The 70,537-nt window shown below is 44.8% G+C and overlaps 6 protein-coding genes and 1 long non-coding RNA gene across 9 annotated transcripts; 3 read left to right on the top strand and 4 right to left on the bottom strand.

Annotated features, from left to right (window-relative positions):
- Positions 1-1,554: 1,554 nt before the first annotated feature.
- On the bottom strand, positions 1,555-5,411 carry mfhas1 (multifunctional ROCO family signaling regulator 1). Its single transcript, XM_030435702.1, has one exon. It carries the CDS (start codon positions 4,986-4,988, stop codon positions 1,968-1,970), a length of 3,021 nt encoding a protein of 1,006 aa, XP_030291562.1. The 5' UTR covers positions 4,989-5,411; the 3' UTR covers positions 1,555-1,967.
- Positions 5,412-8,273: 2,862 nt separating this feature from the next.
- ppp1r3b (protein phosphatase 1, regulatory subunit 3B) lies at positions 8,274-12,285 on the bottom strand. Of its 2 annotated transcripts, none has more exons than XM_030435759.1 (2): positions 12,143-12,285; positions 8,274-9,583 (listed from the first exon to the last, which is right to left on the bottom strand). In XM_030435759.1, the coding sequence occupies exon 2, from the start codon at positions 9,557-9,559 to the stop codon at positions 8,705-8,707; it is 855 nt and encodes a 284-aa protein (XP_030291619.1). In that variant the 5' UTR covers positions 9,560-9,583; positions 12,143-12,285; the 3' UTR covers positions 8,274-8,704. The 2 variants fall into 2 exon arrangements, with proteins under 2 accessions (XP_030291619.1, XP_030291618.1); XM_030435758.1 differs by having other exon boundaries at positions 12,058-12,269.
- A 1,370-nt stretch (positions 12,286-13,655) lies between these two features.
- On the bottom strand, positions 13,656-15,077 carry LOC115592726 (uncharacterized). The gene is made up of 2 exons (XR_003986206.1): positions 14,939-15,077; positions 13,656-14,672 (listed from the first exon to the last, which is right to left on the bottom strand). It is a non-coding gene; the product is annotated as an uncharacterized LOC115592726 (long non-coding RNA).
- Positions 15,078-19,781: 4,704 nt separating this feature from the next.
- Positions 19,782-21,588, top strand: LOC115592697 (zinc finger protein 383-like). Of its 2 annotated transcripts, none has more exons than XM_030435750.1 (2): positions 19,782-20,455; positions 20,876-21,588. In XM_030435750.1, exons 1-2 carry the CDS (start codon positions 19,911-19,913, stop codon positions 21,030-21,032), a joined length of 702 nt encoding a protein of 233 aa, XP_030291610.1. In that variant the 5' UTR covers positions 19,782-19,910; the 3' UTR covers positions 21,033-21,588. The 2 variants fall into 2 exon arrangements, with proteins under 2 accessions (XP_030291610.1, XP_030291609.1); XM_030435749.1 differs by having other exon boundaries at positions 20,540-21,588.
- Positions 21,589-32,966: 11,378 nt separating this feature from the next.
- LOC115592668 (uncharacterized) lies at positions 32,967-47,739 on the top strand. Its single transcript, XM_030435703.1, has 10 exons — positions 32,967-33,107; positions 35,047-35,157; positions 35,604-35,760; positions 37,327-37,516; positions 37,748-37,846; positions 42,078-42,176; positions 42,381-44,523; positions 45,072-45,140; positions 46,246-46,329; positions 47,302-47,739. Exons 3-10 carry the CDS (start codon positions 35,732-35,734, stop codon positions 47,526-47,528), a joined length of 2,940 nt encoding a protein of 979 aa, XP_030291563.1. The 5' UTR covers positions 32,967-33,107; positions 35,047-35,157; positions 35,604-35,731; the 3' UTR covers positions 47,529-47,739.
- An 854-nt stretch (positions 47,740-48,593) lies between these two features.
- Positions 48,594-51,884, top strand: LOC115593037 (zinc finger protein OZF-like). The gene is made up of 2 exons (XM_030436350.1): positions 48,594-48,702; positions 50,300-51,884. The coding sequence occupies exons 1-2, from the start codon at positions 48,594-48,596 to the stop codon at positions 51,571-51,573; spliced, it is 1,383 nt and encodes a 460-aa protein (XP_030292210.1). The 3' UTR covers positions 51,574-51,884.
- A 9,890-nt stretch (positions 51,885-61,774) lies between these two features.
- LOC115592692 (zinc finger protein 569-like) lies at positions 61,775-63,783 on the bottom strand. The gene is made up of 2 exons (XM_030435741.1): positions 63,131-63,783; positions 61,775-63,046 (listed from the first exon to the last, which is right to left on the bottom strand). Exons 1-2 carry the CDS (start codon positions 63,564-63,566, stop codon positions 62,445-62,447), a joined length of 1,038 nt encoding a protein of 345 aa, XP_030291601.1. The 5' UTR covers positions 63,567-63,783; the 3' UTR covers positions 61,775-62,444.
- Between the last annotated feature and the right edge of the window lie 6,754 nt (positions 63,784-70,537).

Genomic DNA, 70,537 nt, shown 5'->3' with positions numbered 1-70,537 from the left:
CACACTGAGGTGTCGGTTCAGGTGGACCTGCTACACACTGAGGTGTCGGTTCAGGTGGACCTGCTACACACTGAGGTGTCGGTTCAGGTGGACCTGCTACACACTGAGGTGTCGGTTCAGGTGGACCTGCTACACACTGAGGTGTCGGTTCAGGTGGACCAGCTACACACTGAGGTGTCGGTCAGGTGGACCTGCTACACACTGAGGTGTCGGCTCAGGTGGACCTGCTACACACTGAGGTGTCGGTCCCTGTGTGTTGTGTCATTTCCATTCTTCACCTGCTAATCATCAACCAGCACACAGCACCACCTCTGCTCCACCTGGATCGGCCCTGTTAATCCAACACTGAGCCTCCTGAGCTGAACAGTGGCTTGTTTAATGAATAACAATCAGACGCATCTCGTGACTCACAGAGGAAATTCCTCCGCGGAGCTGCAAACAATGTGAGATAAAGCCGAATGCTTTCTTTCTTCGGCCCCGAGAGAGAAACTCAAAGCGTTTCCTGATGTCGACAGAACGAACCTCTTATCAGACTGCAGCTATAAAACGCCTCAGTGACTGTGTGTGTGTGTGTGTGTGTGTGTGTGTGTGTGTGTGTGTGTGTGCTCCTTCAGACATGTTCAGCATGTACGAACATGAACAGTTATTTTAATCCAACTCTCTGCTGCCACCTCCGAATCTAAAGTTCACCAGATCCCGAGGAGTCCTTTCATTTGAGTGAAGCGTCTCTGATAATAATAATAATAATAACAATAATAATAATAATAATAATAATCTGTCCTGTTCTCCATCTTTAATCTGAGCAACACTCTGTCTCTGGGTTCTGTTGAGTCCAAGTACAAAAGGTCAGAAAACCGTGAGAAACATTTCCCAAAGTGCAACGTGAACTTCAACAATCCAAAAAGAAGATTTCACTGAATGTCAGAGTAACTCAAAATATTACTGAAACCACAACAAGACCAGATCAATAAACTTTGACAAACAGACCCACAGATCTGTTTCTCGACGTGTTTGTTTGGTTTGGAGAAACACAAATGATCCTGAATCATCCGTCAAAATATGAAAATAGTCACCACACCGTGCGACCCGGTGACTTCATCTTTCCTGTTGTTCTATAAGAATCAAATCTCTGCCGGCTAAAGTCTGAGATCAACATCAGCTTCATACAGAAGCTGCTGACACGCAGTGATGATGTCATCATACAGGAAACCCAATCAAATGTCTCCGATGGATCGCATCACGTGACGGATCCTGAGACGTTCAGCAAAAACGGGTCGAGCTGCCATGATGACCTCATCCATCAGCACATCAGGACACTGAGGATTATCTCTGCCACACACACACACACACACACACACACACACACACACACACACACACACACACACACACACACACACACACACACACACACAGCCTTTGTTCGGCCTCCTCCTCGTCCTCTGCATCTGATCAGAGTAACTGAAGCGGATCAATAAGTGAAGTGCTTCCATGTGGATTCTCGTGTATTTATGATTTTAATGTATTTGTTTATATCACAACACTTTGTTCTTATTTATCAATACATCCTATTGTATAAACATTCCTTTGAATCAGCTATTATGTGAATATTTTATTCTGTCATCTTTACTTTTCTTGCTGGTTCGTAACGCGAGCTGAGCGTGTTTGCTACACAACATTCTGAAACTGTATTAAGATGACATGATTTTGTTGATCAGCTATTTATCAGTAAAAGTAAGAAAGATTCTCTGGTTCAGCTTCTCAAACGTGACGACTCGTCTTGTTAACACAAGTATCTGGTTGTGACTGTTGGTTCGAGCTAAATACTTATTGTACATCTTCACATGTTAAATATTGAATATGACAGTGAAAGTGTAAAATGAGCCCTGCAGGTTTCGTATGTTTACAGATCCACTGAGCGAGCACGAGATGTGCTGTTTGTCTCCACAGGTCACATGATCACATGATCACATGACTGAACGTAAACATCCTGCTGCAGGACAGAGAGCTGATGTGGTGTTAAAGGACAGTAAAGGTGATTTACCTGGGAAGGCGTGTGGGTTGGACGACCCTCTCTTGAGGCACTTGGAACACAGAATATGAACAGAGTAGTGCAGGCCGGGCCACTCCTGCAGCAGCACGTTCAGCTCCTCCACCAGCGGCGTGACCGCCTGCCACGCCGTCCAGATGTTGGGCAGCGAGGCGTGGCTGGCGATGGACAGAGTCTCTGCCTGCAGCTTCCCCTTCGAGGGCTGGTGGCTGATCACCACGGGGACTTTACCTCGGTAGGCGAATATCTGATGCCTGCCGTCCGACCTCTGAACCACGTGGCTGTTAATCTGCACGCTGAAACGAGCAAACAGTCCAGGAGGAAACAGGAAGGGGAAGCTGTACTGGATGTGCAGCTGCTCCACGGAGAAGAACGGACACAGAGGCAGAGAGCTGCCACCGGCCTCCGCCTCCGCCTGCGGCTCCTCGTTGCTGACGTAGCTGGGGAACTTGTACCAGGCTGTGGCTCCGTTCAGAGGCTTGCTGCGGGGCTTGTTGATGCAGTAGCAGATGCCCATCTTCTCCAGAAGCTCCATGATGAGGTGGAGATCCTGCTGGGTCTGGATGAGCGGTCGGAGCAGCAGGCGGATGACGTTGGAGGGCAGAAGGCCTTGTTGGAGGAAGCCCTCCACATGCTGCTGCAGGTGGGTCACCCTGAGGTTCTCGCCCTTCTCGTCCTCTATAACCAGACTCACCCTCCCCTTGTCCCCCCGCTCCCCCTCAGAGAGGAGCCGGTCCAGCAGCGTGGACTCGTCCCTCTGGAAGAAGACGTTGAGAATTGCAATGAATCTTGGAAGATTGTGAAAAACATACTCCTTCAGAGTGAGGCTGTCCTCAAAGTACAGCAGCTTCCCGCTCTCGTGCAGGTAGGATAAGGCGCTCTGCAGCCGGTCCTCTGTGAGCCCCGCCTGGAGGCCCAGACGGGCCGAGTCCCACCACGACAGCCACAGGTCTTTGGGCTTAAAGTGCAACTCCTCCAGCATCTGCCAGGACTTTGGCAGCACTCGGTGGAGGTTGGGGAAGATGTCCCTGTGGTCTGCGACGGACATGAGCTTCTCCCTCAGCCGCTGGACGCTCCTCTGGGTCTCGGTGCAGCTGACGCTCAGCACCGGCGACAGGATCTGCAGCCGGTGGTTCAGCATGTACTGCAGCTGGGATTTCCTCCGCCTCAGGTTCCTGTCAGAGACCCCGTAGAAGAGGACGTGAGGGCTGGACAAGCGGACACTGTAGCCCTGCTCCAGCGCCTGATCCACCTGCAGAGCCAGACTCCTCAGGCTCTGGATGTCCCTCTTCTCCTGCAGGCCGATCAGTCTGTGAATGTCCAGCGTCTTCTCCTCCACCTCCACCTCTCCACAAAGGTCTGCATGCGTGCCCACCAAGCACACAACAGCATGGGGTACTTTGGCACTGAGGAGGTGGAGGAAATACCCGACGTGGGCATAAAAGTTCCTGGACGAGTATGTTTTGAGATTTACAACTAGGACGTAGAGAGCACCGGGGGAGAGAAAAAAGGGTTTGATGAGGTCATAGTTTTGCTTCCCTGACAGATCATACACCAGAAATGTAAGACAGCGATCAGCATCCGCCACCCAGTTAGTGACTTCGATACCTTTGTTTCCCTGGTTTTCTTCAACATCCCTCTGAGTGCTCACCACGCTCTGCCTCAGCCGGGTCTTCCCAGCGTTCTTCGCCCCCATCAGAACCAGTTTGAGCCGCGGCTTCACGGCGAGCTGCGAGTGTGCGAGCTCCTTCTGATAGGCAGCGATGTAAGGGATGCCCTTCATACACACCTCATACGGAGGCTGGATGAGAGGGTTATCCTTCACCTTCCAAATGTTCACTTTGGACAGCTTTCCAAAATCATCTGGAAGTATGGCTATTTGGTTACCCTGTAAAACAAGTTCCTCCAACTTCTCCAGCTCCACGATGGAGTCGGGCAGATATGTGATGTTGTTGTTGTCCAGCCAAAGGTTGGCCAGCCTCCCCAGCTGCCCGATGTCCTCTGGGACATGAATCAGTTTATTCCTGCTCAGGTAAAGTTCCTCGAGTCCTGTGATGCTTAAAATAACCTCTGGGAAGCTCTCAAACTCATTGGAGGACAAGTTAATCATTTTGAGTCTTTGCAGACGACTGAAAGCAGCAGGCAGCCCTGTGAGGTTGTTCCCGTCCAGCATCAGGCTCTCCAGGTGGCTCAGGTGGCAGAACGAGTCCGGTAACGAGGACATGTGAAGGCTGCTGAGCCACAGGATTTTGACAAACTGCAGCTTCATGATGTCTGCTGGTAACGTCTCGAACTTGTTCCCGGAGCAGTCCAGTTCCTCCAGCTCGCTGAGGTCCAGGATCTCAGGGGGGAACTGGTTCAGCTTGTTGTGATCTGCGTCCAGAGTCCGCAGCTTGGAGAGGCTGGAGAAGGATGTGGGGAAATCGTGCAGGTCGTTGAAGCTGATGTCGAGTTCCTCCAAAAACTGGAGCGTTCCGATCTGAGCCGGCAGATTCTGGATCTTGTTGTGACTGATGCAAAGCTTCTTCAGCCCCCTCAGCTGACCCACAGCCTCAGAGAGACTCCTCAGACAGTTGTGGCTCATGTCGAGCTCCACCAGCTGCCCCAGCTCGAACACCACCTGGGGGACGGCTGTGAACTTGTTCCTGCGGAGCACCAGGATGCGCAGGTTGTTGAGGGTGGATCCCAGCCCGTCTGGCAGCTCCTGGAGGGAGTTGTTGCCCAGATTGAGCACCTCTATCTCGGCTATGTCCTCGGGCAGGATGATCTGGTTGTCTTTGGAGCAGAGGGTGAGCTGGCGCAGGTTGCTCCGCAGCTTCCTGGAGCGCAGGGCGGCATCCCTCCACAGCCTGGCCGTCCGCAGATTGTTCTCCTTGTCCTCCATGGCGGTGCAGCCGGACCCCTCCTCCTCCTCCTTGTTTTCATTGAGAGTTTTCATGGAGACGGAGCGGGCAGCATGGTGGACGGTGAGCCTCGGTAGTGATCAGCAGAGCCTCCGTCAGGCCGCGGAGGAAACTCGGTCTGTGTCGGGAAACGATCGCGCGTGTCGGTGGGAGCAGGAGGAGCGCGTGCGGCCGCGGAGGCATCCTTTTCTCCTGCGCCACTCCGACACAATGAGAACAGAACCGGCTCACAGCTCCGGCTCTAACCCCCGAACCGAGCTCCGCTGCCGGGGCTGCACTCTCCCCTCCTCCGGCGTCCTCATCGCCACGACACACCGTCCTCTGGCTCTCTCTCCCGGGGAGTATCTCCGTGTTTCTGCCGCTTACTGAGCCGCCGAGTGTCTTCCTGGGAGCGGGGAGTGGAAGTGAGGCAGCAGCCGCTCACTGCGTCAGATCTGTGAGCCCTCCTCCTCCTCCTCCTCCTCCTCCACCTCTCCACAGGAGGGAGGAGGAGAGAAAGTGTTTGTCCTCACTTGGTTCAGCAGCTTCAGATCAGCAGAGTTAAACACTCCTCATGGCTTTAAACCCTCCAGAGTTCAGGTTCAGTCTGATATTACAGCCGAAAGTCAGTTCAGACTTTACTGAAGCAAAATATGTCAAAATAAATACATAAAGAAAATATCAACATGACGTCATTAACACACTGAAGTAAAATATACAACATTTAAATAAAGAAACGGCCCATTGAGCATCAGCTGCAGTCAACAACAGCAGCAGGGGCTGAAGAGGGGCAGACAGTCCCCAGACTGCCTTAGAAAATCTCTTAATTTTGTGAGTTTTCGACTTAAGAGCAGCTTAATAAACTTTCTGAAACACTGTTTCTCACACATTCTTAGTTATTTGGGCCTTCTAGTGAATTCGGCATATGTTATAGTCGTGTTTTAGGGAGTGCTGCAGCCCCATCAGCAGCTTTACTATCTGATCCATACATAAAACTCATTGTCCTGCTGATCTGTCACCAGAGGGAGGACTCTGTCTCCACCTGCAGGACAAGATGTGCGGAACAGGAACAAGTCTTCTTCATCTGCACCTTTATCTGAGGGAGGAAGGCCACACACATCACACCAATATACACATACAAAACCTCTGAAACAGTAAAACTAAATCACAGTATATGAATATATATCAGCTTGAAGCTCAGATTTAAGAAGAAGTTAATGTAACCTACAACAAATGTGTCAGAACCCATCAGGACCCACCAGGACCCATCAGGACCCACCAGGACCCATCAGGACCCACCAGGACCCACCAGGACCCATCAGAACCCATCAGGACCCACCAGGACCCATCAGGACCCACCAGGACCCACCAGGACCCACCAGGACCCATCAGGACCCATCAGAACCCATCAGAACCCATCAGGACACACCAGGACCCATCAGGACCCATCAGGACCCACCAGGACCCACCAGGCTGCTGATGTTTAAGTAGAATTTGTCCTGCAGGACTTCACCTGTAACAGATTGTGATATTTGTACTTTTACCTCAATAATCTCTTTTCCAGCTCTGTGAACGAATTGCAATGCATCAACAGAGATAATCTGTGATCAATACTGCAGTGGCCTCGTTTCAGAGCCGTCCCTCAGTTCTGTCTGAATGTAAACAAATGTAAAGCACTTCCTGTTGACTCGTCTCCACGGTTACATAAGTGAACCTGTGTTACCTGCAGAACAAACACAGCAGGCTGAAGGACGAGCAGATCCACGTCCACAGCGTCCCACATTTCCACAGTCCCACGAGCAGCGACGTGCAGGTCATACACACCAACACGTCAGCACAGCAGAGCCGAGGCCGCCGCAGCACAGCCGCCATCTTTACCTCCATCTATCTCTACCTTCTAACTCCACAGTGAAGAGGTTCTGTTAACTGTCACAGCGGTCCGATCATCACAGTGCTGAACAGTTTGTGTTCTGGTGTCTGGAGGCAGGATTCACTCTGTACTGTGCAACAACACACACACACTGTAACAACACAACCACTTAAAAAGCTTCACTTTATTGATCAGAATCTCTTAAATCACTTTCAGACAGGTCAACACTGGGCATGTGCAAACGACAGGACAGTGAACACAGACAGGACACAGATGCTAATGCTAACGCTAAATGATACAGAAACACACCTGACTCAGGTAGCTCATGATAAAATGTGCAAAAAGGTTGGAATGCAGAGACTGAGAGAGTCGGGGGTGCGATGCCCTGCACGCTGACTGACAGGCGCTAAAAGAACTTCAGCTTTTAAAAAACACAGAGACATGAATTACACATCCGATCTGAACAGGTGCAAACTTAAAAGCTGTTCTGCTGTGTGGAAACCAGAGGATTGTGACATGAAACCAGCGGTGTTGAAACATCTGGAGCAACATGTCCTGTAAAACATTAAACCTTCCCTGCAGGGACACTCAGCACAGCTGCAATCATTCATCCATTTACACTTTGGTAATATACAATTCTAATATTGAAATGAAAATAAAAATAATTATCCAGGTTGCAGTTCCTCCACTGAGACGACTTTCTGATTCTCCATCACAGAAAACTGAGTCTGTTTGAACGGAACAACAGACGAAGGCATCAGGATTATCATCATCATCAGGAGAATAATCAGCAGAGGAGGGCGATCACAGCACACTGACAGGTGGAGGTGACACCAGGCGATGCCAGGCGACACCAGGCGACACCAGGTGACACCAGGTGACACCAGGCGACACCAGGCGACGCCAGGCGATGCCAGGCGATGCCAGGCGACGCGAGGCGACGCCAGGCGACACCAGGTGACACCAGGCGACACCAAGCGACACCAAGCGACGCCAGGCGACGCCAGGCGACGCCAGGCGACACCAGGCGACGCCAGGCGACGCGAGGCGACGCCAGGCGACACCAGGTGACACCAGGCGACACCAAGCGACACCAAGCGACGCCAGGCGACGCCAGGCGATGCCAGGCGACACCAGGCGACACCAGGCGACGCCAAGCGACGCCAGGCGACACCAAGCGACACCAGGCGACACCAAGCGACACCAGGCGACACCAGGTGACACCAGGTGACACCAGGCGACGCCAAGCGACGCCAGGCGACGCCAGGCGACACCAAGCGACACCAGGCGACACCAGGTGACACCAGGCGACACCAGGCGACGCCAAGCGACGCCAGGCGACACCAAGCGACACCAGGCGACACCAAGCGACGCCAGGCGATGCCAGGTGACACCAGGTGACACCAGGCGACGCCAAGCGACGCCAGGCGACACCAGGCGACACCAGGTGACAACAGGCGACACCAAGCAACGCCAGGCGACACCAGTGAAGAAACAGTGTCGGCCATATTTAGTGTTCAGGGCGTGTTCAGTCTGCTGAAGAGTCTCCCTCCGTCCTGAGCGATCCGGTCAGTGTTTAGCTCTCAGTCCATCACTTCACATTCACACGTTTGTCACAGAAACAAACAACCTCATGTTCTGATTTGAAGCTGAATTTACAAGAAGGAGAAAATGATTCAGAATCTGTTGCAGCTGTTTCACTGAGTCTGTTCAGTTTCTCCTCATGAATCAACTCTTAAAATCACCACATTTGTTAAGGGAGTCTGGTGATGTTGAGGTCACTGGTCCACCGCCTCTGAACATGGTCTCGTTCACACCTGTACTGAGAGCTGATCGGATCAGTCAGGACTGAAGTTGACGGGCCTGAAGTGGGTCAGAGGACCGCAGACGTCTGCTTCCTGTTCAGTAGTACGGGCCCGTGTTCTCGTATCCTGCGTAACTCGGCCAATCAGGGAAGATCCCGTGTGAACAGGTGGGGCTGCCGTATCGGTCAAAGTGAATCCCCAAGTGAAAGGAGTCGGTGTGGCGGCTGCAGGCGTCCTGATGGATCCTCTTCATGGAGGACCAGACCACCCTGTAGTTGCTGCCCTGGTTGCTGTCCCAGTACTGGCGTCCATCCACCGCGTAGCAGACGGCGAACTCGACGTGCTCGTGAGGCTGCAGCTCGGCGGGCAGAGACACGTGGAAGGAGAAGGTGTCGCTGTACGAGCTGGGATACGTGTCCTTCATGTAAACACAGTCTACGTCCGTGTGGCTGGTCCAGCTGTCAAAGGTCACCCGCAGCTTCACGGACTTCTGGAAGGACAGGTTCTTGACTTTAACGGTTCCCTCTATAGCCTTGTCCTTCAGCAGGCAGTGCTCCAGGCACACGTAGTTCCTCTCCAGGCTCTGACGGAAGCACAGGTAGTCTGAGGAGGGCTGAGTGAAGTCCAGAACCAGTTTGTCCTCCTCCGCCGTCAGAGACAGAGCGGAGCTGAGCATCTCCTGGATGTTCAGAGGGATGTCGATGGGGTCGTTGAACTGGGAGAAGACCTTCACTCTGGTGAGAGACAGACCTCTGTGATCAGCAAACGTCACCTGCTTCTTCACTTTTCCAGAGTCCTTCCTGGAGGACCGGCCGCCGTCGCTCTGATCGACCCGGTGCGAGTGCTGAAACCTGAGGCAGGAGCTCAGAGCAGGTCCACAGGACTCAGGAGACGTCCCGAAGACAAAGTCCTCATTGGACAGGAACAGAGGCAAGGCCATGTCGATCGGCATGATGACCTCGGAGGAGTCAGTACGCTGAAACAGAGAAGAGACGAGTCGTCATGTGACCAGAAACCTTTCAGAACATCATCATGACATCATCATGACATCACAGTTTCTGTCAGTGGACCCTCAAACAGTTTCAGTTTAACATCTATGAGCAGGAGATTACTGATCGCAGATGTTTCAGACAGCTTCAGATCGTTAAACCACTTCAGACCCAACGCTCACTGTGACGGGACGATCGTTAACATAACAACCCTCAACCAATGATGATTAACTGCGTGAGTATGACATCACACAAGTGGGCGGGGCATATGAGAGAGTCCAGAGAGGACAGGATGTCTGAGGGTCATAAAATAAAGAATCCAGTTTGATACACAGGAGCAGGCTCAGCATCACCACAGAAGTAAACACGGTTCTGCTGTTCTGCTCACATGAAGTCCACATTATAACTGTGGTGAAGTTAGTTTCAGGTTAGATGTTCTCTCGGGTCCAGCTGAGACTTTACTGAGGTTCTGCCAGTGTGAGCAGCAGGAGGACGGTCAGCTCACCTCCAGAGCCTCGAGCTGAATCCCTGAGACTGATTTAGGGACCGTCATTAAATTACTTAGCGTAAATATATTAATACAAAATAATTGCAGTTGTTTCAATATCTTCCATGTCATGTGACCCAGTGACTCCAAACCAGCAGCAGATCTGTTCCTAAGACCTCGTCCACACGTACCAAAACTATCTTTTTTTTCCCTCCGTCTTCCTCGGCATCGTTTCAAGAATATTTGCGTCCACACGGATCCACTGAAAACGACTCGACACGCTGTAATTCATATTCCAGGACTCTAGGTGAAATTCACCAGAAACGGAGAAGAGACGGAGCGTGAGCATAAAGCTGCACGCTGTAAACAAACAGACAGTAGACGGAGAAACCGAACACAAGAAGAAGAAGAAGATGAAAATGTCTAGTTCAACGAAACCAGAATCATTTGTGTGGACCGATAATGAGGTCGAACTGCTGCTGCGACTCACACTCAACTACAAGGAGAGGAAGTTACAAGAAACACCAACACGAGCATGTAGTCCGCCATTGTTGCTGTTGTTGTTGTTGTTGTTGTTATGAGACGTCGCGGGGTTCAGAGGGCGAGGGGTGGGGCGATGGCGTCATCGATACGGAGAGTATGTGGATTCTCCGTCCACACGAGAACGGGAGGGCTGCGTTTTTGGATTTGTCCACCCTGAGACCCGGTTTCAAAAAAGTGCGTTTACAGGATCTGTGTGGACGGTCGGCCAAAACGATGCAATACAAGTGCATTTACACAGAGAAGCGTTTATGTGTGGACGGACTCTAAGTGGGTCAAATGAGACAGAACTCTTTGTATTGTATGTTCGTGCTTCCTCAGTTCAGTACTGCAGACGTCTGATGCCCAGTGTTTGACGGACAGCAACCATTTTGAAAAGGCCAAGAAAGGAGACTGTGAATGTATTTATGCAGAGAGTATTTCTATGAAAAGATGAAACATAATTGCAGCTGTGAGCTCGTCTGCAGCTGTAGTACTAAACTGAGGAAGCACTAAAATACAATACAAAGAGGTGTGTCTTCTTTGGCCCACTTAGGAACAGATCTGCTGCTGGATTGGACTCAGTGGGTCACACGACATGGAAGATTTTGAAAAAACTGCAATTATATATATATATATATATATATATATATATATATATATATATATATATATATATATATATATATATATATTCGTGCTAAGTAATTTAATGACGGTCCCTAAATCAGTCTCAGTGATTCAGCGGGAGGTTCTGGAGCTGAGCTGACCGTCCTCCTGCTGCTCACACTGGCAGAACCTCAGTAAAGTCTCAGCTGGACCCGAGTGAACATCCAACCTGAGACTAACTTCACCACAGTCACATTATACCCTCAGTAAATACGAAATGTAATTATAAATCAGCAGAAACACGTCGGCCTGTGAACGGGAGAGAAGTCCGTGTTGGTTCTGATCCAGTCAGTTTTATCCCACAGAGCTGATGTTTGGTTCAGTGTCTGAATCATGTTGGATCATTGTCTCTGTGTTTTTCTGTTCCGTCTAACCTCTCGTTGTTCTGGCTGATCTCAGGAGCGGGTCGTGTTGGGTCATGTTGGTTCTGAGGCTGTGAGACGGGTCACTGAACTCAGCTGTCAGGAGAAAGTCTGACTGGACCATCAGGACCAGAAACGTCTCCTGTGCCGTGAGATCCACCAGCGGAACACACAACTGGACTCAGAGCACCAGACCTGATCTCATGTTGCATCATCCGAACTTTAAACAGATTCTATTGAACTGGGACTAAAGTCCATGTCAGTGCCAGCAGATTCCGTCACACAGCACTCAGCCCGGTCCACTACACCTCCACAGGTTCTGTCTCTGGATGGAAGGATGACTCTCAGCATTAAACTGGGTCTGTTTCAGAACCAGTCTGGTTCCGGTCTATAAAGAGCCTGTGTGGCTGAGCAACACACCCACCTGTGCACGCGGGCTGCTCAGGTCGGACCCTGACCGAACCGCTCTGCTGGTTCCGCTCTGTCTGACAGGAAGCCGTGTGTCTCACCTGGAGCGCGCTCACACCTGGACCAGGTCCTGCCTCCTCTGTGGTTCTCCCTCCGCGGTCCTGTCTCTGGACGGTTCCGGTCCCGAGCTGCTCTCCTCTCTGTCTGAACCCGCAGCACGACTTTCTGTGGCTTCAAAGCCTCACACAGCCTTCACGTGAACACCTGAAGCCAGCCAATCACAGAGAGCTGTGACGGAGTGATCGACGTGTCGTCAGAGGCGCGGGGCGGGGCGGGGCTGTGCGGGGCGGGGCTGTGCGGGGCGGGGCGGGACACGTTCCATTCATGAGCCTGAAGGTACAGATGGGATGTGGCCCAGGTTCTGTCAGGAGCCCACAGTCTGGATGAAGTCAGAACCTGTTCAACAGTTAAAGCAGCACGCTGTAGAAATGTGACTGAGACAACCGATCATCAAACGGACCCACAGAACCGTCTCAGTCCACACAGACAGATTATTCTGGTTCCTCTTGCAGAGCTCTATGTTTCCTCTTCACAGAGAGGATCCGGTCTTCTGTGACCTCACACACTGTTTACCTGTGTGTACTGTGGTGTCATGTGGCGGACCCTGCCACCTCTGTGGCTCCACACGGTGTTCTGGACCTTCTGTTCCTCTGAGAGCAGCTGGTTTATTCACTGATGGAGACAGTTTGTGTCAGAGTGAATCTTCTCTGATCGCAGAGCCTCTTTAAAGCTGCAGTATGTAGAAATGTAACGGTGTGAAGAGAAAACTGTGCTGACGTTCTGTCAGAGACGCCTCTGCTCTGTGTCCTACAGATGTGTCCTGCAGTTAGCATGCTAACAGCTAGCCCCAGCCTGAAACACTAGCTTCATGGCTAACTGAGCTAATTAGCTAATGGCAGCTACAGTTAGCAGCAGCTAGCGGGTACTCCAGTGATACGCTGCCCCCTGTTGGTGAAGTTTCATCTACTGTCTCCGCTTCAGTATTTTCACGGCCTCTTTATACACATTTTAATATTGAAACAGATTAAATACAACATGATTATTATTATAGTCATTCATTGAGTTAAATGTATATTTCAGCTTATCTATTTATATGTTGTATTCATAAGCGATTGGTTAATCTTGTACCAACAAGCAAAGTAGAGCTAACGTGTAACATTTTAAAATGTATTAATAGATTAACATTAAAATTGAGTTTGAGACACAAGATTCTTTTATATTTCAATGATTGAGTAGAATATATATTTTCATATGTTGTAAACGTTATTTGAAGGAGGCAGCTCTGTCGGGGCCCCCTGGTGGCAGCAAGACGCACTACGTCACAGCCGCTTCTGATTTAGTGAAGAACATCCTGAATATAGCAGCTATTTTATAAGCTAATTAATTGGACGACCCACACTAGACTCAATAAGTCCAGATCTAAACTGTCTCATTGTTTATTATCTCAGATATTTTAGAGTTTCAAAAACGATTCACTGTTTAAACTGTTTCTGACTTCAGACTGACTGTGATCAGTTCTCTGCTCGGCTCCTCCATTCTCAAACAGACTCAACGTGACAGAAAAACAACTTTATATTAAATGTGACACTGAAGTTCTGCGATGAATTATAGGAAGCATAAAGTCCAAACTGTGGATCAGCCGTGGATCAGCCCGTCCCACCACAGAGACGATCTGTTCTGATGAAACTCGTGTAAACAGCAGCTGATCTGGGACCAGTTCCATACCTGAGTTCACAGGACAGACTGTGACACTCCACTCAGGACCAACAGCAGTACAGCAAATAATAACAACAAATAAAGTACAGATGACAGTAGGACCGGCCTCGGCCCAGAACAGACCCGACCAAGTTTTGGTTCCGATCCAGGACTTTTGAACATTGTGATGAAGATGATGATGAAGAATGTTTTGTGACATTTTGGTTGAATTCTCAGGAGTCAAACACGATGTTGCTGTAAATCAGGCTCATTGGGTGTTTGTGAAGCAGACTGATGGACTCTGGTTTTGGTTTATGGGGCAGGTGGTTCTGATGTGTTCTGTTCAGTCCATTGACCTGATGACCTGATGACCTGATGGCCGACTCATACAGCAGTCGCAGCAGCCTCAGACCTGCAGGCTCAGACCTGCTGTGATGTGTTCAGGGTCCTCTTCTGTCTGACCATCATGACAGCAAACAGTTTTTATAAGACGTGACATCAAACGGTGTGAGTGTGTCGGTACCTGCAGGACTTACTGAGGCCGGTGTTGACCTGAACACAGTGAGCAGATGAGCGGAGCACTTTGTCAGCTGATGTAAATGTAAATATTTGTTCAGGGAGAAAACCTCCTGAACGACGAGGTTCAAGAGGAGAGAGGCCAGTTTGTGACCAGTGCTACATGACTGTCCCTGAATGCACCGCAGACATGTGACCTGAATACAGGTTGTTTCCTCATGGCGCCGAGTGAAAGCAGGCCAGCTATGATAAACGTGACAGCAGCAGTCAAACATTAATCTCGGGTCGATGTTCTGTACCGTCACCTGGTGGTTCTGAGCGGCTGACGTTCACCAGACGACTGCTGACAAACTGATCCACCTGGTTTGGACAATCACAGAACTTATATATCCAAATAATAATTCTGTAATAATGATAATAATAATAATAATAATGATAATAATAATTATAATAAAGAGGACAACTAATAACATTCAGCAACATGTTATAATCATATCTCTGTTCTACCTGTAACAGAATGTTTCCACAAACATTTACTCAACTATTTCCATTTTCTGCCACTTTAACTTCCACTTTGAGGTAAAAACTGGACTTTTTGCTTCACTGCATGTATTAAATGTACTTACTAAGACAACTACAGATGGAAACTGGAACACAAACTGGAGAACAACAACACCAGGGATGTATGGAGGGGTGAGAGAGATCACCAGCTTCCAGAGGAGAGGTGGAGGAACAGCTGAGGGAAACGAACAAACGAGTTCAACAGGTTCGACTCCAGCTGCCCCCCCGCTGCTTCTCTCCACAGCAACTTCAGGATACAATGACCCCATAAATAAAGCTATCTATCTATCTATCTATCTATCTATCTATCTATCTATCTATCTATCTATCTATCAGTTACTTCACAGATTACATGCTGCGTCAAAGTAAAAGTTGAACATTTTCTGATAATCAATAAAAGTTGAACATCAGATCTGATAGAATACAGCATATACAATATATACATACATGTAAATATGTGGATCGGTCACATTTACTTTTGATACTTTAACACATTTAACATCGAGTAATTTGACCAAATATTCTAACTCCATATCTCTATTTACCCCGATGTGACTGTTGGGCTGTAGTTTGTGTTCCGGCCTGCGGGGCGCTGCGACACCAGGAGAGGCTCAACTGCCTCAAACCTTAAAGAAGAAGAAGAAGCAGGACAACGCCACACACGGTACTGCGCATGCGCTGAGGTTGTAATGCTATCAGATCACTCACGCGGTAACAGAAGTAAACAGTAGCAGCTAGCAGCATTAGCTGGCTGTGTGTAATGAATGAAGTGAAGACGGTACTGAGTCACAGCGCAGCTCATTATTGAATGAGTAATTAAAGAACAATGAGTTCAGTTGAGAGTTTGAGAGAGTTTGTCAACGAGCGACTAACTGCTGCTGCTGAAGAAATATTCAGAGTTTTTAAAACAACTATCGTCCAGTACGAGGAAGAGATCGATCGGCAGCGCGTCATGCTGGATATCTGCTGGAAACCCCAAGTAAAGTTACACAGGATAGGTGAGTAAAAGTTTGTTATTTTAATAACACTAATGTTCAGAGCCCTGGAGTGGCCACAGAGGGGGACATATGCATCGCAGCCACGTTTCACTACATGGAGCGAACATACGAGTGTTTCCCTCGTTTTGGTTCATTCCACTCCGGGACTCCGGAGGTTCTGAATGTCCGCTGCACGGCTGGGCTCCGTTCTATTGAGATTGAGGAGTCACGTGCTGATTTGGGTTGATCTGGGCGGGGTCTGAGCCGGTCGGCCATGATGGTAGGAGACGCTATCGGTTGTCAGGGGCAACGCCTGCAGAACTTCACAGAGGCGCGACTAAACAGTCCAGAGCTCTTTAATTTCTGCGCATTTATTATTTCGGCGGGACAGAGACGGATCTACGAATACGAGAAAGAAAAGGAAGAAAGTAAAGCAATGCAAAAAGATAAGGCGAAAGAAAAGGGACCTTACAGGAACAAGCTCACACCAAGCGCATAACAGCGGTATTTGGAGAAGCTCTCGGACATCCAAAATATCGACCCATACGAGCTCCCTGCAGCGGAATGGCACAGAGACCTGGATCATTTACCTCCATGCACATACATGGACATCGTCAGTTACCTTGTTTTTGGTGTAAGTTACTACACAATGCAGGAGTTTAAAAGCCACAAGTCTTTGGAAAGTTACGAGACTTTCTGCTGCGGCTGGGTGCAGGACTTGGCCATCTACAAGCCCCGGGGTGGTGAAAACAGCGTTGTACCGGCAAAAAGACATTTTTAGAGAACGTACCCGAGTGAAAATGCAGAGAACACACTCTCATCGACTGGGGGGTGCGATCGAAAGTAAGGTCCTTTCTTCTTATTGCAGCCAACCAAGCAATCCGGCGTCTACTCGTCAGGTCAGAGACTTGCTTTCCTTATGCTGTGTCCATTTCGGCAACCTAAACTGTATCCCATTGTTCCTATGTTTTCCATATGAATCGTGTGAGGTACTGAATCAGTTTTTAACGCAGCAGTGACTTCCAGGCATGGTAAAACAGTGCGGAATTGTAAAAACCTCCACTACTACAGAGTTAAGGACACACGTAAACAATCGTGTTTTGCCGCCGGCATCCTGCCATCATGGCGGAGAGGGGGAAGATCCCGCGAGATCGAGGGAGGGGCTTTGTACCATGACGACAACTCCTCACTCTCAATAGAAGACCGCGGCGAAACTCCGCTCAGAAAATGATGATTTTACACACAAAACGTTCCGAAACATATGAGGAGCACTAAAACTCAACAGAAAGAGGTGTGTCTCATTCAACCTGTTAGGAAGTTAGCTCCAGATAAAGATTTTGTGTTAATATGTCTGATGTTTGGTGGAACCACAGTCCCACCTTTCGGTAAGTTCTGGTATGATTGGAAGAAGACTTTCGAACAGTCTTATATAAACTTGTGTCTATCTTAAATAGTAAATATCTCTGACATATATTTTTGTAAAAAGGATTAAGCTGGCACTGGGCAAAATATGTACAAGTCATCAGTGCTGCTGTGTGTATGTGTGTTTGATATTTTTGAACAAGTTTTACTTTTCCTTTCGACCTTAAGTAATTTTGGTCCTGTCATGTTAATTCATGTAAACAAAGTCTGTTAAGCAATGGTGAAGTTCTGGGAATGGAGAAACGTGATCTCAAAACTTTATAGACGATAAGAATAGTTTAATAAAATCTTGTGAGTTTTAAACTAGATATTGTATAGTTGACGCTGTCAGCTCGCCCCTTTAGTTCCGCCTTCCAGACTAACACGATAAAAGGGAGACTCTGCTTTCTCCTCACTCTCTTACTCTTGTTCTTAAAATCTTTGCTAACCCTTCTACTTTTAGTGTTTGTCCTTTACTTTACTTAGTTTTGCAACATGCCCCAAGACTAGTGATCTCCGCAGATATCAACCATGTGTTGAATTTTTGTCAAAGTTATAACTCGCGGTATTGAAGTATTTCTTCTAAGTACTTTTATTTTGAAAAGCTTGAACAAAACGAAGTCTGTTTCTTTTTATCCTTTTTTTTATATTGCTAAGTGTTGTGTATATATGATGGTTCTAACTGGAGCCACAAACCACCAGGAAACACAGGTTGCAATCAGTTCGTCTTGTTTATTTTCCCAGAATTATGTGAATGTTGGTATTATAATTCTTCTTTTCAAATACGCATGACAAACTCCAGCACACACTCAGCCTGGTAAAAGTTTGGAGACAAAGAGGAGAGAGGCCTCATCCAGGCCTGTATTTATAAAGTGGGAGGAACAGTGGGAGGCGCTTGCACCACTATTCCTGGTCTCCTTGTCACGGATCACTGACATGAAGTGGGAACAAATCCACAGTTTCTAACACTAAGTGTTGCCGCCTGATTCACTGGAAAGTGCATTTAATCTAATTCTTGTATTTAGTGACGGTGGAAGATTTGCCCGGCCAGTGTTTCGTCCTCCAGTTAGTTTTAGACAAGAAGTTGAATTAGTTTACAATCAAAGCTGAAGACCAACCAATCGAAGAAGTCTTTATTAAGGCACAGAAGATCTTCATCAAGAAAGCCGTTGCAGTAGTTCACTGCTCAAGAAACCCTTCTAAGCAGTTTCCAAGGGAAAAACAGAGACATTAACTCAGCCAAGACTGGGACGACGACGATGATGGTTACATCGTCTTTGGCTTCACGGGCAGTTTGATTGCACACAAGGTGAAATTGGAGGGATAATACCCACAGTTCCATAAAGGTAGTCGTGCTACTGAGAGGAGTCAGCCTCTGAAGTCAACAAAGGGAATTTCGCTAGAGACACGTACCTTATGTTACAGCGGGGTTATAATTTTCCACCCGCAGTCAAGCTAAGAGAACAGGAGGAAACCAAAAGCTGTGGACATCATCCTTCTACAGACAAAGTAGGCTGAACCTCCTGCAAACAGCTTGATTCACACACATGAAAATGAGCTGGTGTCTGGAAGCTTTGATCTCCATCTTTTAAGCTTAAAGAGAATTCGGGTCAGGGCCTCATTAGTGTTAAAAATGACTCCTGTAATATTTTTAGATTAACTACCCGTCCCGCAACTTCACCGTATATATCATGAATCACCTAAATTTAATATCTTACTCTTCACAGTCTCCACATTCTCTGTGACCTGTTGTCATTTGTTTGAATTACCATTTCATTTTATTTACTCTGCACTATTTTAGTGAATAAACATATATAACGGTATGTCCTTGTCTGTGCAAGTTCAATTTGATGTGGAAAACCGATGGATTGTGTAAAGAAATCACTGCTTCAGAATATGAGATTGAATATAGATTTTGAAATTGAATTCATTAATTTAAAATTGATTTGAACTCTTCAAGCCAAACTTGTACAGTTGGATTTTGAGTAATTTCCTCCGGATTATTCAAATAGTCACATAACGGAGGTGGTGCCCCATTTATGAGTGTGTTATTGATCGCCAGTGATTAAATACTATTAATACCCAGTAGCGTATCTCCTGTAAGGCTAAATAAAGGTTGATTGGTTGATTAAATATTGTCTGTCTTTTGTTGTGTGTCCCTCCAGAGCTCCCACAGCAACATGTCTGTAAGGAGGAGGAGGTTCTGGCTGACCAGCAGCTCTGTAACCAGGAGAGGAACTCCAGTCTGGACCAAGAGGACCCAGAGCCTCCAGAGATTAAAGAGGAACAGGAGGAACTCTGCACCAGTCGGGAGGGAGAGCAGCTTGTACTGAAGGTGGAGACGGATACCGTCATGTTGACTCCAGCTTATGAGGAAAGTGACCACAGTGAAGCAGAACCAACAAGTGACCACCAGCTCCTCTCTAACAACTCTCATGTAGCTGAGAGCCCAGACCAGAAAGGAGGAAAACATGGAGACTCAGGATCAGCTGGAGATGGAGAGCCAAAGAAAAAGAAAAGACCTCATGGAAGCAAAAGTCACAGTGATTATGCAAAAAACTCATCAGACATTCAGCATAACACTCACCCAGGTAAAAAGTCCTTCAAATGTGACACATGTGGAAAGACTTTTAAGTTGAAGTCCCTATTGAATTCACACATGAGAATCCACACAGGTGAGAAGCCTTTTACCTGTGAAATTTGTAGGAAAGCTTTCAGCCATCATACAAAATTAACAGTTCACATGAGAGTCCACACAGTTGAGAAGCTGTTTACTTGCAAAACATGTGGGAAAGCCTTCAAGTCTTGCTTTGAGTTAAAAAAACACATGATAACTCACACAGGTGAGAAGCCTTTTACCTGTGAAATTTGTGGGAAAGCTTTCACACGAAACTGTATCTTAAAAGTTCACATGAAAACTCACACAGGTGAGAAGCCGTTTACTTGCAAAACATGTGGGAAAGCTTTCAAGTCTTGTTTTGAGTTAAAAAAACACATGATGACTCACACAGGTGAGAAGCCTTTTGCTTGTGAAATTTGTGGGAAAGCTTTCAGCCATCATACAAAATTAACAGCTCACATGAGAGTCCACACAGGTGAGAGGCCATATTCTTGCCAAACATGTGGGAAAGCTTTCATGCTAAACGGTACTTTAAAAGATCACATGAAAGTCCACAGAGATGAGAAGCCGTATTCTTGCAAAACATGTGGGAAGACTTTTAAGCAATCCAGTGCCTTAACAGTTCACATTAGAACTCACACAGGTGAGAAGCCGTATTCTTGCAAAACATGTGGGAAGACTTTCAGGTCTTGTGGTAACTTAAGACAACATACGAGAACCCACACAGGTGAGAAGCCGTATTCTTGCCAAACATGTGGGAAGACTTTCAGGTCTCGTAGTGACTTAAGACAACATACGAGAATCCACACAGGTGAGAAGCCGTTTTCTTGCCAAACGTGTGGGAAGACTTTTAATCAAACCAGTAACTTAACAGCTCACATGAGAACTCACACAGGTAAGAGGCCATATTCTTGCCAGACATGTGGGAAAGCTTTCATGCTAAACGGTACTTTAAAAGATCACATGAAAGTCCACAGAGATGAGAAGCCGTATTCTTGCAAAACATGTGGGAAGACTTTCAGGTCTTGTGGTAACTTAAGACAACATACGAGAATCCACACAGATGAGAGGCCATATTCTTGCCAAACATGTGGGAAAGCTTTCAGGTATCACAGTGCCTTAACAGCTCACATGAGAACTCACACAGGTGAGAAACCATAGTGTTGCCTGGGGATAGTTTGTCTGATCAGTCTGCTCTGATGAGACACTTGATGACACGTAAAGGCGAGTAGCCTTGTATTTGCAAAATATGTTGGAGGTGGTTCAGTTCTAGTGTTTCATGCATATTTGCAGAACTTTAACTTTAAATGAGCTACTTGAAGAATCCTCAGAGGATCAATATACACAGGAGAAATGATGAGCTGATGCTGAATGTGAACAATTTCCCTTTGAGAAGATGTTAAAATATGTTTGTGTCTATCTTCATGCTGATTTGCTCATATTTGTCAACATGATGATTAAAAAGTTGAGTTAATTGGCTCATTATTGAATGAGTAATTGTTGGGAATCTGCTCTGACTATGTGACCTGTACTGACCTTTGAATATGAATGTAATGTGACTATCCTGGTTACTGGGACAAACAGAACATTAGGAAATAGGAATGAGATCCTGTTGAATAAGCACACACACACACACACACATATGCTGTAAAACCAGATGGACAGAATTTGAAATGTTTGGTCAGTCCAGAAATAAACAGGACTCACTATCTGCAAACCTCGTCTCCGGGTGATTCTTCTGACAGTTTTCTCCACAACATAATTGGCGTCACGAACAGGATTGTCAGAAAAGTTCATCTCTACAGTCTGCATGTTGGGCTGGGCAACATTGCAAAGCGATCGCTAAAAAGGTGAGATATTTCTTGCAATATTTTCAAAAATTGCAATTTCACCCACACCTAAGAGCAGTGAATAAGCTTCCACAATTTCTCCAAAAAAAGGAGCTGTATATGGTTCTGGTATATGGCATGGTTGCGAGAAGCTGCATGGCGTTGTCTCTTCTCAATGTAACTTATCCTTCGCCAGCTGAACCAGCATAAAAACCCATCAAGTTGTTTTCTTAACTTCATGTCGAAATTCTGAAGCCTGCAAAACAGCACAAACCTGACCAGCCTTGGGAAGATCCTGTTTACTTGAGTGAAGCTAACGCTAGCGTCGAGCACACTAGAGTTGATAAATGCGGTTCCTTTTCAGGATTCGAGTCATTATGAGTCACTCACTTAATTGAACCAGGTTGTGTGAGTCGCTTGAGTCAGTATTGCCTAATCACCATGGAAACTCAGTCTTAGCCCATTGTCTCTTAACCACTGTAGGATTGTATATGGGCCTAACATGGGCAGCACCATAAATATATAATGTAGGAGACACTGCTCACACACTACTTTGATATATATATATGATAATTAATCACGTAATTAATTTTACACTCGTAAATGGGGCACCACCTCCGTGTTTAGTTATTGGAATAATCCGGAGGAAATTATTCCAAACACCTAACTGTACCAGTTGGCTTGGACAGTTGGAGGCCATTCAAAATCAATTTATTCAGTCTCAATATTCTGAAGTAGTGACTTCTTTGCACGTATCCATCGGTTCTCCATATTAAAATTAAGTTCCAGACAAAGACAAATGATTATATATGTTTATTGACTAAATAATTTGGGGTAAAATAAAGGACATGACAATTTTAGACGAACAATAAATAACAGAAAAGGGTAAAGACTGTACTAAGGAAAGTAATAACGTTGTGTGACCGTCGGTAGATGGTAAAGTTAAAGAGTCGGGTTTTTATATGAAATATTACGGGAGTAATTTTTAATACTACAAGACCCTAATCTTAATTCTCTTAAGTACATAAGATAGAAGTTAGAACTTAGACAGAAGTCAGAACTTTAGACACCACTCATTCTCACGTGTGTGGATCCAGCTGCATGAAGACGTTCAGCCTGTTTTGTCTGGGAGTCAGGAGGCACTGAAGTTTGGTGTTCTTGAGAGGTCTGGGTTGGACCACTGCACGGCGCGCCGATCCAGTAGCTAGAGGGAAGGCCGGTACTCTGTTGAGGAACTCTTGGTCCGAAGGCCCAGCGGGTTTTCCTGCCTTGGGAGCGCTGGGGGCAGAGTCGATCTCGGCTGGGAGCACACAAAGTCTCTTTTGTTGGAGACTCCTTGCAAGGCTTCTGAAGCAGACAATGACTGCAACGTTCTTCATCAAATGATCACAGTCTTGAAAAAGACTTTTCTTGGTTGTTTCAAGTAGTGGTACTTAAGTTCTGATTCTGAAACTAATTCAACTTCTGCTGAATCAGGCGGTGATACTTTAACAGTATAAAAATCAAAAAGAAAAGAATTTGTTCTATTAAAAACTTGAATAAAAGTAAAACACTTAAAGTAGGGATTCAATTTTCTTGTCTTAGAACTTGTTGCAAAAATAAAAGTAAAGATTACTTTAAAATTGAAATAAAAATGAAAAGCAAAGAAGTGAAGAGAAGAGAAGAAAAAGAAGAAGCAGGGAGAGAAGAGAGCCCGGAGAAGAAGAGAGGAGAGAAGGGAAGAGTGTCTGTTTTATGACCGGCTGCAGGCAGACTGAAAAGGAGGGCCGGCTGACAGTGTCACACCTCCTGTGATCTGAGTCGAGGCTCCCAAAAAGTTAATCTTATTGTATTTAATGTTTTGAAAACATGTTTTAACCTTCCCAAAACTGATCAGCAACATGATAATGATAATTTATCATTCAAAAGAATGATAACCTGATTTAGACATGAAGCAATAAAGTATACAATACACAGTAGGACCAAGGACTTATACATATTCCTTGTAGTTCTATCTTTAACAAAACATATCAGACATTTAATTGGTAAATAACACAAGTATTACACAAGGAATGATGATCTGCAAGTCTCCTCCATCTTCACCAAGGGGGGGGGGGCTGGTTTCTGTTGACCTCAAACTCATTGAGAAATAAACTTCATTTGGGCTTGACAATAACATGGGAAAGATCTATTGTATGACCTTCTTACGCTATTTCGGAATCTGCTAAAATTAAGAAATTGAGATTGTAGTTTATTAGTTATTTAGGACGTATTTGAATTTGGGTGAGAATAGAGACTAGCAGAGGAATGTCAGACCCAGAAACAACAACGGTCGTAAATAACAGTTGGACATGTGAGGTAGAAGAACACACAGATTAGGCGTCACAGCTAGCTTTCCCCACTGGAGAATGTTCCAGAGGGAGAGAGACGTAGATTAGTAAGACACCTTAAATCACAACATCTATGTTAGAAAACAGTCCTCCTTCCTTCTGATGTGGAGAAAGAAGACTCTATCGTGCTTGACCTCGTTTGACCTGAGGAAAAAGGGGTTCATCTTCTTTGGAGGAAGGGGAACAGACCAGATGTGCTTAATCGTAAATTACTGAAAGAAGGTCTCTGGTGATCTGTTTATAGCAAGAAAAACAACTTCCTCCCCCCTCTGTGGAGAAAGAAGATGTACCAGTTCAGGAGGGGGCTTTCAGCCCCGTATGCTTGAAAAAGGAGTCAATTTGGGTTAAAGGTAATCATGGATAAAATGGGACCACTTTAAGATGCAGAGACAAAGGCTTGTGTTCCTACACCACTAACGTAGTAAAGTACACAATGCAATAAAACACTATATACATGATTGGAAAAATAAGAGATACTAAAATAAAATAAAACAAAATAAGATAATATAATAGAGTACTGGGGTAGGAACGGTGTAAAAGAGAGATAAAAATAGCCTACTTACAATATATTACTTGATATTTATACATAATATTTATGTAAGGGATACTGCCCGACGAGGTGTCCATAATCAGAAATGAATGGACGATGCCAGATACTCGGGAGCCGCGATGCCACAGGCTCGCTAGCTGCGAGTTGGTGCTACGACGAGTTGGCTGTTTCCAGCATAGAGGCTCGCAAGCTAGCCTGTGAGCCAATGCCGGAAACACTTGTAGCTCGTAGCTTGCTATGTATACGGCTCTGCGTGACGCTGTTTATCATTTTAGATCTGATTATAGTAAGACTCAAGTGATTCATGTTAATGATACTAGAGATCCGCGACTCACAGGGAATTTTAAAGACCCGGGTTAAAGATCCGGATGAGTCACAATTCATACACCTCTAGCTGCTAATGCTAAAAGTGTGGCACCTAAACTTTCATCTGAAGCGCTGCTTAAACACATTGCCACCGTCGTTGCCGAAGAAGGCAGGGGGACGCAAACATTGCTCCAGCAAGTTTTTACTAGCTTCGAATCCAGACTGGAGGAAAAGGTTGACGAGAGAGTGAAGCGCATTGACAAGATTGCTGCGACTACCGACTCCCTTCCTGCACGGCAGACTAAGTACGAGTCCCGTGTCTCCGTCTTGGAAGGCGACGTTACTCCGCAAAAGATGAAACTAACCGTGATGGAGAAAGTAAATGCCAAACTGACAGTTACAGACCTAGAGGGTCACTCCAGGCCAGACAATATCAGAATCTTAAATATCAAGTAGTCGATTGAAGGAAGTGATCTGGTTCATTTCTTTGAAGGATTCATTCCCAGGGTGCTGGAGCTATCGGTCCAATCCATCTCAACTGACCGCGCGCATTGAAGCCTTGGACCATCTTAGGAGGTTCATCCTCGCCCTATCACTGTCAGGATCCATTGTCCCAGAGATGTCACCATGATAATGTCTGCAGCAAGACACAAAGGGACCATCCGGTATGACGGCCAGTTTATCCGCTTCGCTCCTGACATCCCACCGTTGGTCCAGTCTGCCCGGAGAGCTTTCAACCCTGTCTGCGCCAAGCTTATTAAGCGAAACATCCATTTCCAGATGAACTTTCCTGCGGTGCTGCCATTAAAGATAAACGGTGTACAGAAGTCAGTCAAAGACCCAGAGGATGCAAGGACATGTAGGGAAGGTAACATGTGACTTGTCCTGTTCTTTCTTTGTTCAGCTGGCAGCCGGTGAGTCAGACATCGAACTTTAGTGCCCTCCTCCACACACATCACATTTATTTATTATCCATTTATCTTACATTTGCACATTATTTAAAGTACCTTTGTTCATTTACTGTTATTTCATTATTTATTATTGATTCTGGTTTATGGTTTTCTATGACTTAAGGCTGCACCTCAGTTAGCCACCCGAGCGGGGGGAGATGGCCACCTTTTGGTGATTGATTGTTTAATTAAGTAAGTCTTTTTCTTTTTCAAGCTAGATAAAGAACTGCTTTTTGCCACCTCCTTGTGTTTTAGAAATCATAGTTAAGCTATCTTATTTTCCTCTCCATAGGAGTCACAGACATGGGTGTTCTTGTCTTCTCCTTGTTTTGTGTTTCTATTTGTGTTGTTCAGAGGTTCCTTAGTTGTTGTAGGTCCAGTAGCCTTCCTTTCCCCTTCCCCTGTCAGACATTAATCTCCATAGCCTTCGATTCCTCTGTCCTCAGTTTTTATATTGTAATAGCTGATGGTCTCCCATTGAAAGTCCTGAATCTCAATGCAAGGGGTTTAAATAATCCAGTGAAAAGAGTTGCTATTTTAGACTTCCTTCGTAAACAAGGAGCCCATTGCTATGCTACAAGAAACTCATATTGTCAGACGTGATGTGAATTGTTTTTCACAGATTTTTCTGGATACATTTTCATTGTTCTGCCACAAATAAAACCAATTGAGAAACAATTATTTGATTCACTCAATCCCATTGCGTGCGCCTAAATGGCATTTTAATACTACCTCACTCCATGACGAGTCCTTTAGAACTCAGTTTATGGCCAAACTTAGTCAATTCATTAATATAAACAAGGGCTCAGTTACTGACCCAAGAATACTCTGGGATGCTGTAAAAGGTTTTATCAGAAATAATGCTACACTGTATGAATCTAATCTAAGGAGGGCCTGATCATCCAGATTGTCTGAGCTGGAGCTCAAACTCTCAACATTGGATAACTCATTACAACAACATTTTGATGATCGGGATGCATCACAGTATGCCCTGGTGAAAAGAGACAGTAATGCTATTCTGAAATGGCGCGCCGAGTCCTTGATGCATTGAACACACCGAACACATTATTTTAATGAAGCTAGACCCAGTCATTTACTCTCACTAAGGCTAATGAACATTTATCTGACATCACCTCCATTAGATCAGATGGCGGTCATATGTGAACACAAGCCTCCGAAATGAATGCCTCTTTCTGTAGTTTCTATGCTGACTTGCATAGCTCAGAGGTTTTTCACGATAGAGATTCATGCAACAAATTCTTGAGCTCCATCCAATTACCCTCAATGACAGACGATGTTTCCCAAACTTTAAACACCCCTATTGCTTTAATGGAGCTCGGGGCAGCAGCTGATGATTTGCACAGGGGCAAATCACCTGGTCTGGATGGGATCCCCACAGAATTTTACACAACTTCCTAGCATGGTCTGGGCCACTTGCTTCTTGATATGATACAGGCCTCCTTGGAGAAAGGCTCCTTCTCCAGGGATGTGAATATAGCTATCATGGAATCACCGCAGGGTGCCCTGGAAGCCACTAACTCGATGCACTCTACAAACCACGCGGCGAGGACATTGATGGCGTAACTGATTGCATCTCTGATTACATTGGGCTCTGCATGGACAACACCATCCCCTTTAAAGAGGTCCACTGTTGCCCAAACAACAAACCCTGGGTTACAAGCGACCTAAAGGCCCTACTCAACGAGTAAAAGAGGGCCTTCAGGTCAGGGACCGAGCAGAACTCGAGCATGTTCAGAGAGAACTAAAACACAGCATCAGGGAGAGTGAGGACAACTACAGGAGAGAACTGGAATTCAAACTGTAGAACAACAACACCAGGAATGTATGGAGGGGGATGAGAGAGATCACCAGCTTCCAGAGGAGAGGTGGAGGAACAGCTGAGGGAAACAAACAACAAGCAAACAAGTTCACCTTGTTTTTCAACAGGTTTGATTCCAGCTCTCCCAGCTGCCCCCCTGCTGCTCCTCTGAGCAACCACCCCTAGATACAACCCCACACAGCACCACACCAGACCCACACCAACCCCCGCAGCAGACACCAGCTCACCACCTCCTTCTCCACCACCCCCTTGCTGGCGCCCACCACAGACTTTCTCACACCCCCCTCCCCGAGGACACTTGCACTTCCCCCACTGCTGCCTACAAACTCCTGCAGCAGACACCACTCTGCACCACCCCCCAGATTGGACTCAACATTATAGCCAGCCAGGTGAGGAGAGAGCTGAGGCCTGTACTGCGAAGCCAGTTTAGTGGGTTAGCGAGGTATGTTGAGTCTAAAGCCAGGCTTCCCTGTACTACAAAGGTGGCTCTCTTTTAACCCCGGCTAGATCACCATGGTAACTTATGCTTAGCTCATAACCTGGTCCCGACCAGGTTATGTTCAGAGTTTCAGCTTAAAATCGGCTATAAAAGCGCCGCTGTTTCACTGTGTAACTCATTCGGAGATGGCGTCACCATTCATTGAGAACCCGGTGGACCTGGGAGCAAGAATAATTCTGGCAGCACTACGATGTGAGCGGCTTCTTCAAGATCGCGCTGATCCGCTGGCATTTCCTGATGAAATTCTCTATGAGCGATATAGATTTTCAGCCGAGGGAATACGGAACATTTGCTCACTTATTGAGCCGAGTGTCAGGAATGCCACTCGAAGAAGCTGTGCGCTCACTGTAAGGCAAACTGTTTGTGTAGCCCTTCATTTTTTTTTGCCACGGGAACCTTTTTACATTCAGTTGGTGATGCAGCAAAACTGTTGCGTGTTTGTAGTGTTCCCAAGTCATTTGAGCACAATGCTTGTTAAGGAAGGATTCTATAAAATATCTGGTAATGTAGGCTACTTTCATACCCCTCTACATCATCAGTATTACTTGCTTGCATAATGAAATCTTCCCCTTTTCATTCTTCTTCCTGTTGGCTTAAGATAGTGATATATTAAAATAAAATGGGAAACAGTATGTTATCCACACTGACAAAATGATGGGGCAGCTTGGCTACATACCACTTTGAATGATGTGTTTGTATTTGGCTCTAACTTGCTGCCATGTCCGACTGCTGCTTCCACATCTTAATAAAATGCAATATGAAATATTAATTAGGCCAACCTAGTATTTATTTGTCACAGATAATGAGCAAAGTTAATTATTTCTTTGATGTGGCTTGAATAAACTGATGAACTGATCAATGTTTCACCCGTTGTAGGGCAGTGTACACCCAAACACAAATCTTACAGGCTTGAGCGATTTTCACTGTCAGGAAGCTCTTTATTGTCATTGTACAGGGACAGTCGCTACATTTGCTTGTTCATCCCGACACAGTAATAAAAAAAAAAAAAAACACCGAGCCTACGCACACTCAGCCTCGCTTTCAATAAAACACACACGCGCATTCTATAACTGAGATCAGTAAAATGTGAAAACAATATAGACATCATTCAAAAATGAAAAAAGATAGTTGTTACTTCAGTGTATTTATTTTTTAAATGGATGAGGGTTAATATGTAAAAGTTGCACAATGTTGAGCTTTCAGAAATTAAAACACTAAGGGCTTAATATAATATTTATCTTAATATTAATCATTGTTAACTTACGCATTTACACGGTCAGCTATTTTCTGCCAGCAGCCCTCCCTCGCTCTGTTGGCGGCGACAGTGTTACTTTTTGCCGTGATTGTGTCCTTGAATTCTTCATAGTCCTGCATAATAAGAATCTGCTCATCTTGAGTAAAATATGTGGCCCGGGATCGATCCATTTTCGCACGGAAGTAGAATAATATGACGTCAAACGCCCCCTTTTACATGTACGCGCGCAGAGCACAAAGCAGAGAACCGGACTTGACAAAGTAAGTTGATAACCACCGTCGCAGTACCGTTTAACTCTGTTTGGGGACTTGGGGCTTTGTTGAGCTGCATCATGAGCACAAAGCCTGGCTATGTTGAGCCCCCTTCGCAGTACAGGCCTCTGGAGAGGCTCAATCAGACACTGTGTTTACATGCACAGCTTAGTCTGATTACAGCCATACTTCAGACAACTGCAATACAAAGTATACACACCGGTGAGAAAATCGGATTACTGGCCGAAGCATGTCATACCCGGTACAATAGGTGGCGCTGTACCCATTTCAACTAGTGGTAACAGAAACACCTCCGGCTGACCTCTTTACGTCACCAGCAACAACAAACTGCCTCGGTATTCCAGAAAGATGGTGTACGAAGAGCAAGACGAAGCTACCTCTTTGTACATTTTGTATATGGTGTACATGATAATTACACAAACTAGATGCACAATGGCGCTCTTTCTTGCGGTGATTTCGGAGGAAAGACGCCGCCGTCCGTCTACTTCCGGCTCACGGCCCCAGGAAAGAAATCTTACGCCTGTGCAGAACGCAAAATGTGATTTGATCTGATGGAACGTATACATGCAGGAGTAATGCAACTATCAATCGAATAATCTAGGTGTTTTCTTGAGTGTCATATAAACGCACTGAGTGAAAAGCTGCCGGACCGGACCGGACCCCATCAGCCCCGCGTGCTGACGGCCTGTGCCAGCCAGCTCTGTGGAGTTCTCCAGCACCTCTTCAACCTGAGCCTCCACCTTCAGAGAGTGCCCGTGCTTTGGAAAACATCCTGCCCCTTTCCAGTGCCCAAAAAGGACGTCCTGCGGCACTGGATGACTACAGGCTGAATGCACTGACCTCTCACATCATGAAGGTCATGGAGAGACTAGTTCTAGCACACCTCAGACCCCCAGTGTGCCCATCACAGGACACCTTCAGTGTGCATATCAGCCCCATGTTGGGGTCAATGATGCAATCCTCTACCTGCTGCAGGAAGCCTACTCCTCCCTGGATAGACCCAACACCTCAGTCCGCATCATGTTCTTTGACTTCTCCAGGGTCTTCAGCACCATCCAGTCCAGACTACTGAAGGCCAAACTGGAGAAAATGCAGGTGGATTCTCCGCTTGTCACACAGGTCGATGACTATCTGACGGGCAGGTGGCAGTATGTGAGATTACAGAACTGTGTGTCGGACTGTCTGATCGGAAACATCTGCCCCTCTCAGGGAACTGTGCTGTCTCCTCTTCACCACCTACACTGCAGACTTTAAGTACCAAACTGAGTCGGGTCATCTGCAGAAATTCTCTGATGACACTGTGGGCATGTAGAGGGCCGGAGGGAGGATGAGTTCAGGGACCTGGTCGGCATTTTTGTTAAGTGGTGTGGAGAGAATCACCTGCAGCTGAATGTGGTAAAGACAAAAGAGAAGGTGGTGGACTTCAGGAGGAACAAGCCCCGCCCTCTCTGGTCTGCATCGGTAGGAAGACGTCAACATGGTGGATACAAACAAACACCTGAGTGTGGTGCTGGACAATAAACAGGAGTGGACTACAAACATGGAGGCAGTCTACAAGAAGGGCCTGCGCCGGCTTCACTTCCTGAGGAGGCTCAGGTCCTTTAATGTCTGCAGCCAGATGCTCCAGATGTTTCATCAGTCTGTTGTTGTGAGCACCATCTTCTTCTTCTGTGGTGTCCTGGGGTGCAGGAATTAAAGTGAAGGACGCCAACAGACTGAACAAACTCATAAAGAAGGCAGAGTCTGTTGTTGGCTCTGACCTTTCACCCTGGAGGAGGTGGTGGAGGACAGGATGCTGGAGATATCTATCTATTAGTTACTTCACAGATAACATGCTGCATCAAAATATAAGTTGAACGTTTTTTGATAATTTAAAAAAAGTTGAACATCAGATCTAAAAGAATACAGCATATACAGTAGACATACATGTAAATATGTGGATCAGTCTCTTTTACGATTCATACTTTAATACATTTAACATCAAGTAATTTGATCAAATATTCAAACTCCATATCTTTATTTACCCCGATGTGACTGTTGGGCTGTAGTTCGTGTTCCGGCCTGCGGGGCGCTGCGACACCAGGAGAGGCTCAACTGCCTCAAACCTTAAAGGAGAAGAAGAAGAAGCAGGACAACACCACACACGGTACTGCGCATGCGCCAAGAGCACCCGAGGTAACAGAAGTAAACAGTAGCAGCTAGCAGCATTAGCTGGCCGTGTGTAATGAATGAAGTGAAGACGGTACTGAGTCACAGCGCAGCTCATTATTGAATGAGTAATTAAAGAACAATGAGTTCAGTTGAGAGTTTGAGAGAGTTTGTCAACGAGCGACTAACTGCTGCTGCTGAAGAAATATTCAGAGTTTTTAAAACAACTATCGTCCAGTACGAGGAAGAGATCGATCGGCAGCGCGTCATGCTGGATATCTGCTGGAAACCCCAAGTAAAGTTACACAGGATAGGTGAGTAAAAGTTTCTTATTTTAATAACACTAATGTTCAGAGCCCTGGAGTGGCCACAGAGGGGGACATATGCATCGCAGCCACGTTTCACTACATGGAGCGAACATACGAGTGTTTCCCTCGTTTTGGTTCATTCCACTCCGGGACTCCGGAGGTTCTGAGTGTCCGCTGCACGGCTGGGCTCCGTTCTATAGAAGACCGCGGCGAAACTCCGCTCAGAAAATGATGATTTTACACACAAAACGTTCCGAAACATGTGAGGATCACTAAAACTCAACAGAAAGAGGTGTGTCTCATTCAACCTGTTAGGAAGACATTTCGGCACTGATTTGGAGTCAGTGGGTCACATGAGATGGAAACTATTGAAACTTTCTGAGTATTTCTACTTGTTGTTATTCGGCCTTTGTTCTGTGGGCCTCGATGCCCTTGTAAATGAGGGTTGCCTCTCAATGATCTCTGGTGGATAAATAAAGGTTGATTGGTTGATTAAATATTGTCTGTCTTTTGTTGTGTGTCCCTCCAGAGCTCCCACAGCAACATGTCTGTAAGGAGGAGGAGGTTCTGGCTGACCAGCAGCTCTGTAACCAGGAGAGGAACTCCAGTCTGGACCAAGAGGACCCAGAGCCTCCAGAGATTAAAGAGGAACAGGAGGAACTCTGCACCAGTCGGGAGGGAGAGCAGCTTGTACTGAAGGTGGAGACGGATACCGTCATGTTGACTCCAGCTTATGAGGAAAGTGACCACAGTGAAGCAGAACCAACAAGTGACCACCAGCTCCTCTCTAACAACTCTCATGTAGCTGAGAGCCCAGACCAGAAAGGAGGAAAACATGGAGACTCAGGATCAGCTGGAGATGGAGAGCTGAAGAAAAAGAAAAGACGTCTCACAGCTCAAACTCACCCAGGTAAAAAGTCTTTCTAATGTGAAACATGTGGAAAGGCTTTTAAGTTAAAGTCCCAATTGAATGCACACCTAAAAACCCACACAGGTGAGAAGAAGTATTCTTGCACAACATGTTTGAAAGATTTCAGGCATCATAGTTTCTTAAGCCTTCACATGAGAACTGTTGGGAATCGATATTGATTATTCATTATTAATTAATATATTTTTATCAATGAATTAAACTATTATAGTTGATTAATAAAACTTATGTTACTATGATTCATTAATCAACACGGAGCACCACCCTGAAGTCAGGGGTCAATAATCAAATGATATACTTCTAGCCTCAAAGTCTGAAATTAATCAAATTGTCAATATTATGAAAATATCAATAATTAGATAAGAGGGAAGGCGTAAATCTGAGCACTGACCATCCAAACCAGCTGTTATTGTATTATGGGATCGTGTTAAATAATCAGACACTGCTCAGTTACAATCAACTGTGTTTATTAAAGCGTTCTCCAAACCACAAACCACCTACTTATCAAACAACAGTTGCTCTTGACAACTAGCAACAGCTTCCATATGTCAGGATTTGGGAGATTTGTGTGTATCGTGTGTGTGTGTATGCTGCGCTCCTCCTAGCGTTTATGCTGACAATAAACGCGTTGACATTCAATCAAAAAATATGACCTCGTGCAAAACAGGGATGCTAAGCTAGGATGTCAGGGTGTTCTGGTTTAACTGGTGACGTGTTACATTACATTACATCGAGGTCACCAGTTAAACCGAAACACCGACCCGGCGGGCTCATTAAGCTCCCTCTTCCTTTCATGAGGGGTGGGTTATACCCACAGAAAGCTCAGAAACTCAACCAAAAGCTAATATAAACTATGACAATGACCATCGAACATGTTTAAAATCCAAACAATTAAAATAGCAGGGAAACACACAGAAACGCGACCAGTACTACAGCTGTCAGCATGCAGACAGCAAACCAGCATGATTACAGTCAGTGACAGTAACGATGTCAGTGTTAATCATATGGCATCTGAGGTGAGTCATGTTTGTGTTTTGTCAGTTTTTTCCTGGCAAATTAATGATACAAATAGACAAAGTGTTGCCTACACAGCCTGGAGTTAGCCGCTAGCTGCCACCGATCTCTGCTGTTTGTTGACCGTTACAAATTCATGATGCCGCAGTCAGTGTTAATACTCGATTTGGCATTTTCATGCCTGTTCTCTATCATTTTCGTAGTGAGACAACATGATTGATATCTGTTTTGTGGAACTATAGTGTGTTTACGTCCTGCGCGGAGGGATACACGGTGAGCAACAGCTGCAGGTGGCTCTGGGACAGGTAGCTCGGTCTCTCAGTGAAAGTAAACAAAGAGATGACGCGGACGATCATGCCTCGAAAATGTGTTGTTGCAATGTGTGGAGTAATCAGTGTAGTCACAAATGAATGGTTGAATCGATCCTCAGTAAGCTATATTTTAATTTGGAAGACACGCCTTTCATGAAAGTAACATCATCTTCTCTCCTTCCTGCTCCTCTTCCTCTTCCTCTCCTCCTCTCCCCTCTCTTCCTCTCCTCCTCCTCTCCCCTCTCTTCCTCTCCTCCTCCTCCTCTCCCCTCTCTTCCTCTCCTCCTCCTCTCCCCTCTCTTCCTCTCTCCTCCTCCTCCTCTCCCCTCTCTTCCTCTCCTCCTCCTCCTCCTCCTCTCCCTCTCTTCCTCTCCTCCTCCTCTCCCCTCTCCTCCTCCTCCTCCTCTCCCCTCTCTTCCTCTCCTCCTCCTCCTCTCCCCTCTCTTCTCTCTCCTTCCTCTCTCCTTCCTCTCTCCTTCCTCTCTCCTTCCTCTCCTCCTCCTCCTCCTCCTCCTCTCCCCTCTCTTCTCTCTCCTTCCTCTCTCCTCTCTCCTCTCCCCTCTCCTCCTCTCTCCTTCCTCTCTCCTCCTCCCCAGGGAGAGAGAAAAGACAGAGAGTTAATCCAACAGCGGATGCAACATGGCATATAAAGAACCAGACTGACAAGCTGGACAGCCTTGAAGCATTATTCATAAATGCTGAAAAAGGTGAGTGATCTGACATTTCTCGAAAGCCAGTAACAGAAAACAGTGTTGGACCCAAACACTGACCAAAAATCTACCAACCAAAATATCCAAACTTCCTTTTTTATGTTGTTATGGATGGAGGTATGATGATAATGATGATGATCTTTATGTATACAGCACTTTTCATACATAAAGTGCAACTCAAAGTGCTTTACAATAAAAGAAAGACCACAGAAATGAGAAGATAAAACAGAAAATGCAAACTGCTGCAACTTAACAATGTTTCTTCAGTGATAAAAAGAGACTTAAGTTATTATTTTGAGTCTCAAAGTTTAAATCTGGGTCCAATATTACCAGTCTATCAATCAGTGATTTTGAGCCTCAGCAATGATACTGAAGTCAGGGAGCCAGGTCATATTATCTTTCCCCTGACTCCTGTATCAACTTTGCCGCTTCTTTTTTTACAGGGTCGGGGGTATTTGCCAAAAAACCCTTCGACCAAGGAGACTTCGTATCAGAGTACAGAGGCGAGCTCATCTCTGACTCTGAAGCACAAAGGAGGAGAGAGCTGTACACGCCAACCCAGCGTGCTTTCATGTTCGACCTTGCTGGAAAGTCTCTATGGTAGGTTTACATCTCGCTCTACCAGGAAGTGACAGCACGCATGGCCATGTGCTGGTTTGCTGCCAGAAGTTTCCAAAAGGTCGATACTATTGACGAAGTTATGGGGAAATGTAATTTTTCGGACCTCTGGTAAGAGGACTCGAGAGTAGTTGTTAACAGCCGAGAGGCTTATTGCCACGTCTGTAAAAAGACGATGAATATCACCTGGATGAGAGTGTGCAAGGCACAGGTCGGGTGTTGGTAAACATAATGACTGCTCACCGCTGTCAACCATTTTTGTGCCTCTAATTCATGTTTTCATGTTGCTCCGCGAGTCGTCCGTTCGTTTGTCACGACAGAACTTCATTGAAAGCAAAGCTCCACCAAAGAGCCTGCAGTCGTTGCAGAAGGTGATCTGATGTGTCAGTGTTTCCTCTGTATGCATTCTGCTGCTGGATTTTCAGCACCGCCGCAAAAAAAAAGACAAAATGATTTCTGTAGGTTTAATATCATGAATGGTGAATTTAAGTTGCACACAGTGAAAGCACTACACCCTAAGTTGTCTTGAAATCAATAATTTTTTGTCATTACTGCTACTTGTATCATTTCTACAAGTCACCGTTTGAGTTGAGTGACTGAAATCCTCGTCATCCTATTCAAAGGCTGCAACAGGCGACTCATCGAACCACAGTGAAGTTAGTTTCAGGTTGGATATTCGGTGGATGTTCACTCGGGTCCAGCTGAGACTTTACTGAGGTTCTGCCAGTGTCAGCAGCAGGAGGACGGTCAGCTCACCTCCAGAGCCTCCCGCTGAATCACTGAGACTGATTTAGGGACCGTCATTAAATAACTTAGCATAAATATATTAATACAAAATAATTGCAGTTTTTTCAATGTCTTCCATGTCATGTGACCCAGTGACTCCAAACCAGCTCAAGAGGTTAACATATTTCAACTTCTACACTAGTTTGTCTCATGTCTTAGTTTCTGATTCTGAAATTCTGAAAATGAATTTTTTTTCAAAAATCTCACCAGTAGTCACCATTTAAAGGGTTATTTTAAAAAATGTTCTTCGGGAGGGGGGGGGGGCATGCCCCCGGACCCCCCTAGTGTTGCTAGGTTACCGACTCAGAGCACCGCTGCTACAAACAAATCTCGGGGAAACACTGTTACAAGAAATTTGGACGTGTGCGGTGAAATATTTCTTTCTTAGCTGAAGCCGACAACGGGACAAAATAAATATAAATAGAGACAAAGTGGAGTCGTATATTTTCTTGCTTTTTTGTCCTTTGCCAGTCGCACCTCTGGTGAGTAGACGTACGACAGATGTCAGACAGCAAACTCAATGCTCCGCTTCAATGTTGAGCTGAGGTTCTATAATGCCTTAAACAACTCCAGTGAGGGGATCGGAGAGCTCTTCCAGAACATGTTCACTGATTCAGAGATGGCAACATCCAATTGTGCAAATTGTTTTATTTGAGATAAAAACAATTTGTACAGTTGGTTGTGTAGGTTAGAGCTGTATTTGACCTTACTGCTTAAACGTCACCACTTATTCAGAAACTGGATGATGTTTGTTTGTTTTAGTGTTGATGGTTCCAAAGAGGACGGGTCCCTGGGTAGGCTGGTTAATGACGACCACTCGAACCCAAACAGCAGAATGAGGCTGGTGGAGGTGGACGGAAGAAGCCACATTTGCCTCTTTGCGACCCGGCCCATAAGCATAGGTGAAGAGATCTCCTACAATTATGGAGGCAAAGACTGGCCATGGCGAAAGGTATGTATCAGTTTGTGCATGCTAATATACCACGTTTGTGCAACGTTTTCTCAGATGTGTAAGGTTAAGTGGTTTGTGCAAAGTCCTTAAAAGGCTGAACAGTAATGTTCACTAGCTGCCTGTTTTCCTTCTTGATCAGTGGCCTATTTCTGTCAGGCAGAAACTCGTTGACTCTCACAGGGCAGTGTTGTAACCAGTGGGGACCACATGCTTTTATATTGTGTTTTACAGAAGCCAGCAGAGCCGACAACCTCGCCTGACAGTGCATTGGTCGACACTCCTCCAGCTGCTGTGGAGGGCGAGTCCTCCTGGCCAGAGACCTGTGAGACGGTGAGTCATGGATTCAAGGTCTCAATCCTGATGTGTGATTCTGGTCTTTTGTTAGATTTAAGACATATCAGGAACAGGGCACACTTCAAAATCTCAAAAGCTTCTGTAGACCTTGTTAAAGGGATATTCCGGTGTAACTTTAATTCATGGTCTAACACACCGTGACACCAAGTGAGAGCCTCGAGAGATCAAGTTTGCAGACCGCAAATTTATGGAGTTTTAGCAACCTGAGAAATGGCCGCACGTTAACAATATACTGCAGTATACGCCTCCAACAAGAAACGGCATCAAAAAGCCACAAATAATGTTCAGAACAGCACCAAACTTCAGCAACAGTACAAATAGGGTCCCAGCACATAGTCCGGGGCATATAACCTCCGCTAGCTTAGCTGGATTTCTGTTGGCTGGTTGCGTACGGAGACGGTCTACAACTTCTGGTTTGAGGACAGAGGGCACACGCATTTCAGGTTTCCAACGCCGGTCAGTGGGTCGAGATAGAAACATGAGTTTCTACACTCGCTGTCTTCAGGATCTTCCAAAATTGACAATAAACGATCATTCAAGCTGCGACATCAGCGCCAAGGAGTAAGCAAGAGAAGGGCTTCAAAATGTACATATCGACTTACACTGACAGTTACGAAGGTAAGCTAACTTACGAGCTTATTAGCTAACGTTACCTGACATAAATAGCACTGAGGATTAGCTATCTTGCTAACGAGCTAACTGTGCTATCTAACGTTGGATATTTTGACAACTATGTGACTACTATGACCCAGTTTAAGTGTGTTGATGAGAACTTGATATTGTCCCCAGTATAAGATAAAGATCAACAGACAGGGAGAGGGAGCGTCCGAGCAACAGGCCACAGGTCTGTGAGGAAACATGAGAAACCTCACAACCTCAGAGTAGGAAGATAGACGACAGTTCAGTTGTTCGTCAGTTCTGCTCCAACCTTTACTGGGGATTTGAAGTGGCTAAGATAGGTTCTGTAACTCTATAACATTAACGTCTGAAGTAGGTCAGATAAGATGGGCACCTGTCTCGTAAGGGTAGCAGTCAGATATTTAGCCTTCATGAAAACCCCAGAAACTGGTTGTGGTGGCTGTTTTTCTTTGTATGTTCAGTGTCATTTATCTGCATGCTGTTCAGTACTGTTGAACAAACTATATTTGAATGTAGGTTTGAGTAAATTAAGATGCTAACATTATAGACTACTCAGACTTATCTATTTTAATTTCCTTACACTGCAATGTTCCAAAAACAAAAGAGAAATATACTATTTTATTCTCCTTTTTGTGATGATATTGATAATTTGATGAGCCTACTGCCACAGTCATTTCTCTTTTTTGTGTAATATTTATTTTATGACTGTAACATGATAACGCTTTTTTCCCCAACATTGTCAACGTTATATTTTTTATACTCTGTCAGTAACACACCCTACACCAGACAAACTTTGAAGGAGACCCAATAGTTTTTTTAACGACCCTTTCAATAAATGTTGTTATTAATAGGGTGAGAAGCCAGGCCGGGTCACTGACATGGTGGTGATGTCTACCAAGCCAAAGCAGAGGACTGTTGCTATTGGTGTAGGGTAATTATGTCTCACGTTGTAACCTGTTATACAAAACTGTGATTGTCTTTCAGTGTAAAATTATTCGTTCTTATTTGAATTATGAAATGTAATTCCACACAGGAGCACACTTTACAGAGCAGTGAGGGGGGAGCTGCCTGATCCTGATGTCCTTAAAGTGGCTGAGGTTTATGAGGACTTTTCAGCGGACATCGCACCACTCATCACCACCATGGCAGTCAGCGCTGGTGTCCCACTGGTTGACTCAGCATTTGGGAAAGTTCAGGAGGGCAGTCCCATCTCCTACCAGCACCCAGTGCCTGTGAGCCGGACTGTGTTATTCCACCCAGATGCCCCTCCACCACCACCTCTACCTCTGGATGGTTACAGGTTGGAGCCTACTAGCTGCCAGTTTGTGTGCAGTCTCCAGCAGCAGCTTCATCTGCAATCTCTAGAAACTCATTTGGAAATGGCCAGGAAAATAGAGGTTGCTACACGGGAGCAGAGCGTCTCTGTGGAGTGGCAGGAAGTCAGGAAGAACAGGATCACATCTTCCCGCTTCAGGGAGATTTGCCATGTCCGTGGTCAAAGCTCAGCAGAACACCTTGCTGAGCGAATAAAAAAGGGTGTGGCTCCAACAGCACCAATGAGGAGGGGCCTGGCACTGGAGCCTGTTGCCATTCGGGAGTATTGTCGGGTAAAGAACAGCAGTTACTGGCCTTGTGGCTTTGTCATCCACCCTGATGCTCCCTGGTTAGGGTCATCTCCTGACGGGGTCGTGTTTGATCCAACGGAAAATCCACCCTTTGGCCTGCTGGACATCAAATGCCCAAATGCCAAAAGCTACGTTGACTGTACATACTTGAAAATACAAAGCGACACCATGAAACTAAAAAAGCAGCACAGCTACTACTGGCAGATCCAAGGCCAGCTCCTCATTACAGGAATGGAGTGGTGTGACTTAGTTGTGTTTGCAGAAGAGGACATGGTAGTCCAGAGGATCTACAAAGATACAAAGGCTGCTGCAGTCATTCGGGAGAAGGGAGATTACTTCTTTTTTTACTTTTACATGGCAGCAATCTGAAGTCAGTGGTGTGTGATGAGTAATGGAAAAAAGAATCAGAAGTTATGACAAAGAGATGTTTGTAAATGAACCATAAATCTTTCATGTGGCCTACGGTTTTTTTTTTTTTTAAAACATCACCTGATATATTTACTTCAGTGTAATTAAAGACTTGAAAGACAGAATGGTTGTAACATTTGACTTAATTCACAATTTACAATCTCACTTATAATAACAAACAAAACAGAAATCTATCTATCTATCCTAATTACCAACACGGTGCCCGCGGGCCTGTTCTAAAAATGAATATTGATATTATCTGTTTCCCACCTTGTTAAGTCATTGTTGATAATTATTGTGAGAAATCATTAACTTGATCAGTGTCTTCAGATAGATGAGTATCATTAGTCATTAATAATCATATAACTAAAGGCAAACTGAGCAAATGTGTTATTTCAGAAGAGTGTATTAAACTGGTAGCCCTTCGTATGACTCATGAACCCTCATGCACTCATGAAGTAGCTCTCAGTTTCAAAAAGGTTGATGACCCCTGGTCCACAGTCTGGAGCCAAGATATGTTATTCCATCATCGAGCTTTTTCACGCTTAAATTGATTCCAAATCTTTACAAGGAGACAAAGTTTCCGTGCAAGAGTCCCTCAACTCTGCTCACAGGGCAGCAATAACCTGCGATGCCTGGACATCCAGAGCTACAGTCTCATATGTGACCGTTACAGCTCATTATGTCAGCAGTTAATGGAAGCTAATGTCCTACGTACTTCAGACGAGAGCTATGGATGATAGCCACACAAGCGCAAATATGTGTGAGTTTCTCAAAGCAACGGCAGACGAGTGGGGAACAGAGAAACACGCCCTGGTTCTCATCATGTACAATGCTTCTAACATGAGTCCGGCTGCTGAGCTTGGCAGCTTTCTTAACAGTGAAACACTACATTTAAAACAAGTTAAAAAAATAATAATTTTGATATTACACTATACAATATTGAAGGTGCTGTGAGGTGTTACTTAAAAGAGAAGTAAAATAATTCCGCAGCTGACTGATGTTAAATGACATCCATCCATCCATCCATCCATCTTCTTCCGCTTCATCCGGAACCGGGTCGCGGGGGCAGCTGCCTGAGCAGGGACACCCAGACTTCCCTCTTCCTCCAGCTCCTCCGGGAGGACCCCAAGGCGTTCCCAGGCCAGCTGAGTGACACAGTCACCCCAGCGTGTCCTGGGTCTTCCTCTGGGTCTCCTCCCGAGGGAGGCATCCCGGGGCATCCGAAACATTTTAAATGGAAGATCAACAATCCTTAATAATTGAAAATCGATTTGTTATTGAATCGAGACTTTAATAATCAGAATTGAATCGAATCAGGAAATTGGTCTGATTAACCATCCCTAATGTTTTCTCAGATGTGTAAGGTTAAGTGGTTTGTGCAAAGTCCTTAAAAGGCCGAACAGTAACGTTCACTAGCTGCCTGTTTTCCTTCTTGATCAGTGGCATATTTCTGTCAGGCAGAAACTCGTTGACTCTCACAGGGCAGTGTTGTAACCAGTGGGGACCACATGATTTTGTATTGTGTTTTACAGAAGCCAGCAGAGCCGACAACCTCGCCTGACAGTGCATTGGTCGACACTCCTCCAGCTGCTGTGGAGGGCGAGTCCTCCTGGCCAGAGACCTGTGACACGGTGAGTCATGGATTCAAGGTCTCAATCCTGATGTGTGATTCTGGTCTTTTTTGTTAGATAGAACACATATCCGGAACAGGGCACACTTCGAAATCTCAAAAGCTTTTGCAGACCTTCACATGTTCTGACAAATCACAGATTGTGTCTTGGCTTGAGAAGAACTTTCAGTCATGAGTTTCTCTTTCTCTGTTTTACCCCTTGCAGAAAAGCGTGGACAACAACTCGGCAGAGGAGACACAGACCAAACTGAAGACATCACGACAGCACCGGCAGCGAACCATTAAAAAACAAGATGAGTCGGCCGTGGATCATTATTCAGATGAGTTGGACTCGGATGGCGCAGTGGATCAGTTTGGTGATGAATCAGAATGGGATTCCTCCAGCGTAGACACGAGAGACAAAAATATACCACCTAAAGGTGAATGTGAGGACAGCACAGATGATTCAAATGGAAGTAAAGAATTCTTCGATGAGACGATTGACGTGATATCCAAACAGGAGGCCAAAGAAAAGAGGAACACTAAGACAGGCCGTGCAGTGTCACCAAAGAGCAGGTGCAGAGCTCCAGGTTCACGGAGAACAAGAAGCAGCATCCCTACCACATCAAAAACTCCTCCTGGTACGGAAGATGGTGAAACACTACTGTTTCCTCCATCTGTGTCAGTTCCCGCAGTCTCTAAAAAGTCAGATGGGAAAAGGCTATATGACAAAAAGCAGTACTGCCAGTTTTGTGAAACTTCAGTAAATAAATATGGAAGACATCTGGAGCGTCGCCACAGTGCTGTGCCTGAAGTTGCCATGGCTTTAAGTTACGAGAAGGGTTCAAAGGAAAGAAAATGTCTTTTGAATTTTCTAAGAAGCAGGGGCAACTTTGTGCACAATGCATCTGTACTCATGAGTGGACAAGGGAGCCTCATCGCAAAGAAGCGACCCAGAACACACAGTTCAGAGAAAGAGTATGTGCACTGTTCCCACTGCCTTGGCCTTTTTGTAAGAAAACGGATGTGGAAACATCTTAGAAATTGCAATAAACGACCATCCGAAGTGCTGGCCACCTGCTCTATTGAACAACCTTCAGCTTCAGGCACACCTGAAATGTTTGACGATCTGACCAAGAGCATGCTTCAAGATGATGTCACTGATATTGTCAAAACTGATCCAGCGATCAGGGGCTTTGGCTGCCATTTAATGAACAAGGTCATGGGTAGTAGCACTGACACAGTCTGCAGTAAGAAGACTGTGACACAACAGCTGAGGAGTCTTGGTAGGATGATAAAGGCAGCAAGAGAGATGACAACTATGAAGACAATCCAAGACCTAGTGAGCCCTGAGAATTTCATGGAGACCATTAAAGTTGCACGTCACGTAGTCGGATTTGACGAAACGACATCAAAGTCAGAATTTCTAATTCTTGATGGTGAACTGGGTACTGAATTGAACAACATGGCAAAGTACTTAAGAGCCGAAGCACTGCAGAACTTAGATCATGCAGAAGCAGAGCATTACCATGTGTTTTCCAACATTTATGATAGTCAGTTTGACATGTCCATATCAGGTCACGGCATGGGGGACCTCAGGGAGGCCAAATCTAATGCTCCCAAGCTCTTACCATTTACAGATGATGTTAGACTTCTTCATGCTCATCTAGATAAAGAGGTAACCCAAGGCATCAAGAAGTTGAAAGATGTGGTTTCAACAGCTAACTGGAAACGGCTGTGTGAGGCTACTTTGACAAATGTCATACTGTTCAACCGCCGAAGGGAAGGTGAAGTCTCTAAGATGGAGCTGAAGTTCTTTAAGTCAAGAAAGAAATCAGTGCCTAATGATGAAGTCAAACAGCACCTGACAGCCAACGAGATGAGTATGTTCTCACATTTCACTCGGATTGAACTGCCAGGAAAGTTTAGCCGAGGTGTTCCTTTGCTTCTAACCCCACAGACTGAAGAAGCACTGGAACTGCTGTGCAATAAACGAAAGGAGTGTGCCGTTAAAAAAAACAACATCTACTTGTTTGCTCGTCCAGAAAAAGACACCCATCTCCGAGGTTCTGATTGCATTCGAAAATATTCAAATGAATGTGGTGCCAAAAACCCAGAAGCCCTTCGCTCCACAGAGCTGCGGAAACAGATTGCAACATTGTCGAGTGTCCTGAATCTCAAAGACGCAGACCGGGATCAATTGGCAAGGTACCTCGGCCACAACATCAGGATCCATGACGACCTCTACAGGCCCAAGCTGGACACCCTTCAAATTGCCAAAGTCAGCAAGCTCCTATTTGCTGTGCAGCAGGGGCGGACCGGAGACTATATTGGGATGGACCTGGACGAGATAGACGTCTCCCCAGACGGTATGTACACAGCATTCCTCATTTTATTCATCCTCTGTTATAGGAATGTGCGTCATTTACCAAAATTATGTAGCCTTTTGGAATAGTGTACATTTAATTGTGCTATTTTTTGGTTAAAAAACAGTTTTCTTAAAAGTTAAAGCTCTGTAATGTGATTGCAATCATTGCTATAGAGTGTTTGCTCTGTAACAGAGGGCTCTCCAGCTCCAGAGAGTACATTTTCAGGTGGGTTGCCAATTTCAGCCAAACAGGAAAGAGAACCTATTTATCAGCTACAATTCTGTAGTGTTTCAGGTCTGATTTTTTTTTCTTTGTCTTTGTGTTATCACTTACGATTTCACCTGTTTATCCTCTATCTTGTCTGATTTCGCTCTCCTGATTGGATAAAATTGGTGTCCCAACCTGAAAGAGCTGCAGAGGTACAGAGACCCCTGAACAAACTCACTATAGCAATTTATCACCAATATAGTGCTATTTATTTAACACTTACTGTAAGTTAACAAAACAGATTAACTTGTATTACCTTTGAATTTTGCTTAATCCCATAGAGTGTGTACCAACACTGACGCCTGACAAGGAAGAGGTGCAAGGAGAAGACCAGACGGAGGTCATGTCAGGTACGTGTTGTCGGGTATATGTACCTTTTATAGGCAATGCATCAGCGCTGAGATGTGACTATTCCTACGGGGACTAACTTAGCCTAAATATGCTAGCTGCTCCTAACAGCTGTTCACAGATCAAACATGTGGACAAATGTTGCATATCTGTAAGCACTGATGTGTCACCCTGCCAAAATAGAAGCCTCAAATGTGACACATTTTGATTTTAAGTATGACTTATGAATTGGAATTGGAAAACTTTATTGTCACATCACACGTTAACAGCCGTAAAACAATGTGCAAAATTCTTCAACTCCACTTCGTCTGTTGGGGACTGGGGGGATGGGATATAGCCGGTGTAGTAAGAGAAAGACAGAAAGGTCCCAGGCAAGGATGTCTTCATATTTACAAGTAGTGTACAGGTGATGTTACATTACAATATACTTATTTACAGCAGCAATGTCTACTATAGCAGCACCTACAAGTGTACAATGGAATAAAGTGTCCAATAGAATAAAAGTTAAAAAGTAAATTTCTGTTGTAGGCAGTCATAGTTGTGCAACCTGATTGCACGGGGGACAAAAGACTTCCCCGGCCTGTCTGTGGAGCCCCTCTGAGACAGCAGCCTCACTGAATGAGCTCCTCTTGAGTATCCTTGAATATTGAGGCAAGCCAGGGGAAACCTCTGGGTCACCACAGCAAATCAGGGTGCTGAATATGCTGCTGCCTATCCTGACAAACTGTGGTCTGTCTGTAAGATAGTCAGTAATCCAACTCACACGATGTGGCTCCACTTCCATGTTGGTCAGTTTTTCCTGCAACAGAAGGGGCAGAATGGTGTTAAGCACTGCACTTCAAAGTTATCCACTCAGTTGGCATGCATGTTATTCTCCATCCACGCGGTGTTTCTCTGCGTAGCATGTGGAGACTCCCAGAGGTCTTTGTGGAGTGTTACTGATATTGTAGTTGGTTTATTTTGTATTTTGATAGTGTACTGTAGTTATGGCATGACAGTGCTGACAAACAACACACACACAGACACTCAGGCATTACCCTGTACTGTGGCTGGAGATAAATGTATTATTTTCTTAGTACTGACTTTTTAAATGTTTTTCATTTGTAGAGACCAGACGGAGCAACACGCTGCCCCCTGAAAGCCCAACCCAAATGGAGGTGTCATCCAGTGGTATCTCTTCTTCTAAAAAAGGTGAGGAAATATTCAAAAGAAGGTTTTGATCAAATCAGGTCATGGAGTTCTAGGTCTCAAGACGCATTTACAGTAGAGGTCAAAATTATTACCCCCCCTACTGTTATTAGTCAGTTGTGTATCCTTTTTGCTGGATAACAAAAAAGGATACACAACTGACTAATAACAGCAGGAGGGGTAATCATCAATTTTTTGTGTGAAATAATTCAGTTTCTGTGTGCAAAGTAAATTATTATTATTATTATTAATAATAATAATAATAATAATAATGGTTTACATTTGTATAGCGCTTTTCTATTGATAGCCGATATCCAAAGCGCATACAGAAACCATCATTCATTCATACACATCCTCACTGGTGGTGGTAAGCTACGTCTGTAGCCACAGCTGCTCTGGGGCAGACTGACGGATGCGTTGCTGCCAGTGTGCGCCAAACCTCCCCTCTGACCACCACCATGATCATTCATACACATTCACACAAGGCAAGGTGGGTAAGGTGTCTTGCCCAAGGACAGCTATGACAGCGAGTATCCAAAATACAACTGTGGTGTTTGAAAACACTGTGTTAAAAAAATATGTGCTCAGTTTACCAGCAATGGGGAAATATTTACAAAAGGCGGGCTAATAATTTCATCCTCAACTGTCACTGTTTCATTGTCGCTGTCTCATCTCAAACTCTACCACAATTTCCTACACCCACAAAGACTAGTTAGGTGCTCTGATATGTTAATTTATTTGTGTATGTGGGAGGGACAGCATGTGTTTATGAACAATACATACAATATGTGCTGTAGCTCAATGGGATCATTTACTGTGAGCCCCTCATGAACTGCTGGGTTTGGTGCTGGAGCTCAAATGTTAGACACACAGACAGATACAGACAGATACAGACAGATACAGACAGACAGACAGATAGATGGATGGATGGATGGATGGATAGAAGTTACCTAAACGGTTCTCTTTTTCATGTAGGTCGCCGCCCAACACTGAAGAAGCCTTGGACCAGAGAAGAAACATCAGCTGTCGAAAGAAGCATGAGAAGGAAATTCATTGAGAAGTTTGTATTGCCGGGGAAAAAAGACTGCATTGCGTGCATCAATGCAAACCGGGAAGCATTAAAAGAGCGTGACTGGAGAGCTGTCAAATTCCATGTAAAGAACAAGATCACAGCTCCCAGGAAAAAAGCCTTTACACATTGACCCTGTCTTCTGTGGTATTAACTTTTTATTTTAGTCGTCTGTGGCAGACCGTTTTAGTTTCATTTTCATTTTCATTTAATTTATTTGTTTTTATGTTTGCACAGCAGCTGGAGGAGTGTTGGGACGAGACCCACGGACTGAACTTAAAAAAGAAACCAAACAAAATGTCATGTGCATGTTCAGCAAAAGAAATAAACAAAGTTGTAGTTGATATCTCATGTTTGGATGTGAATTTATTTTTTAAAATAACCATCTTATTACTGTATAATTGCAGTTGGATGCAACAGGTAGGAAGAAAGCCGGTTCTCCCAGATCCTGTGACGTACTGAGTTCCAGTTATAACTGGTTCATCAGCTGCTTTGACTGAGACAAACACATTACAAACTACTCAACGAAGCAAAGCCTTTGAACAAGGAACTGCAGAGTGGTGAGGCTTTCATTTTAGTCACACTTGACGTGGGTGATGCAGCCCAGCTTCCCTGGGTGGTGAGAGGGAGAGAGACCAGGTGAGGCACAAACATTACTACCTTTCCTCATGGTTCCATTGTGGTGTGGGGTTCATCAAAACGTTCATCAAAACAGTCTTTAAAAGGTTCATCAAAACTCACGTGAGCTGAGGATCCTCAATCATGTGGAACCCAGAGAAATGTTGACTGCTGCTTGTCTTCAACCAAACTGTGTGTTTGGGTAAGTAACTCTGTCTCTGGTCTCCTGATAGGCTGCAGGTCCGACCCTCTGCTGTGGTGACCCAGAGGTTTCCCCTGGCTGGCCTCAATATTCAAGGACTGGCATGATTAAAAGAGAATAAAAAGTGTCATGTTACCTTTTAAAAACTTTGTCCAAAATGTAAAAAGAGAAGAATTTGGAAAATAGACTGAAATAATGTAAAGTAGACATGATTTGAACACATTTCATTCATTTTTTTTTCCCTTCATGTTTTGGACTAAATTGTGAATTGAATCGGCCATTCGAATCAGCACATTTGTCACACACCAGCCTCCTGGCTCGAAGTGTTTATGAAATATTGAAAAAATATTTCTTCTTAGGTGGAGATGTAAGTGTCTTATGGAGACCTGTGTGGTCACCTGTCACTCTCCAGACCCCAAATCCGGCACAGAGGATGTGATCGGGCCCCTATACAAGAAGATTGATGTCTTAGTTTCTGACATTACAGGCAAAAAAAAGTTAAAGTTGATTCTTATCTTCTTGGTAAACAGACTGGCGCTTCCTGTTTGATAGAATGATCCACTTTTACCAAAAGGGGTTTTAAAAAAAAGTATCCTAGAGGTTTGCCGTTTGTCATAGAGGTTGAGTGTGAGTTTGTTACGGTGTGCTGGGTGCTGTGGCAGGATGAGCACCTGGGTTCTCCAGACCACAGCCTGTAGCAGCCCAGCATGTTCTCCCATGGAGCTGGCCTGCTCTCCCTGCCTTCCCTTCCACCAGAAGCTGCCTTCACCAGCTCATTAACCATTTCCGTGTTTTGCATATTCTATGCTGTAAACTGTTTTCTTGTCTGTATATAACACCTGTTGCACGTCTGCCTGTCCTGGGTGAGCGGTCCCTCCTCTGTCTCACCATGAAGCCTGCAAAACACAAGTCCATGTGGAGCAAACTGAATCACTTTTCATTACTTTCTGACTTTTGTTTTCAGTCTGAAGCGGAACTAAAAGCCTCCGCACTTCCGCTGTCGGAGCTTTAAAGCGTGACACCCAGCGGAAGTAAACAGTAGCAGCTAGCAGCATTAGCTGGCTGTGTGTGATGAATGAAGTGAAAACGGTACTGAGTCACAGCGCAGCTCATTATTGAATGAGTAATTAAAGAACAATGAGTTCAGTTGAGAGTTTGAGAGAGTTTGTCAACGAGCGACTAACTGCTGCTGCTGAAGAAATATTCAGAGTTTTTAAAACAACTATCGTCCAGTACGAGGAAGAGATCGATCGGCAGCGCGTCATGCTGGATATCTGCTGGAAACCCCAAGTAAAGTTACACAGGATAGGTGAGTAAAAGTTTCTTATTTTAATAACACTAATGTTCAGAGCCCTGGAGTGGCCACAGAGGGGGACATATGCATCGCAGCCACGTTTCACTACATGGAGCGAACATACGAGTGTTTCCCTCGTTTTGGTTCATTCCACTCCGGGACTCCGGAGGTTCTGAGTGTCCGCTGCACGGCTGGGCTCCGTTCTATAGAAGACCGCGGCGAAACTCCGCTCAGAAAATGATGATTTTACACACAAAACGTTCCGAAACATGTGAGGAGCACTAAAACTCAACAGAAAGAGGTGTGTCTCATTCAACCTGTTAGGAAGACATTTCGGCATTGGTTTGGAGTCAGTGGGTCACATGACCTGGAAGCTATTGAAACTTTCTGAGTATTTCTACTTGTTGTTATTCGGCCTTTGTTCTGTGGGCCTCGGTGCCCTTGTAAATGAGGGTTGCCTCTCAATGATCTCTGGAGGATAAATAAAGGTTGATTGGTTGATTAAATATTGTCTGTCTTTTGTTGTGTGTCCCTCCAGAGCTCCCACAGCAACATGTCTGTAAGGAGGAGGAGGTTCTGGCTGACCAGCAGCTCTGTAACCAGGAGAGGAACTCCAGTCTGGACCAAGAGGACCCAGAGCCTCCAGAGATTAAAGAGGAACAGGAGGAACTCTGCACCAGTCGGGAGGGAGAGCAGCTTGTACTGAAGGTGGAGACAGATACCGTCATGTTGACTCCAGCTTATGAGGAAAGTGACCACAGTGAAGCAGAACCAACAAGTGACCACCAGCTCCTCTCTAACAACTCTCATGTAGCTGAGAGCCCAGACCAGAGAGGAGGAAAACATGGAGACTCAGGATCAGCTGGAGATGGAGAGCCGAAGGAAAAGAAAAGACCTCACGGAAAAAAAAGTCACTGTGATTATGCAAAAAACTCTACCTCATCAGACATTCAACATAACACTCACCCAGATGAAAAGTCTTTCAGCTGTGACACATGTGGAAAAACTTTTAAGTTTAAGCGCCAGTTGAATTCACACGTGATAACTCACACAGGTGAGAAGCCTTTTAACTGTGAAATTTGTGGGAAGACTTTTAGCCGTAAAGCTCACTTAACACGTCACATTCAAATCCACACAGATAAGAAACCATATTCCTGCAAGACATGTGGGAAGACTTTCAGGGATCATAGTAACTTAACAGTTCACATGAGAACCCACACAGGTGAGAAGCCTTTTAACTGTGACATTTGTGGGAAGACTTTTAGCCGTCATGCTCACTTAACACGTCACATTGAAACCCACACAGATGAGAAACCATACTCCTGCAAGACATGTGGGAAGACTTTCAGGCATCAGAGTTCCTTACCACTTCACATGAGAATCCACACAGGTGAGAGGCCACATTCCTGCCAAACATGTGGAAAAACATTCTCTGAATCATCTACTTTGAAAAGGCATATGAGAATCCACACAGGTGAGAAGCCGTGTTCTTGCAAGACATGTGGGAAGACTTTTCAGCTTAAGTGCCAATTGATTTCACACCTAAGAACCCACACAGATGAGAAACCATATTCCTGCAAGACATGTGGAAAGACTTTCAGGTATCATAGTAACTTAACAGCTCACATGAGAATCCACACAGGTGAGAGGCCATATTCCTGCCAAACATGTGGAAAACCATTTTCTGAATCATCTACTTTGAAAAGGCATATGAGAGTCCACACAGGTGAGAAACCGTATTCTTGCAAGACATGTAGGAAGTCTTTCAAGTCTTCTAGTGAGTTAAAAACGCACACAAGAATCCACACAGGTGAGAAGCCATATTCTTGCAAGACATGTAGGAAGTCTTTCAAGTCTTCTGGTGAGTTAAAAACGCACACAAGAATCCACACAGGTGCAAAGCCTTTTACCTGTGAAATTTGCTGGAAGGCTTTTGGGAGTCGTGCTGTATTAACTTGTCACATGAGAATCCACACGTTTTCTTGCAAATCATGTGGGAAGGCTTTCAATCAAACTGGTGCCTTAACCGCTCACATGGAAACTCACACAGGTGAGAATCCGTAGTTTTGCCTGTGGAAAGTTTGTCTGATCAATCTGCTCTGACGAGACATTTGATGACACGCACAGGCGAGTAGCCTTGTATTTGCAAAATATGTTGGAGGTGGTTCAGTTCTAGTGTTTCATGCATAATTGCAGAACTTTAACTTTAAATGAACTACTTGTAGAATCCTCAGAGGATCAATATACACAGGAGAAATGATGAGCTGATGCTGAATGTGTACAATTTCAAGGATGTCAAAATATGTTTGTGTCCATCTTCATGCTGATTTGTCCATATATGTAATCATGATCAGTAAAAAGTCGAGTTAATCGCTCTCATGTGTCCCACTTATTATCGCTCCTCGTGTCCTGCTTTTATATAAACACTTATATGTTAAATACTTGTAGTTTTTACAGTTGCTGTCATGTATGTAACCAAAAAGTTAGCTGTGAGTTCAAAGCAGCAGTTTAGAAAAGAGTCCCACATTTCTTTGTGGAATTGAGCAGAGTAGATCTACACCTTAATACAAGGAGCACACAAACATAGTGTAAACATGCTGTGTGAAAAGAGTATAAAGATGGTGTTAAATATCCATCCATCGATCCATTTTTGTCCGCTTATCCGGGGCTGGGTCGCGGGGGCAGTTGCCTGAGCAGGGACACCCAGACTTCCCTCTCCCCGGACACTTCCTCCAGCTCTTCCGGGAGGATCCCAAGGCATTCCCAGGCCAGCTGAGTGACATAGTCACACCAGCGTGTCCTGGGTCTTCCTCGGGGTCTCCTCCCGGCGGGACATGCCAGGAACACCTCCCGAGGGAGGCATCCCAGGGGCATCCGAAACAGATGCCCGAGCCACCTCAACTGGCTCCTCTTGATGTGGAGGAGCAGCAGCTCTACTCCGAGCTCCTCCTGGGTGACAGAGCTCCTCACCATATCTCTAAGGGAGCGCCCTGCCACCCTGCAGAGGAAACTCATTTCAGCTGCTTGTATCCGGGATCCTATTCTTTTGGTCATGACCCAAAGTTCACGGCCATAGGTGAGGGTAGGAACGTAGATTGACTGGTAAATTGAGAGCTTCACCTTTCGACTCAGCTCTCCCTTTACCACGATGGACCGATACAACGAGCGCATTACTGCGGCCGCTGAACCGATCCGCCTGTAAATCTCACGTTCCATCCTTCCCTCACTCGTGAACAAGACCCCAAGATACTTAAACTCCTCCACTTGGGGCAGGAGCTCCCCCCCACCCGGAGGGAGCATGCCACCTTTTTCCGGACGAGAACCATGGCCTGGGACTTGGAGGTGCTGATTCTCGTCCCAGCCGCATCACACTCAGCTGCAAACCACCCCAGGACATGCTGGAGGTCCTGGCTGGAAGGAGCCGATAAGACCACATCATCCGCGAAAAGCAGGGATGTAATCCAGTGGCTCCCGAACCAGACCCCTTCCGGTTGTGGCTGTGCCTAGAAATTCTGCCCATAAAAATGATGAACAATGAACAGAACTGGTGACAAAGGGCAGCCCTGCCAGAGTCCAACATGCACCGGGAATAGGTCTGACTTACTGCTGGCAATGCGAACCAAGCTCCTGCTCCAGTCGTACAAGGACCGTACTCCCTGAGCACCTCTGACAGAATGCCACGAGTGACACGGTTGAATGCTTTCACATGTGGACTGGTTGGGCAAACTCCCATGAACCCTCGAGCAACCTACGGAGGGTATAGAGCTGGTCCAGTGTTCCAAGGCCCGGACGAAAACCGCATTGTTCCTCCTGAATCTGAGGCTCAACTATCGACCGAATTCTCCTCTCCAGTACCCTGGAATAGACTTTCCCAGGAAGGCTGAGGAGTGTGATCCCCCGATAGTTGGAACACACCCTCCGGTCCCCCTTTTTGAATAGGGGGACCACCACCCCGGTCTGCCAGTCCAGAGGCACTGTCCCCGACTGCCATGCGATGCTGCAGAGACATGTCAACCAAGACAGCCCCACAACATCCAGAGACTCGAGGTACTCAGGGTGGATCTCATCCACCCCCCTGCTTTGCCACTGAGGAGCTTCCCAGCTACCTCAGTGACTTCGGCTTGGGTGATGAATGAATCAACCTCTGAGTCCTTGGCCTCTGCTTCTTCTATGGAAGGCGTGTCAGTGGGATTGAGGAGATCCTCGAAGTACTCCTTCTACCGCCCGACAATGTCCCCAGTCGAGGTCAACAGCTCCCCACCTCCACTGTAAACAGTGTTGGTGGAGGACTGCTTCCCGCTCCTGAGGCGCCGGATGGTTTGCCAGAATTTCTTCGAGGCCGACCGGTAGTCCTCCTCCATGGCCTCCCCGAACTTTTCCCAGACCCGAGTTTTTGCTTCTGTGACTGCCCGTGCTGACACGCACTTGGCCTACCGGTACTGGTACCGGTACCCGTCAGCTGCCTCAGCTTGGTCTGACCCGTCACCTAGGACCTGTTGGGAGACCCTACCAGGGGCATTAAGCCCCGGACAACATAGCTCCTAGGATCATTCAGGTGCTCAAACCCCTCCACCACGATAAGGTGCCGGTTCAAGGAGGAGTGTTAAATATAATTAGATAATTAAATGAAGTTAAATAAGATCCACAAAATGGGAAAACATAATTAAAAGTCTTGATGAGTCTACTTAGCAATTGGAGAACATTTGTTTGCCCAAATTTCTTCAAGTTTAAAACTGTAGTCAGATATGTTTTAAACAAGTTCTGAATTAAATGTTTTCAGTCTGAAGCGGAACTAAAAGCCTCCGCACGTCCCCTGTCGGAGCTTTAGAGTGTGACACCCAGCGGAAGTAAACAATAGCAGCTAGCAGCACTAGCTGGCTGTGTGTAATGTGAAGACGGTACTGAGTCACAGGCCCCCCAGATTCTCATTATTGAATGAGAATCTGGGGATATTGTATCATATTGGGAATCTGGCCTGACTATGTGATCTGTGCTGACCTCTGAATATGAATGTTATGTGAATATCCTGGTTACTGGGACAAACAGAACATTAGGAAGTACGAGAGACCTCATATTGAATAAGCACGTACACACGTTAAACCAGATGGACAGATTTTGAGGTATGAAATGTTTGGTCAGTCCAGAAATAAACAGGTTCAACTATCTGCAAACCTCGTCTCCGGGTGATTCTTCTAGTTAATAGGGTACTTAAAGACACAAGGTTCTGCATTGCCGATGAACTCATACCAACAGTGTCTGAGCAGCCTGTTAAAAGCCTGGGCAGATAGTACAATGCAAGCCTCAAGGACGTAGAGCAGGTGCAAAGACAAGAGATTGTCAGCGGCCTGGAGAACATAAATCAGAACCTACTGCCGGGGAAACTGAAGCTCTGGTGTCTACAGTTTGGACTCCTCCCTCAGATAATGTGGCCACTGACTCTACAGCAAAGTAGTCCTGGAGCTACCTCTCACTAGTCTAACAGAGGAATACAAGTGTTCTAAATTAGGAGTCCAGATGACTGATTGGCCATCAGTGCTGCTGTGCCACCCCTAATAACTGGCCAGAAGTGGACATCATCTGACACAGTACAGCAAGCTACATCAGCTCTGAGGCACAAAGACATTGTGGGGCAAGTCCAGCAGGGAAGTAGAGGCTTCGGCCTTATTGCAAGTAAACCAACTTGAGGAAAGGCCGCAACATCAGAGCAGAGGACATTGGTGGTTGGGGAGGTGCACCAGCAGGAGGAGGCCACAAAAAGTGCCAAGGCGATCTCTCTTGCCAAACAGGGGCAATGGATGCAATGGGGAGGTGTGGAGTGGAGAAAGATCAGCTGGAAAGAGCTGTGCGTAATGGAAGCAAGCAAGATCAGCTTCATCATCAGAGTGACATAAGGTGTGCTCCCATCACCAAAGAACCTGGTATGGTGAAGTTTCCTGGGAGAACTCTGTGGACGAGGCCTATGTGCGTAAGAGGCTGCGCTATGCAGAGCTTGCAGCAAAAGCAACGAAGCGTGACTGGAACACAAAAGTCTATCCAGTTGAAGTGGGATGCAGAGGATTTGTCGCGTCGCCTACCATCCGACTATTAAAAGAACAAGGAATCCACAGTCATCAGAGGAAGCTGAAAGAAGCAGCCAGTGAATTTGGCTAAAGCGGAAAGACCCATGCTGAGCATAAAATACGTCAGGGTGAAGCTTGGGGACAGTTTGACACAGGATACACGCTGGGGGCTAATGATCCTGCAGTGAGCTAGCCTTGTGGAGGGTGTATACTGTGAAAGGCCAAAACACCCAGCGATGCAAGGATACACTACTGATGATGTGTCCTGTGACCCGACCATGTCAACCACACCGCCATTTCATCCATTGCTATGATGTCTCTGTCCGGTGTCTTCTTTGTTTCAATCATCCGGGATGAAAATGACACAAACTTCACCAGCTTCTCGGTGAATTCTTTGGTATCCTTCTGCAAGTGAAGTTGTTGCGGCGGAGAAATCGATTTAGCCAATCAGCACTTGCGGCAAACCCCTCATCTCTGCTGTCACTCACGGTGGCGTACATTTGTTTCGCCATCGTCCTGATCATTTTGTGGGACACTCTCTCATGGCGTGCCCATTTGCTGATAACTCATTCCCGCATGTTTATCTCAGGCTACTCGCTAGCCTTCTTCCTCCCTCCACCAGGCGGCCTGGCCCTGTTGCTGTCCTCCTCAGACAAACCCTGAAACTCAGTTTGACTTTTTCACCAATCTCTCACTCTCTTGGGGTCAACAGAGAAACGTCTAGTGGCTGCTTGTACCGAGTTTTCCTCTGCATATTTTAAGACAGAAAGTTTGAATTTCAAGTCGTACTTTTTATTGTTTTGCTGCACCGGAGCCATGGCGATCATCAGTGTGATATTGTGAGATGGAAAGCAGCACAATACATGAAAAAGGCAAAGAAGAAAACGTACAGTGTCAGTGGTCACGTCTTCTTCCTTGAGTTTTAAAAAAATTAATTAGACTCTGCATTTTTTTGGAACCGGCGGTTATTCATCAAAATATACACCTGGACCCGGCGTTTAAAGGGGACCCTGCCGCTATTATTTGGTAATTTATGGTATTTCTTACACATTTTCAAAAATTGCAGTTTCACCCACTCCTGAGAGTAGTGAGTAAGCGTCTACAATTTCTCCAAAAAAGGAGCTGTATATTTTTGTTATTAAAGTTGTATTGGGGACGGGTTTGCTGAGGGGGGGCTCACTCACAAAAACAGCCTGCCCCTCACAGGGGAGAGGTGAGCTCCTGAGTAAGAGGAAATAATTTGATTTGATTTGATTTTAATTTAAAGATAAAACTCTTACTATCTCTTGAACGCTCTAAGACAGAGTAAAAGAGTGAGTCTCTTTTTAAAGCTCTTAGAAAGAGCATAAAACTTTGAGCCGACGGGCTGTAAAAGTAGTGTGACCCTCGTATTGTCCTTCCATTTACTACGCACCTTTTGTTCTCTCTTTTGCCTGTTCTGACTGCTAATAATGCATGAGGTATAAAATGATCACCAAATTTTCTTGTTTCACCTTTTTGGTAAACATATTTCCTACATATCTAACATATATTTTACACTTATTTTTGTAAGTTATGGTATGATGGACCTCATTTACATAAAGTTACACAATTTTTGAGTAAAAAAAAAGAAGAAATTCTGAATTATTTTCCCTATGGTTATGATCACAGGCACAAAAGTCGAGGGAATATCACAGACTGGTGCAGTACAAAGTTTAGTCAGGAATTTTCTTTTAAACCATTGAATTTTTTTGAATGGGAGCAAATAGTCACACCTGTTGTCCTCTCGGGTCAATTGAGCCAGTCTTGTTTGACTGTTTTACAAAGCAAGTATAAAATGATGACACAATTCTGTTACACCTTTAGTCAACTTGTGTCCAACACATTACCACAAATTGTACATTCATTTTTGTAATGTATGGTATAATATACCTAATTTCCATGAACTTAAACCAGATTTTTTAGTAAAAAAAAAAGAATTAAGAATTATTTTGACTATAGTGTAAAACGATCTAACCAGACTGTGTTACATATTTTAACCAACTTAATTCCAACTCATTACCACATATTTTAAACTTCTTTTACACCTCTTATTCTTTTTATTATGCTTAATTTATGACCAATAAACCCCCATTTACATGAAATTATATCATGTTTTTCAAAAAAATAAGCAGAAATATTTGGGCTGTCAAACGATTAATTTTTTTAATCGCGAATAATCGCATTTTGTCCATAGTTAACTTGCGATTAATTGTAAATTAATCAAATTTTTTTGGCACATTTCTCTCTGTTCTAAATGTACCTTAATGTATTTTTTCATGTGCTTAATATTTTTAACAACTGTCGTGACCAAACGCCACCCTGGAAACTAAAGGTTTAATGGTAGGGCTCTAGTGAGTCTAGGCTACAGGGATGACACAGGTGCGCATATTTCTGTAAATGAAAACTGGAGCTCGATGGGAGTCGGCTGCCATACTGCACAATATTTGTCTTACCGGCTGCCTCCACCAATGCTCACCACCTGTAGCTTGGTCGGAGAGGCCTTCCAGGGATGTCGGCTTCAGAGGCCTCTGGCCGGCCACCTGCTCCAGCGTCGTGGTTGTGTTGACCTCAGTCCGTTGACTCCCCGTCGCGGTTTAGTCAGTTCATTTGTTTGTTTAGACGAGACAATAGATAAATAATAATTCACTCTGGAGGTTGAGGGGGTTCTTCCTCTCTTCGAATCACTTTCCTTTTTCCCGGGCGTCCGCCTCATCCATCCATGAGACTCCCTGTTCGCTTACCCACATGCCCCGCTCCTTGTGCTCACGTCAGACTTAAGCAGCAGCATAACCAGGCAACCAATCAAACATTACAGTATGGCAGCCCCTCAAATCTCAGAAAGTGACCACAACACAACCTAATAAATATGCTTGCTTTATTAAAATGTTTATTCAACACTTCAAATCATGCAGGAAAATAAAAGGCTCAAAAAATATCTCCTCACCCTAAATGGGATCAAAACATGGTGAGCTTTTGGCGAGGGGGGGCGGTGGGCTCTCTGCATCTGCCGTGTGTTTGGCTAAGAAATGATATTTGAGACTCGACGCACTTCAATGGTAACTCATTTCATGTCGACAGTACGTGCAGATAACTTTTGTCCTATGGACCGAACTATCTGGCAGTGTTTTGAAAGTGAATCTGCCATTCATAAGTCCTTTCTCCATTTACTTTCACTTTCGCTTTTCAGTCCACCGTGTTTCTCCCGAACCGCCAACGTCATGTCACATGTTTACGCCTACCCCAGTGGTGGTTAAGTGGCAGCTTTTGTAAAGAGACCCACTGCAGTTCGCCTACAGAGCCAACAGGTCTGTAGACAATGCCGTAAACATGGCCCTGCACTACACCCTCCAGCATCTGGAACCGCCAACCCCCCCGTCAAAAGCAGACATCACCATGTTTTGACCCCATTTAGAGTGAGGGGATATTTTTTGACCCTTTTCTTTGAAGTGCATGATTTTAAGGGTTGAATAAACATTTTCATTCAGCAAGCATATTTGCCCTTTCTTATTTTGTTAAAAGTATTAAGAACATGAACAAAATATATTAAGATACATTTAGAAAACAAAGAAATGTGCCCCAAAAAATTGCCATTAATTTGCAATTAATCGCAAGTTAACTATGGACAAAATACGATTAATCGCGATTAAAAAAATTAATCGTTTGACCAGATACTGGGAGTGGAGCGGACTAACCCAGACTCTTTGCTGATTGTGCTTGGTGACTTTAACAACTGTAACCTCAGCCGTGAACTGCCCGACCAGAAAGAACAATATTCATATATGCATATCATGCCGTCCCCCATGCTGCACTGGGCCTCTCTGATGCAAACCTGTTGTGAGGACGTCCAAGTAGTAGACTAGTGAAGCTGTGGGGTACCTGCAGGCGTGTTTGGACTGTACAGACTGGGATGCCTTTAGGACTGCCACCAACAGTCTGGATGAGTATACAGAGGCTGTGACGTCATACATCAGCTTCTGTGAAGACTGCTGTATCCCATCATGCACCTGGGTGAGTTATAACGATGACAAACCCTGGTTCACAGCCAAACTTAGACAGCCAAGGTTTCAAAAGGAGGATTCGTTCAGGAGTGGGGACAGGGACAGGTTTAAGAAGTCAAAATACAGCTTTGGCAAGGCGGTGAGAGAAGCTAAACAACAGTACTCTGAGAAACTCCAACACCAGTTCTCAGCAAACGCCTCTGGTTCTGTCTGGAAGGGGCTCAGACAGATTACAAATTACAAACCTAAACCCCCCCACTCCGTCAACGACCTGCGACTTGCAAATGAACTGAACCAGTTCTACTGTCGCTTTGAGAGACAAAGGGACAGTCCTGACACCCTCTCCCATCTCACCAACCCCCCCAGCTCAGCAGGACCCTGGGCCTCTCCACTTTACACCTCCGGGTCCCCCTCCATCACAGTAGCCATTTTTCGATAGAAAAGGCAGCACATTTGCTGCAAGGTAAATGCGGCAATCTGCCGCCTTGTCTATCTAAAAGGGAGGTGTAATATTCCTCCTTTTACAAAAGCTGCCACTTGGCCACCACTGGGGTAGGCGTAAACATGTGACATGACGTGAAGCACAAAGTTGGGCGTGAACAGTGAAGAAGGTCAAATTTGTCTTCAAAATAAGAGCTTTACATTGCACCCCATTGGAGTTTAGAACAGGGTTCTTAGCGGGAGGCTTTAATTTGAAGGTAGCAACCGATATTAGCTTGCCACTACAACAACAAGCGGACAACTCCTGGATCTCAGCGGCTGTCCAGTTGGACGTCCGTGGATGAAGTGATGGGCTGACTGCTGTGATCAGCTGTTTCCTGGTTATAAAACTCTCCGGCTGTGGGTCGCAAAACAGTGCACGTAATTGACGACCCTCACAAGCAATTGCCGGCACATCGACGTCTGGGATTTACATAGCAATGTTCCACTGGAACATTTGCCAGGATCCTGTTTGTGGACTTCAGCTCTGCTTTCAACACTATCCTCCCGGCTCTGCTACAGGATAAGCTGTCCCAGTTCCCTGTGCCTGACTCCAGCTGCAGGTGGATCACAGAGTTCCTGTCTGAGGAGAAGCAGTGTGTGAATCCGGGGAAACATGTCTCTGAATCCCAGACCATCAGCACCAAATCCCCCTGAGGCTGCGTACTTTCTCCCCTGCTCTTCTCACTGTACACCAACGGTTGCACCTCCAGTCACCAGTCCGTCAAGCTCCTGAAGTTCCCCGCTCATTGGGCTCATCTCTGGCAGGGATGAGCCTTTAATTCAGAACTTGTTTAAAACATATCTTACTACACTTTTAAACTTGAAAAACTAAAATTATTGGGTCAACAAATGTTCTCCAGTTGCTAAGCAGACTCAAAACCCCTTCTTTTTAAAACAATATTTTATTAAGTTTTTACATATAAGAAAAACATACAAATAACAATGACCACAGAAATAGCGATAATGTATAAATGTACTATACAACAAAACAATCAAAAGATCACAGTACTACCAGAAGTTAATAATAAATGAATAACTGAAAAAGCAGCACCAGTAACTTGAAGACCTCAAGTTATAACTACATTCTCATCCTCCAAAAATGTTTCCATACTTTAACAAACTGTTTTCTTTTCCCTCTAACAATATATGTAAGTCCTTCCAACTCAAGATATGTTGCAATCTCCTTCAACCATAACTTAACAGAGGGCAATTGTAGATTTTTCCAGAACAGAGCGAAAAGAGTCTTAGCTTGAAGAAGCCCAAAATCAGTCAATACTGTTTAGAACTGACGACCAAATTTTGGGGGTATATAGCCCAGATACAAAGTTTGGCTTCAGGGGAACATTCTTACCCACCATCTGGGAAATGGCCCCATCACACTCTGTCAAGATGATCAAAGAGGCTTTTAATTATTTTTTCCATTTCTTACATGTTATTGAAATTAATGTAATTAACTATATTTAACACCATGTTTATACTCTTTTCACACATTGTGTTTACACTATGTTTGTGTGCTCCTTGTATTAAGGTGTAGATCTACTCTGCTTAATTCCACAAAGAAATGTGGGACGCTTTTCTAAACTGCTACTTTGAACTAACAGCTAACTTTTTGGTTACATACATGGAAGCTACTGTAAAAACAATTATTTAACATAAAAGCAGGACACGAGGAGCGATAATAAGTGGGACACATGAGAGCGATTCACTCGACTTTTTAATCATCATGTTAACAAATATGGACAAATCAGCATGAAGACAGACACATAAACATGTTTTGACATCTTCTCAAGGGGAAATTGTTCACATTCAGCATCAGCTCATCATTTCTCCTGTGTATATTGATCCTCTGAGGATTCTACAAGTAGCTCATTTAAAGTAAAAACTCTGCAATTACGCATGAAACACTAAAATCTAAAATCGGATCTCTCACAGTCGAATTAAAACACCTAGATTATTCTATTGATAGTCGCATCACTGCTGCATGTATACATTCCATCAGATCGGATCAGATTTTAGCTTCACCTCGCTCTTCGTACACCATCTTTCTCGAATACCGAGGCAGTTTGTTGTTGCGGGTGACATAAAGAGGTCAGCCGGAGGTGGCTCTGTTACCACTAGTTGAAATGGTTACAGCGCCACCTATAGTACCGGGTTGGACATGCTGCGGCCAATAATTCGATTTTCTCACCGGTTTGTATACTCGGACAATTGCAGTTGAAATATGGCTGTAATCCGACTAAGCTGTGCATGTAAACGTACTGACTAGAACTGAACCACCTCCAACATATTTGGAAATACAAGGCTACTCACCTGTACGTGTCATTAAAACGTCTCGTCAAAGCAGACTGATCAGACAAACTTTCCCCAGGCAAAGTTATGGTTTCTCACCTGTGTGAGTTCTCATGTGATAATTTAATGCATGACGACTCCTGAAAGTCTTCCCACAAATTTTACAAGTAAACGGTTTCTCACCTGTGTGAGTTGTCATGTGAACTGTTAATTGACTGGTTCGACCAAAAGCCTTCCCACATGTTGTGCAAGAATACGGCCTCTTACCTGTGTGAGTTCTCATGTGATAATTTAATGCAGGACGACTCCCAAAAGCCTTCCCACAAATTTCACAGGTAAACGGCTTCTCACCTGTGTGAGTTGTCATATGACGTGTTAAGTTACTGGTTTGACTAAAAGTCTTCCCACATGTTTCGCAAGCAAACGGTTTCTCACCTGTGTGAGTTCTCATGTGAACTGTTAAGTGACTGGTTTGACCAAAAGTCTTCCCACATGTTTTGCAAGCAAACAGATTCTCACCTGTGTGAGTTTTCATGTGATAATTGAATGCATCACGAGTCCCGAAACCCTTCCCACAAATTTCACAGGTAAACGGTTTCTCAACTGTGTGAGTTGTCATGTGAACTTTTAAGTTACTGGATTGCTTAAAAGTCTTCCCACATGTTTTGCAAGAATACGGTTTCTCACCTGTGTGAGATTTCATGTGATAATTTAAGTGACCGGTTTGACCAAAAGTCTTCCCACATGTTTTGCAAGAATACGGTTTCTCACCTGTGTGACTTCTCATGTGTCGATTCAAATCACGATGACACTTGAAAGCTTTCCCACATGTTTTGCACGTAAAAGGTCTCTCACCTGTGTGAGTTCTCATGTGACTTGTTAAGGTCTCACTTTGGCTGAAAGCTTTCCCACATGTTTTGCAAGTAAAAGGTTTCTCACCTGTGTGAGTTCTCATGTGAACTATTACTTGACTGGTTCGACCAAAAGTCTTCCCACATGTTTTGCAAGAAAAGGGCTTCTCACCTGTGTGGACTCTCATGTGGATTTTTAATTGACTAGGTTTCCTGAAATCTTTCCTACATGTTTTACAAGTAGACTTCTTCTCAGCTGTGTGGATTCTCTGGTGTGCATTCAATAGGGACTTAAACCTAAAACTCTTTCCACATGTTTTGCAAGTAACCGGTTTCCTACCTGTGTGGATTCTCATGTGTCGATTCAATTCACCAAGACACTTGAAACCTTTCCCACATGTTTTGCAAGTAAAAGGTTTCTCACCTGTGTGGATTCTTAGGTGTATATTCAGTTCACACCTAAACTTAAAAGTCTTTCCACATGTGTCACATTTGAAAGACTTTTCACCTGGGTGAGTGTTCTGTTGAATGTCTGATGAGGAACAGTTTTTATTTTTTCCGTGACGTCTTTTCTTTTTCTTCTGCTCTCCATCTCCAGCTGATCCTGAGTCTCCATGTTTTCCTCCTTTCTGGTCTGGGCTCTCAGCTACATGAGAGTTGTTAGAGAGGAGCTGGTGGTCACTTGTTGGTTCTGCTTCACTGTGGTCACTTTCCTCATAAGCTGGAGTCAACATGACGGTATCCGTCTCCACCTTCAGTACAAGCTGCTCTCCCTCCCGACTGGTGCAGAGTTCCTCCTGTTCCTCTTTAATCTCTGGAGGCTCTGGGTCCTCTTGGTCCAGACTGGAGTTCCTCTCCTGGTTACAGAGCTGCTGGTCAGCCAGAACCTCCTCCTCCTTACAGACATGTTGCTGTGGGAGCTCTGGAGGGACACACAACAAAAGACAGACAATATTTAATCAACCAATCAACCTTTATTTATCCTCCAGAGATCATTGAGAGGCAACCCTCATTTACAAGGGCATCGAGGCCCACAGAACAAAGGCCGAATAACAACAAGTAGAAATACTCAGAAAGTTTCAATAGCTTCTATCTCATGTGACCCACTGACTCCAAACTGATGCCGAAATGTCTTCCCAACAGGTTGAATGAGACACACCTCTTTCTGTTGAGTTTTAGTGCTCCTCACATGTTTCGGAACGTTTTGTGTGTAAAATCATCATTTTCTGAGCGGAGTTTCGCCGCGGTCTTCTATAGAACGGAGCCCAGCCGTGCAGCGGACACTCAGAACCTCCGGAGTCCCGGAGTGGAATGAACCAAAACGAGGGAAACACTCGTATGTTCGCTCCATGTAGTGAAACGTGGCTGCGATGCATATGTCCCCCTCTGTGGCCACTCCAGGGCTCTGAACATTATTGTTATTAAAATAAGAAACTTTTACTCACCTATCCTGTGTAACTTTACTTGGGGTTTCCAGCAGATATCCAGCATGACGCGCTGCCGATCGATCTCTTCCTCGTACTGGACGATAGTTGTTTTAAAAACTCTGAATATTTCTTCAGCAGCAGCAGTTAGTCGCTCGTTGACAAACTCTCTCAAACTCTCAACTGAACTCATTGTTCTTTAATTACTCATTCAATAATGAGCTGCGCTGTGACTCAGTACCGTCTTCACTTCATTCATTACACACAGCCAGCTAATGCTGCTAGCTGCTACTGTTTACTTCTGTTACCGCGTGAGTGATCTGAAAGCGCTACAACATCAGCGCATGCGCAGTACCGTGTGTGATGTTGTCCTCTTCTTCTCCTTCTTCTTCTTTGCGGTTTTACGGCAGCCGGCATCCAAAAGTTGCATTGCTGCCACCTATGGGACGAGCACCTTAGTGCTTTATACTCTACTATACAGCCCAGTGTCTTTTAAGAATCTGAAAAAACAGCTTTTTCCCTCCTGCTTGACCCCACTTCCAAAATACTTTTAAGAGATACTTATTTTAATCCAATTTCTCGCAATTCTCTGAGAAGCCCTTGTCTTTGGCGGTCATATTTTCTGCAAGACATCAAAACATGTTGTACTGTCTCAGGTTCCTGACAAGCCACTCTGGTGTTTTCCTAAAATAAGCAAAGTGCTGTTCAGAAATGTGTGACCAGTTCTTATTCTAGAAATAATAACCTCTTCCTTACGTCTAAATCCCCCTCTTTTGCAGATGTTAACTGAGTCAGTTACCCTACTAAATATTGAGAATAGGTGCCTTCCTTTGTTTTCTTGCTCCCAGAGCTGCTGCCATTTCAAACTTGTTTCCTGCCACACTATACTTTTACCCTCTGCCTTTGATAGATTTATGTTGACATCTACAGTTTCCTTTAGAGCAGCTTCCTCGGCCAATTCATCAACCTTTTCATTTGTTGCAATACTGACATGAGCTGGGACCCATAGAAATGATATTTCTACCCCTCTACTTTTCACATCTCTTATTGCCAGAAGAATATCATATACAAGGTCTGGTCGACTCTTTGATGATCCTTTCCCAACACTATTGATAGCTGACACAGAGTCACTACATATCAAAACTTTATGGTTCTGGATCTGCTCAGTCCATTGCACTGCCATCAGGGTTGCTAATAATTCCACTGTGAACACACTTAGGAAAATTGAGGTTCTCTTAAAAGCTTGGGCGTTCCATCCCTGCACAACGAAAGCTGCTCCTGTAACGCCTGTTTCTGGATCCTTTGAACCATCAGTGAAAATTAATATGTGATCCTGATATCATTCTATTATATGACACTGGGAGTGATGCACCAAATTTGACTCAGGATTATCTGATTTAATCTCAAGTACCTCTAAGTCAATCTTTGGGACCTCCAGTTCCCATAAAGGAACTGATCGCAACAGTACTCCGGTACAAAAGTTCTTGTCATATATTGACAATTCCCGTGCCACTTCCTTCCCGGTCCATCCAAAACTTGGAAGTCTTGCCACCTCTCTCTCCCAGCTTTCCTATATTGTTATTTTAAATGGGTGATCACCCCTTGGACCCATCAAACTGACCCAATAGTCAGCCTGAAGCTGATTTCTTCCTAGACAGAGCGGCATTTCTCCTGTTTCAACAGCATTGCATACATTAGCAGCTGTAAAGACTCATAAAAACATTATAAAATGATTTGGTGTGGACCTGTATACAGAACATATGAGGAGTAGCTAACGTTTATAATCATCAGAGAACGGCATCTCGGGGTGCCACCAGAGATACCGCAGCTGGGTGCCGCTGCCGCAAATTGAGCTTGCTGTCTCTCCATTTTTAAGTGGGTATACGGAAATCCTGGAGCTTTCTAAGTGGGTATATGGCGTATACCTGCGTATCACGTAGACTACACCACTGTTTTGATACATGATCCCTCCATGTAAGTCTTGTATCAAAAAACACACCAAGAAATTTAAAACTTTTAACCCTCTCCAAATTCCTACCATACAGCTCCAGTTTTATACTTTCATCTATTTTCTTTCGAGTAAAAAAACATAACCTTAGTCTTCTCAATAGAGAATCTAAAGCCCCATTTCCTTCCCCAGTCCTCCACTAGTGTTAGAGCTTCCTGTACCTTCTTCAGGGTGTACTTTACATTTTTTCCCATTTTCCATAAGCTACCATCGTCTGCAAATAGTGATCTTCCAATTCCTGGCTGAACATTAGCAAAAACATCATTAATCGTGATGTTGAACAGTAATGGACTAATCACACTTCCTTGTGGTGTCCATTTTCTACCAAGCACCTTCTCGATGTTTCTTTCCCTATTTTCACCTGAATACTTCTATTATTTAAAAAGTCCGTCACCCAGTTAAACATATTTCCCCCAATTCCTAACATATGCATTTTGATTAAAAGGCCCTCTACCCATAGCATGTCATATGCTTTTTCCACATCTAAAATTACTGCCATATTACTGACATATGACTGAATCAATAGTACTTCTCCCCTTTCTAAAAACACTCTGACAACTAGTCATCACCCCCCTTTCTTCAATAAAGTGCATTATCCTTCCATTCACCAACCTTTCTATTAATTTACCTAAGTGAGAAGTTAGAGCTATTGGCCTATAATTAGCTGGATTACTAGCATCTTTTCCTGGTTTTCTTATTGGAACAATAACTGCCTCCTTCCATCCTGCAGGAATCTTTTCTTCTTCCCATACTTTATTAAATACATTTAAAACCTTCTGAATTCCTATTTCACTTAAATGTCATGCTAAATGTCATGCTATAACAGATTTCATCTTTACAGGAGCTGAATTCTTACACTTATCCAAAGCATTTCTTAACTCTCTCAATGTGAATGGAACATTATATTTATCCTCTATTTTGTCTTTCTTTTGAATAGCCTCAGCATATAGACTCCTTGTTTCTTCCCTACCCCTTCTTTCTTCTTCTGATAAATTACTTGAACTATGTACTTTACTCATTGTGTTCACCATCATTTCTGCTTTCTCTAGGTTTGACATGGGATTGGATAATTCCACTCTCTTCTATTACCTTCCATTTTCTTGATCATTCCCCATACATCATTTACATTAATAGTACTTCCAATTGAGCTACAATAATCTCTCCAGTATGTTCTTTTTCTTTGCCTTATAGACCTTCTCACTACTGCCTGTGCTTGTTTATATTCAATCAGATGTTGAAAGTTATGAGTTCTTTTTAACCTTCTAAATGCTCTGTTCCTTTCCCGAACTGCCTCTTGACATTTAGCATTCCACCATGGAACCACTTTTCTTACTAGTTTTCCTGAACTTTTTGGTATTGAAGCCATTGCAGCCATATAAATACTGTGTCGCAACTCACTTTCATTTCTTTCAACATCATTTGTTTCTTGGATTGAACTAATGTACAAATCACTTGTTTCCTTAAATCACTTCCACTCTGCTTTTTTGAAAATCCACCTTCCATGACTATCTTCTCAGCTCAACCTTACATCAACATCCAGTTTACATATAATTGGGTAGTGATCACTTCCAGTAGTGCCTTCTCTGTGCACTTCCCACTCACACTTTGGAGCCATTCTACTGGACACAGTGGCGTGCGCAGACTTTTTGAAGGGCAGGGGCGAAAAGAAGGGCACTTTAGCGCGCGTTTTGGCTTCCAAGAGGGCACTTTAGCGCGCGTTTTGGCTCCCAAGAGGGCACTTTAGCGCGCGTTTTGGCTTCCAAGAGGACACTTTAGTGTGCGCTTTGGCTCCCAAGAGGGCACTTTAGCGCGTGTTTTGGCTCCCAATAGGGCACTTTAGCGCGCGTTTTGGCTCCCAAGAGGGCACTTTAGCGTGTGTTTTGGCTCCCATGAGGACACTTTAGCGCACGTTTTGGCTCCCAAGAGGACACTTTAGCGTGTGTTTTGGCTCCCAAGAGGACACTTAAGCGTGTGTTTTGGCTCCCAAGAGGGCACTTCAGTGCGCGTTTTGGCTCCCAAGAGGACACTTTAGCGTGTGTTTTGGCTCCCAAGAGGGCAGTTTATCATGTTTTAACCAGCCAAGGGGGCAGTTTAGTGTGTTTTGCCAACCAAGAGGGCACTTTGGCACGCTTTTTGGCTATCAGGAGGGCACTATACAACACCATACAACATTATCTCTATCCTGGCCTTTTATTTCCTCTAGTTCATTTAATGCTAGCTGTTTACAAGGGTTATAATAATTTATCACTACTATTTTCTTTCTATCTGCCCATACTTCCACTACCACATATTCTTGTTCCTTCCCTGTACCCAACACCCTATAGGGAACACCCTTCCTTACAGAGGTAGCACATCCCCCACCACTTCCTTATTCTCTGTCTCGTCTGATGACAGTATAGTCAGATAAAACTAAATCAAATCTAGGTTTTAACCATGTTTCTTGAACACACATTATATCTGGTTTTATACTCCTACTATCTATAAACTTTTTAAAATCTTGACCATTTGCCAACAGACTCCTTGCATTCCATTGTAAAATGAACATAATACATACAATCATCCTTTCCCTACTTCCTGGTTCGAGTGCACAGCAAGACAGTCCCTTATTTCTTCCCATTTTAGGTCTACCATGCCCAAATGTTGAATTGCTGCCTTTGTAATGATTTGAATCCTTTCAGTTTTAGATTAAACCTCAGCTGTTGCATTGATTACCCCAGCAATAAAGATAACCAAGTCCCTCTTTTCCCCCCTTTCCTTTTTCTCCTTCTCTCTGAAATGTTCTTGCCTCTGTATCCACACATTTCCTGTCAGTATTTCCCCTCTAACATTTCCTTCATTATCCTTCTTTGTTTGTTCCACTCTTTTAACTGCTTCGGCATAAGGAACTCTATCCTTCCTTTTCACACTCTGAATCTCAGTCTCTCTTCTCATCACTTCACACCCCCAGTAGGCCGCACTGTGTCCCCCTCCACAATTGCAGCATTTAGGTTTTACCCCCTCTCCACATTCTCCATAGTCATGCTCCCCACCACATTTCGCACATCTTTTTGTCCCTTTACACAGTTTAGCTACATGACCAAACTTCTGACACTTGTAGCATCTTATTGGCTTATGAGTGAACTCTCTTACCCTGTATCTCATAAATCCAAAGTATAGCTCTGCGGGCAACTCTTTTATGCTGAACTGTATCAGAACTGACTCGGATTCTTTTTTCTCAGCTCCCTTGGTTAAGCGCTTTGCACTCTGAACAGCATCACACTTTACTTTTAAGCTTTTAACCAGCTCCTTCATCTCAATTGCTAAAGGAATCCCATAAATCACTCCTTTACTTCCTTGTTCACCCACTTTTACCACCTTTACCACCACTGCTCTCCCAATAGCTTGCAGCTTTAGAACTCTTCCAATCTGCTCTTCAGAATTACATCCTAGTAATAAATTGTCGTCATTAAGAATTCTAGCATATTTAACCTCGCCAACCTGATTCTTAATTATTTTCGTCAATTTTATTGGATCCAAACTTTTCATTCCTGGCTCTTCAAACCTCACCACGATATTCCATTTCTCCTCACTCTCTTTCACTTCCCTAGTCCGCTTTGCTTTATTTATCCTCCTTGTCTGCCAGTGCCAGTCATCTTGTTCCACTTCATCCATACTGCACCAACTATCTTCCTGATTGTCTGCCATGGTAGAGAATATGTGCAAGTGTATCGCATACCGGACCTATACAGGTCGTCAGCCGATACTCCCGCAAAATACTCTCTCCACTCCATCTATTCAACCTCTAACAATCCCTGAAATTCCTCTCTTTTATTGCGACTTTTAGTTGTACAAAACAAAGCAAAACAATGCAAACGTTCTCTATTCGCTGATCTCAAAAGCATACACCACTCTCCTC

The sequence above is a fragment of the Sparus aurata genome, chromosome 12 (genome assembly GCF_900880675.1).
Source record: "Sparus aurata chromosome 12, fSpaAur1.1, whole genome shotgun sequence".
Taxonomy (NCBI): domain Eukaryota; kingdom Metazoa; phylum Chordata; class Actinopteri; order Spariformes; family Sparidae; genus Sparus; species Sparus aurata.
The sequence above is the reverse complement of the archived record's forward strand: the minus strand, read 5'-3'. Positions and strand labels throughout refer to the sequence as shown.

Excerpts from the sequence above, each read along its gene's own strand:
- mfhas1 (XM_030435702.1), bottom strand. The coding sequence starts at position 4,988 with ATGAAAACTCTCAATGAAAACAAGGAGGAGGAGGAGGGGTCCGGCTGC.
- ppp1r3b (XM_030435759.1), bottom strand. The coding sequence starts at position 9,559 with ATGCCGATCGACATGGCCTTGCCTCTGTTCCTGTCCAATGAGGACTTT.
- LOC115592697 (XM_030435749.1), top strand. The coding sequence starts at position 19,911 with ATGAGAATCCACACAGGTGAGAAGCCTTTTACCTGTGAAATTTGTAGG. Across the intron at positions 20,456-20,539 it reads AAGCCGTATTCTTGCAAAAC|ATGTGGGAAGACTTTCAGGT; the intron begins ATGTGGGAAGAC and ends TTCTTGCAAAAC.
- LOC115592668 (XM_030435703.1), top strand. The coding sequence starts at position 35,732 with ATGTTCGACCTTGCTGGAAAGTCTCTATG. Across the intron at positions 37,517-37,747 it reads AAGACTGGCCATGGCGAAAG|AAGCCAGCAGAGCCGACAAC; the intron begins GTATGTATCAGT and ends TGTGTTTTACAG. Across the intron at positions 45,141-46,245 it reads CCAGACGGAGGTCATGTCAG|AGACCAGACGGAGCAACACG; the intron begins GTACGTGTTGTC and ends TTTCATTTGTAG.
- LOC115593037 (XM_030436350.1), top strand. The coding sequence starts at position 48,594 with ATGGAGACCTGTGTGGTCACCTGTCACTCTCCAGACCCCAAATCCGGC. Across the intron at positions 48,703-50,299 it reads CTTAGTTTCTGACATTACAG|TCCTCTCTAACAACTCTCAT; the intron begins GCAAAAAAAAGT and ends GTGACCACCAGC.
- LOC115592692 (XM_030435741.1), bottom strand. The coding sequence starts at position 63,566 with ATGAGAATCCACACAGGTAGGAAACCGGTTACTTGCAAAACATGTGGA. Across the intron at positions 63,047-63,130 it reads ACACATGAGAAGTCACACAG|GTGAGAAACCGTATTCTTGC; the intron begins GTGAGAAACCGT and ends AATCTCACACAG.